We start from the raw sequence: 72,089 nt of genomic DNA, 5'->3' as shown, positions 1-72,089 counted from the left end.
ACTGGAGTCTTGGATCTCAGACCTGTTGATGGAAATGGGTTTTGATTTCCACTAGGTCTTTGGTCCTGAGGGTTCCTATATACATTTGGACTATTTGACCTTTGGAAATTTTGATTTTGAAACCTTACATTTTGATTCCAAGAAGCTTGATTGTTATAATTTCTAAAGCCATTGTTATAAAAAGTTCGACCACCATTATTCTGGTATCGATTTTGATATTGACTTTGACTTCTGAAATTATTAGAATTATAATTGTTCATTCTAGGTGAACTGCTTCTAGGTCTCTGATATCTGCCTGGTGGAGATCTAGGCTGAAATCTAGGTTGATTTCTTTGAAAACGTGGAACTTGTGGAGTTCCTGTTCCAGCCTTATCTACACCAACAGCAACATTCTGTGGTTGCTTAGGAACAGATTTCTTTGGAGAATTTGAACCTTTCTCCTCACTATCACCACTCTTCTCTGGTAGTTTCCCTCTCTGTTTGTCACTCATTTGTGCTTCACTATTTTTGTTAGGACAGCAGCTAGCTACATGTCCCTTTATGTGACACCGGAAGCACGATCTCCTTTTCAAAGACTTCTTAGCTGGAGTCTCTGAGGTAGATCCCTTATCAGATGGTGATGATGCCTTGGAAGAATTTTGTTCAGTTTGCTTAAGTTCAGATTTTTCTGTGTTCTTATTTTTAGCAAACTCTACATTTGATTCTTTTTCAATAACAACGGTTTCATTTTTCATATCACTACCTTGAACAAAATTAATCTTTTTAACAAAAGTTTGATTTTTGCTCTTAGGAGGTGAATTTTTCTTTTTCAAAGATTCCCTGTTATTGTTCTTGCTAGCATCACCACTCTCAGACCCCTCACCTTGACTTGATGTAGATCCGAAACTACTTGGTGCAGTTGACATATAGGCTGCTAGCTCATCTTCATCAGGGAGGAAAGAATAGTCATGACTAAGAGGAGGTGGGACTTCATTAAAGCCCTGGAAGCCCAGAGTGGTCTTGTCATTACTTTTCTTTAACCCACCCATCATGTGTTTCATAACAAAAGACGAATCTCTGAATTGACTTAATTTCTGTTCAAGTTCAATAATTTTGAGTTGTGCATCTGATAACTCTTTGCATTTTTCAGAATTCTCTTTTGTTTTCTCAGCCATCATTTTGTGAGCTAAGTCTATTACTTGAAGTTTTTCGTTTAATTTGCATGTTAAAGCTACGATTTCACTTTCATAACCTTTTATCTTCTTCAAGTATAGAGATTCATTTCTTTTAGCAAAAAAGTTTGACTCTTTTATGCTAGACATCTCGCTCACCAGACTTTGATTTTGAGCTGACAATCTGTCAACCTCACCCTGTAGTTCACAACACCTCAAACACACAGAATTAGATTGTACCTCTTTCTCATGAACTTCTGTGGTTTGATCAGCAACAACCTGTTCAGCTTCACTCTCTTTCTCTATTTCAGCATCCACTTTTGCTCTAGCATTCTTCTCTTGAGATTCAGCATCACTCACACTAGTTTCAACCTCATCAACTGGCACTATCTCTGCCATGAATGCCTGAGTGACACTCTCATTTCCCTGATATCTCTTTTGTAATGCATCCCACATATCCTTTGAATTTGTGTACTTTGTAAAGGTATGTTTGATGCTATCAGGTAAGGACGTCTTTATTGCAGCTAAAGCTCTCTTTTCAGCATTAACCATAAGTTTCTCAGATTCATCCATCTTATCATAAGAGATCACTTTCACTCTTCCTTCAACATGACGTGTAGGAGCAACATATCCATCTATCATACAAGTCCACATCCTTGCATCCTGAGATTTAATGAAGGATGTGAAGCTGTTTTTCCAAGTAAGATAATTCTCCACCTTCATCATCTTAGGAGCATTCAAGTTGGCCATGTTCGACATTTTAAACGTAACAGACTGGTAAAACCGTACAAAATATCTCCGAAAACAGTGGTTACCAAATTACACCCTTAGAATCGTCTCGAAAAGACGAATCCAATGATATATAATGTCGAAAACCAAATTCGGGAATTTCCAGAGGTTTTTTTTTTGTCCTAAAAATCAACCGAGTTCAACAGTGCAAACGGTTTCGGCAGATGAGCTACGGATCAAATTCTATTCACGAAAATGTTAATTCCTCTATGCGTATCTAATTCCTCCACAAAAATAAATACTCCACCTTTTAATTCCTCTAGCTAATTTTGCTGGCAAACCAAGTTAATTTCGCCGGGTTACGCTAGTTATGCTGGCAAGCCAAGTTAAATATACTGATAGAGAAATTATAAATTTGCTGGTAGAGTAGATATAATTATGCTGACTTTTTAAATTCGCTGGAACAAATTCGCTGATTAATTCCTCTGATCACTTAAATTCGCTGGGTAATTCCTCTGATCACTTAAATTCACTGGGTAATTCCTCTGATCAATTAAATTCGCTGGGTAATTATGCTAGCTAATCAAATTCGCTGGTAAATAATTTCGCTAGCACGACGTCTAGTAACTTCGCCGATCACCGTAATAATGTCGTTGAGGACAATTAAAACGGTCACCAAAGTCGCCTTTGGATTTTAATTTCGCCGGTCACCGAAGTTAAATTTGCTGGATCAGATAATTGGGAAATTTAATTTCACCGGTCACCGAGGTTAAATTTGCTAGATCAGATAATTCCTCTGATTTGTCAGCGAAATTGTTAATTTTGCTAGAAAATTTTGGAAACTCAATATGTTTGAAATTTCTGAAGATTTTCAAGATTCTTTCAACAATTTCCTGCAAAATCAAACAACCAAAATTAGTAAAATTTTGATAAAAATATGAAGAACACAATGAAGAACACGAAGAACAAATCTTCAAATCTTCAAGTTTTTCTTCAAATCTTCAAGTTTTTCTTCAAAATCTTCAACTTTCCTGCAACCAAAACACTAAAAACAGCAAAATTAAATACGCAATAAGATCAAAATACCCAAAATTTCGAAAATCCCAAGAACAAAACTCAAAAATTTCGAAATTTTCCAAAACCCTAGTTTTCAGATTTAAAATTTTCGAAAATTCCACCCAAATCTGTAGACACAATTCTGAACCGAGCTTCTTCAAGAGCCTAATGCTCTGATACCAATTGTAGGTCCCCTTGATGTGTATAGATCTTCACAGAACCGTCTTTCCAATCAAGAGTGCGGAATCCTCTTGATCAGAATAAGCAGAAAACAAGTAGAAGAACAGAAACAGCAATTCAATCAAACCGGGTTTTATTGATTATCTATCAAGACTGATTACAATCAATCAAACCCTAACCACACACTCAATTTCGTCCAAGCTCTCACTCTCACGAAATTCTGTCTCTCAAAATTCTGTTCTGGCTGATTGACTGATCAACCTAAACCCTAATGTCTAACCTTGTTTATATAACACAAGGTTTACAACTGGGCTAGGTCAAACATCATGGGCTGCGAATTGGACAAGCCCAATTCGCCCCCCATCACCCAATTCTTTGGGTTTAGTTAGCCCAAACATTACAACTAACTATTACAAAGCTAAACCCGCTAACTGTTTATCGTTTAACTAATTACAAGATATCTGTAAACGTGTTTAATGTGAGACCGTGAGAGCTCAGGCTAGAACGTCCATTCGTACAAAGAGATGACGTCTCGTCTTTAGGTGTGCCCCGTTTGGGGATCTTTTCTTCACCAGCACATGATTAGCATTTTTCAATGTTTCATCATTTTTTGTACTGAGGGTTGGCTTTAAGATTAAAGCTTTTGCAAAGTATTATACGAGGACTAGGCTATTGCTCCCGCAAAATCAGAAGTCCTAGTATAATACCCCAGATATCACCACGCACAAAGACCTAGTATGTCAGAAATAGAAAATCTTTCAAACAAGATTTCAGGGGTTACCCATATATCCAAGAGATGTTCCCCACGATATAAGTAAGTATTTGAATTTATGTTTATATCTCGAAAACAATCTACTGAATGTGTAAAAACCTACTGACACATCCGCAGTGAGAACGTTTATCACAATTTTGACTTTCCAATTCTTTAGCGTGTTGTGATAGTCCACTGATGTACTATCATTTCCTCTTTTCACAACAAAACTCATTTTGATTTTTTCGATGTTTTTGGATTTTTCAAATTTTCTAATGTTTTTGGATTTTCTGAAATTTCTTACTCCCCCTAAAATTCAAAATCATTTAAAAGAAAATTGAAAATAAACTGTACAAGTAAAGTGACAACTGTTGTGAATTGCTTTAATTTGCCATTCTCTTGGCATAAACAATCAGAACTCCCCCTTTTCCCATTATGATTTCAAAACACTTAAGTTTATTTAATCAAAATGATTTTTCCGGAAAAGAAGTTTTGTTGATTTTACCACTTGAAAGTTAGGGGATTACTCATCACTTTGTTCTCTTCAATCTCTTGGAAATATTTAACAATTTTAGGTTCTTCCAATCAAATACCACTTGTAGGAAATCAAGTACAACTTAATGTCCCTGATTAACCACATGAGAGTCGAAATATCACAGTTACCAATATGTGAATTTCTCAAGAAAGATGCCGATTCCTACTCCCCAATTACCAACCTGGGAGTTCCGGCAAGTCAGGATTTTTAAGCAAAGAATACAGACATCCAAGCCTGACCAGCTTTGGGTGTGACCTTGTCACCTTCACTTGGGATTCCAACAATTCTTTTTTCTTCATAGAAATCTTTTACCCCTTTTGCCTTTCCCTTTATCATTTTTTCAAAAATCTTTTTCACCTTTCCATTAAACGCTTTCTCGACATCAAATTCTTTTTTTTCAGAATAGAATTGATTCGAGATTTCAACTTTTCCAATCTTTTGTTTAAAATTTTCAGTCCTTAATGGTGGAAAATTGACATCATCCATTGGAGGAACTGAATTTTCTTCTTTTTGAACAACTTGTGGCTCCTATGACTTTGTGGAATCAGATTCATCGCCAGTTTTCGCATCAGATTTCTTAACAACCCACTTTTGGTTGTCAAGATTCACTCTTCTCTTGTAGAACCCGCTTGAACATTCACCAACTTCATATGTTGAGTTTTTGAAAACTTTGGATTTTTTAGTTGGTGGTTCAGTTTTATCAATAACCTTTTCTTTCAGTTTAGAAACAGTTATCTTGTGATTAGATCTTAAATCAATACATATCACCTATCCTTAGGTGATTACCAAAACATGAACACGAATTTCCAAAATGGTTTTGAAATCAATCATCTATCCTTGGATGATTTCTTTTTGGCCTTGTGCCATCCAAATTTTCAAAATCTAGTCAAAGTTTGGGTCTAAATAATGTGAACACGTGCAATCTGGAAGGGTGGGTGCCTGTACCCTGAGTTTTCTGTCTAAGGCTAGAGTGTTCGTACAAATCCGCAGTATCAGACCAGTCACTCTTACCTGGGAACTCTTGGGGTGAGTGTCCACTTATAGGCTAAAGCATGTCTTCGCGATACATTATTATGACCCATTTACTTTGATTTGTCACTGTGTGTCGACTGTTTGTTATGGGGTAACGAACAAATGGCCACCATCCTTACATTTTGTCGATATTTATGACGGGTGGTCCATAGGTCAACCCTCAATCATGTTAAAAGACAAATTAATCCTTCACTTCATCACGTAATTATATTGAATTAGATGACTACAGTTGCTTATGTTTCAGGTGTGGTTCAGGAGCTAAAAAGGGATAAAACACAGCTTTGGACGGTTTGGAGATGAACGAGTCGTGCATGGAAGGAAAGAAGAAACAAAACCCAACATTCAGGGCTCCATCGTAAATTATGGTGGCCACCGTAATTTACGGTGGCCCTGAAACATGCCAATTCTCCACCGTAACTCAGTAGTGATTGACCGTAACAAGTTGGAGTCCACCGTAAATTACGGTGGAGACCGTAATTTACGGTGGAGGCTGTGAGGAAAAGCGTAACTGCCCATTAAAACAGTTTTTAGTGGTGTCTTTTGGTATTATCTCATCATTGGACGTTTCTCTGAGGTTCTAGGACGATTTTTGGCTTGGGCAAGTGGTTCTAAACAATTTCTAATCATTTGGTTTGTATTTTCGATTCATATGAACTTGGATATTGAAGTTATGATGATTCACCAAGCCATGTCCGGCTAAACTTTCGGTGATCATCTTAGATGATGGTTTCTCTTGAACTCTTGTGTGTTTATTTCTGAATTTCTAGAATGATAACATTGTGTTTGCTTTGATTATCATGGTGTATGAGTAATTGATTGTAGCTTGTTAATTGGTATTGCAATTCTAGTCTAATTCGTACGTTCTTGGTGTCGTTGGCAATCGAGATATCACAGGAAGGGTTAGGGTTGGATATTGATTGATTGATCATCGGGGAACAACCTCGCATTCATATAATCCGAGTACTTTGTCCCTTTTATCACAACAATTGTTTATACACGAGTTATGTCTATGTAACTCTTTCTAGTTGGAATTTTGCACAAGTGTTTAAAGAAACTGAATCCTAAGATGGTCATTCTTCCTTAATCTGTTAAACAACCAATTCTGATTTTCCAATAGTTAGTAATTTAGTTCTTAAAAACAAACAAACCAAACTCTTGATTTTTATTTCCGCAATTTAGGTTAATTTTAGTTAAAATGCAAAGCTATAACATCAACACATTTTCCACATACTACCTGAGTTCGATACCCATTTACCACTATCTATAGTTGTTATTTGGATTAAATTTGAGTGTACCACGACAAGCACGTCAAATTTTGGCACCGTTGCCGGGGAGTAGTGCGCAACGTGTGTTAATTTAGTAGTTTTGTTTTTGTTATTTTTGGGTTTACGCTGGTTGTGTTTAGTATGCAGGTACTATAGGTGTATGCAAACTAGAGGCTCTCACAAGTCATCACCACTATCGTTTGATCTGGAAATTGAAAGAACGCTAAGGCAAAACAGGGTTTTATTACGAGAAAATCGAATTGTTGTTTCACCCACGTCACCTATTACACCAAGAAACATAATGCAAGAATCTCAAGTACCACCCACAACGGGTCAAACGACCTCATCTTTCATACCTACTTCCACACAACCATCACCAATCACCACCATACCTAATACCACTACCGAAGTCACACCAACCAATGCCACGCAACCAATCACTACCCAAGTCGAACCCACTATTACCTTTAACCCTTCTACCACAATCCCACCACTTTCCCATTTCTTTCCCCCAACTATGGGTCAATCATCCTCTAACTTCACAATCGCACCAAATTCCACTATTGTGCATGCTACTTCATTCTTTAGACCACAAAACCAATCGGGTTTTCAATATTCAACTCTTCCCTTTGGGCAAGCTTCGGGAATTCAAGGGGATGGATATGACGATGGGTATAAAGAGGATTTTAGGGGATATGAAGAGGAAAATTTTTATTATGGGGGTGATGGAGGATACTTGGGACTACAAGGCGAAGCGGGTCAACAAAGTCAACCAGTTCAACAATTTCAAAATATGGGTAGACTACTGGTTGGAGTGCAACACATTAGACCGCAAGGGCCACAATTGCAACACCCTACACCGTTACATCAAGTGCGGCCTCAAAACATGCAACCTCAATTTCAAGGGCCGATTCAACAACAACAACCAATGCATCAACATCAATATCAACCACCGTTTGCTCCTCAAGGGCCTATGCAAGGGCAAATGGGTCAACCAAGAGCACCATTAGGTGCCCCGCAAAGACATCAACGGGAAGTAGTACGGGGAATTGAAGCTCACTTCCGGCCCATTATCACTAACAATCCTTCGCTGGTAGTGATTCCTCATTGTGCGGATGGAAGAACCTTTGAAGTTAGAACAACCGCTCTCCAAAGTTTACTAAAGTTCAAAGGGTTAGCAACGGAAGAACCCTACTTTCATTTGGAGACATACGACTCCATTTGTAACACTATTGGAGGTCAAGGGTTTTCTGCGGATGATGTCAAGTTCGTCCTTTTCCAATTTTCCCTAGAAGATAAAGCAAATAGATGGTTTCACACATTGCCCTCCGCGTCTATTTTTACATGGGCCGACATGCAGCAAATATTCTTGGATGAATATTACACTTCTCAAAAGACCAATGATGCTAGAAGAGGTTTGAGAAGTTTTCAACAATAATCGGGGGAAATGTTTCACGAAGCCTTTGAAAGGTTCAACATGATGTTACGGAATTGCCCTCATCACGGGATCCAACTTTGGGAATTGTTGAATGCATTTCATGAAGGGTTGAGTTCGGAGTATGCACGGGATCTAATGTCAATCACTAATGGTACATTCGGTACAAATTATGAACATGTTGATTGGGCATTTTTAGAACAAATGGCGGTGAATTCGAAGAGGAAAGCTCAATCTTCAAGGTGGGCAAGGCATGTGACACAAAGACCACAAGTGCATGGAGTGGAGAGTGGCAATGTTCAAACCACAAACCAAGTGTACAATGTGTGCACTAATTGCAATGAAATAGGCCACACGGCGGAAGTTTGTGTAGTGGGAGTGGTTGATGAGCAAGTAGAAGAGGTTAATGCAATTCAAGGAGGGGGTGGTCGAAATTTCAACATGAACTCCAACACATACCACCCCGGGTTACGAAATCATCCTAATTTCCGTTATGGGAACGCGGCGAACCAAGCTAACCCAAATTTTCAAGGAGCCCAAGGTAACTTTGCACCTCGTCAACAATACAATCAAGGAAATTATCAGGGTGGAAACAATTATGGGTATCAAGGGCAATTCCAACAAACAGGTCAAGGTGGTTCGGGTCAAAGTTCATCAAGCGGGAATGAGATCATGGATATGCTTCAGGCTATGCAACAAGATATGCAAAAGACGAATCAACTCGATGAAGTCCGGATGCAAAAGGATGAGGTTCGTGACAAGAGCATCCAATCACTAACAACTCAAATGGGTCAATTGGCGATCGACGTGGCAGAGTTGAAGAAGAACAAGGGTCAACTTCCTAGCGACACTAAGGTAAATCCTTCACATGGTTCGTCACGAGGTAACAATGTTAATATTAATCATGTTAGTGTTTTGAGAAGTGGCAAAGAATTTAAGGCTAATTTGTCACCGGGTTTGGTCGAGGGGGTAGTTGAGGATGTCATGGGTAATGAAAGTGACGATGATGTTTCACCGGTTACACATAAAGAATCAAATGTTAACAAACCGGGGTTGGGTGAAAATGAGAAAAGTGAAAAAGTTGAGGGTGAACCGAGTCAAGTCCCATTTCCATCGGCCTTACTTGACCCGGGTAGGAAAAATTTTATTGCATCAAGAGGTCCCCAAAAAGAGGAATTGTGGGACATGTTTAAACAAGTAAAAATTAATCTTCCACTACTTGATGCAATAAAACAAGTACCCGCTTATGCTAAATTTCTAAAGGAATTATGTACACAAAAAAGGCAACAAAAGAAAAAGATGCCTAAGCGGGTAGACTTGACCAGGCAAGTAAGTGCGGTTTTGAACGGGGAGCTTCCCCCTAAGCTCAAAGATCCGGGTACGCCATTGATAAATATACAAGTTGGTAATTTTCAAATGGCAAAGGCGTTACTTGATCTTGGAACCGGGGTAAGCATTTTACCGGGGGGCTTATATGACCAATACGACTTTGGTCCGTTAGCAAGAGTGGAGACAACGGTTGTTTTAGCCGATTTGTCTCATAAGCTATCCCGAGGGATGGTTCAAAATGTGATTGTAAAAAATGATGAGTTCTATTACCCGGTTGACTTTTTAGTCTTGGACTACTCATCCGCGGACCCAAAACAACAACAAAATGTTATTTTGGGTCGGCCATTTTTGAGCACCGCGCATGCTGTGATCGATTGTAGATTTGGTACAGTCGATATGACTTTTGGGAATCGAAAAATGCGCTTGAATGTTTTTACTAACAATTCTAATGATGTTGGTGTTGATGAGTGTTTCATGGCAGATTTAGTCGATGGATGCAACCCGCACGAGTACGAGGAGGATGGCATAGATATTTGTTTGTGTGATTTTTCTGAACAGGTACATGTGTGTGGATTAGGGGTTGAAGAAGAAAAGTAAGATGCTATGGCTTTGAAAGAAGGTCGACCACCATGGACTCATCAATTTGAAAGCTTGCCGGTGGAAATAGACTCGGGTACTAAACCATCGTTAGAAGAACCACCAAGGTTGGAGCTCAAAGACTTGCCAGGCCACTTGAAGTATGCTTTCCCAGGGGATAATGACACTCTACCGGTCATTATTGCATCTAATTTAGAGATGGCGTAAGAGCAAGCCTTATTGGAAGTGTTAAAGGAGAACAAGGGAGCTATTGGATGGACGATTGCCGATCTCAAAGGAATTAGTCCATCTATCGTCATGCACAAGATTATTACCACCGATGATGCAAAGCAGACATGAGAACCTCAAAGGCGATTGCATCCGAACCTACGGGAGGTAGTAAAAAAGGAGGTAATCAAATGGTTAGACGCGGGAATCATCGATCTTATTTCGGATAGTGCTTGGGTGAGTCCCACCCAAGTTGTGCCTAAGAAGGCCGGCATTCAAGTAGTCAAAGACGAAAACGGTGAACAAATTGCCACCCGACCGGTCACCGAGTGGCGTGTATGCATTGACTACCGGAAATTGAATGCCGCCACTTCTAAGGACCACTTCCCGTTACCTTTTATTAACTAAATCATTGAAAAACTGTCGGGTCAAAAATTTTATTGCTTTTTGGACGGGTATTCGGGTTACAATCAAATAGCAATACACCCGGATGACCAACACAAGACCACCTTCACTTGTCCATATGGCACTTTCGCCTTTCGGCGAATGCCATTTGGCTTGTGCAATGCACCGGCAACTTTCCAACGATGTATGATGTGTATCTTCTCAGACATGGTCGGAGAGTCGCTTGAAGTGTTTATGGATGACTTTTCCATTTTTGGCACTTGTTTTGATGCTTGTCTCAACGAATTACAAAAAGTTTTAAAAAGATGTGTTGAGAAAAATTTAGTGCTTAGTTGGGAGAAAAGTCATTTTATGGTGCAAGAGGGAATTGTGCTAGGTCATGTGATTTCGGAAAGGGGAATGGAGGTGGATAAGGCAAAAATACGGGTAATAGCATCTTTGCCACCTCCGAAAAAATGTTAAGGGTGTAAGATCATTTTTGGGACACGCGGGGTTCTATAGACGTTTCATAAAAGGTTTTAGTGTTATCACCAAACCTTTATGCAACTTGTTATTAAAAGATGTCCCATTTGATTTTACTAATGAGTGTATGCAAGCTTTTACTGTTTTGAAGGAACACTTGGTCAAAGCTCCCATCTTGCAACCGCCGGATTGGTCAAAGCCATTCGAGATCATGTGTGACACAAGCGACACTACTATTGGTGCAGTTTTGGGTCAACGGGTTGATAGGAAGCCGGTGGTAATTTATTATGCGAGCAAGACTTTATCCGAAGCGCAACTGAATTACACCACAACCGAGAAGGAATTATTAGCGGTGGTGTATGCTTTGGATAAGTTTCGCTCGTATATTTGGGGGAGTAAAGTTGTGGTATACTCGGATCATAGTGCGGTTCGATACTTGATGGAGAAAAAAGACGCGAAGCCCCGGTTGATTCGATGGGTATTGTTGCTACAAGAGTTCGATTTAGAGATCCGAGACAAAAAGGGAAGTGAGAATGTAGTAGCGGATCACTTGTCTCGGATCCCGGTGGAAGGAATTGATGATATGAGTGAAATAAACGAGAGGTTTCCCGACGAGCAACTTCTAGCCGTGTCCACTTTTGTTGCACCGTGGTATGCTCACTACGTAAATTACCTAGTCACGGGTGCCATCCCAAATCATTGGACCAAGAAGCGAAGACAACAATTTATGGTCCAAGTGAAGCAATACATTTGGGATGAACCAGATCTTTTCAAGATCGGGCCGGATCAAGTTATTCGGAGGTGTGTGCCCGAAACAGAAGTGTTGGAAATTTTGACCCATGCTCATTCATCCGCATGTGGAGGTCATTTTTCGTGGGCACAAAACGGGCTACCGGGTTCTCTCATGTGGGTTTTATTGGCCCACAATTTTCAAGGATGCTTGTGAATTTGCAAGAAATTGTGTGAATTGTCAAAAGATGGGAAGCATCTCGAAAAGGGATGAGATGCCATTACAACCAATCTTGGTTGTAGAAATATTCGATGTTTGGGGCATTGACTTTATGGGCCCCTTCCCGAATTCGAATGGCTTCCTATATATTTTGGTAGCGGTGGATTACGTCTCAAAGTGGATTGAAGCTATTGCAACAAGAACAAATGACCACTCGGTTGTTTGTAAGTTTGTTCAATCTAACATCTTCGCCCGTTTCAGCATTCCGATGGTTATCATAAGTGATGGCGGTTCGCATTTCAAGAACTTTAACTTTGGGAAATTATTGAAGCGATATAGTGCGAATCACCGGATTGCCACACCTTACTATCCACAAACAAGTGGACAAGTCGAAGTGTCCAACCGTCAAATCAAAGAAATCCTCATGAAGACGGTGAGAACGGACAGGAAGGATTGGTCTAGCAAGTTAGACGATGCATTGTGGGCATACCGAACGGCCTACAAGACTCCGATTGGCACAACACCTTACCGGATGGTTTATGGGAAGGGTTGTCACTAGCCAATGGAGTTAGCGCATCGGGCATATTGGGCAATCACCACGGTCAATGCGGATTACAATGAAGCGGGAAAGATGAGAAAGTTGCAATTGTGCGGAATCGAAGAGCTTAGAGATGAAGCATATGAGTGTGCATTGGCCTACAAAGATAAGCTCAAGAAAGTACATGATGCAAAATTAAGGAAGAAAACCTTTGAAGTGGGTCAAAAGGTTTGGTTATATAACTCAAGACTCAACATATTTGCAGGCAAACTCAAAAGCAAATGGATGGGCCCGTATGTCGTTCAGCGAGTTGGGAGGTTTGGTGATGTAGACATCCAAGATGAGCAAACGAACAAACAACAAACAACAAACGGTGAACGGTCATCGGTTGAAGCCATACTTGGAGGGGAATGACATTAACAACTTGGAACTTGACAAAGTGGGCTACATTCTACGCCCGGTCGATGAGGAACAACCATGAGAGGCCCAGGTTTGGTAGTGTAAATAGTTAGTATTTTGTTTAGTTTGTTTAGTATAGTTTGCACGATTGCCGTATTTACTTGAAGTCCGTGTTTGAAACAAGTGTGGGTATATTCGGGTCACGAATTGCTCTAACATTGTGTTGAGGACAACACGAGACTTTCGAGGGGGTAGGGTGATTTTTACATGTTTTTTTACATGTTTTTGAAAAATTTTAAAAACACAAAAAAATCGAAAAAACTGAAAAAAAAAATCTAAAAAAGGTATGAAGTTTATTTAAAAACACAACCATGAGAGGCCCAGGTTTCTGTAGTTCTTGCTTCATTTGTGTTTCTTACATCTTCAAACAAAGGTATGAAGTTTATTTACTATGTTTGGTTGATGCATTGTGAAAGTAAGGTTATTTGTGTTATTTGTTCATGCCCACTTGCTTGTTCTTAGCTTTTGTCATAAAAATGGTTAATTGAACATTGTTATGGGTTGTAGATGTAGGATTGATGGTAAAGTAGTGAACTTTTTGGGAATCTCTACATTGTAGAGACACCATGCCAAAATTTTGAAAAAGATTTATAACCTCTTGGTTCACTAACATCTACAACCATAGTAACAAGCAAGTGTGGGGATGTTTGGAGAAGGGACTAATTTTTCTATGTTTGGTTGTGTTGTTTCCTTTCTTATGTGTGTAGGAAAATGGTCAAAACGAAGGAGAGAGCGGGAGCTAGTTCATCTTCTTCGTCGAAAGGAAAGCGCAAACAGCCGAAAGTACAACCAAAGAAAAGGCAATACTTGGGTAGAGTTTGCGAGAGTGAAAGCGAGGAGGAAGAAATGATGGAATTGGATCCATCTGAATAGCCAAAATGGGAGTCGGGTCTGTTAGATGAGCAACCGGAAGAATGGCAGCCAACTTTATACCATGATAGCATGAATCGGTTGAAAAATAAGGCAGTGGCATTTATTTGCGAGAGGGAGGTTCGTGAAGTTGAACTTGGGCCATTCAACGTGTTCGCCCAATTCCGCGCTCTAGGATGGGAGTCAGCTCTTAGTTGCTATGACAAGGATAGCAAGAATCTATTTATGGATGAAATCCAAGAGTGGATGGCGACTCTTAAATGCAACAGATATGACAAGCCATCACAAATGAAGTTAACGGGTGAAGTGCATGGGATTCCGGTAGAAATGTCTTTCGATACGCTGAAAAAATTGGGTAAATATGACAGTTTTCCGGCTCGTGACTACATGATTCCGAGTTTAGATGACCTTTTGATAAAACCGAGAAGCATCCTCGTTGGAATGACATGTTGGCGGCGTTATTCTTGCCCGGTACATATAGTGGAATCTTGTACCGGAAGAATCTGAAAATTGAAGCGAAGTTGTTATTAGCCATTTGCATTCTAAATGTCATACCGCGAAGGGGGGATAAGGAGCAGGTGAGGTACCCGGAAGTACCCGTCCTCTATTCGCTACTCAATGGGTCTCCGCGTTTTCCAATCCGCTATTTGATCATGAACCACCTCTGGATTTGTCGGAATAAGTTGGGGAGAGATATTGTCCCGTATTGCCGAATCATCACAGGATTGATGAAGCAGCAAAAGGCAATTACGTCGGAGGATAGGGGTCATCCGAAAAGGCATCAGCCTTTTACTTTACAGAAGTTGGGTATCGGTTGGACCTATACCTAACCGGAGAGGTATCATAAACTTAAGTCGAAGGGTCAACGATGGCGAGCACTAAAGGTTGATGCGAGAGCTCTTTTACCAGGAGAGGCGGACGAACCGGAAAGTGATGCGGAACAGCCAAGTGGTGATGAAGATTATGAGGATGAACCTCATGGTGGTGCGAATGTGAATGTGGGCCAAGGGGGCCTAGGTAGACGTTATGGTGGTGCTTTTTACGATTATACGGAGTGTTCGTATGAGCCAAATTGGGCTTATGATGGCACGATGCAAGAGGTTATCGAGAATCAACGTCCTTCGGCACCTATTTTCGAGTCATGGTCGGGTTCGGAGCGGACGTTATTTGATCAGCACACGATGAGGAGTGCCGGCATAGAGCGGTCTTTGAAGCATAGCTTTGATCGTCAAGAGGCGTGGAATCGCACACACGCGTATTCCCATGAACTGGAAATGAATAATCGTTACCATGATGACCAAGCGAGGAGAATGCATGCAGATTGGCACGCCGGGCGGCCGGTGGTTGTGGATCCACAACATGTGGATTATGCATCTCTACCACCTTACGGTGGTAGTGTATCGCATCCGACCCCGCCGCTCCATCAATCACAATGGATCTACCCGCGCCAACAAGAAGGAGCTCCACAACAAGGTGGGAGTAGTAGCGGTGCATTCACTTTTGGAGAGTGGAATGACATGATGTCTTCCATTTTTTGGGCCTCTGCAACCACGCTATTACTAGTCAGGTCGTGTTCCTTCCTTGTATATTTTGTGAATATTTATTTAGTTTGATATGTATATGGTCGGGTGGTTGGGTGGTGTCGAGTATTTTGATGTTTTGTATCGGGTTGGTGCTAGTTGGTGGTGTGATGCCTTAAAAGAAAAAGAAAAAAAATATAAAATCAAAAATACCAAAAAGAAATTTGTGGTTTGAGTGTGGAACTTTTGGGTTGGTGTTGAAGAAATTAAGCGATCAAAGCCTCTCAAAACCATACATTGGGGTCAATGTATCCCAAGTGTGGGGATGAGGGGAATTTTTTTGAGATTTTTGAAAAAAATTTAAATCAAGCGAAAAATGTGAGAATTTGAACACCTTGAATTAGCCCCAAATGATGCACCGGCAACCCTTAATACCCTTTATTCTTGGTGAGAGTTGAAGCCACACATGTAAATAAATAATACTTATCTTTGATGAGAGTGGCAACGGGTGGTGGTGCATTAGAACTTGTGCCTTGATACGGTTTGAATCCTTAGTTGAATATGAATGTGAAAAGGATAAGGGCATCTAGGTAGCCTCGTCATTGGTGTGAGCGAGTGTGGGATTTGGGGGGTTGGACCTCATAAGTTATATATATGAGCATGGTAGTGAGAGGGGCGGGGGTTTGGACATTTAGTTGCCCAATTTTGTGCCTAAAAGCCTATCGTTTGTTTTCCCCCTAGCTAGTTACCTAAAAGTTTATCCAATTTAACCCAGTTTTATAATGTTAGTGGTTGTTTAGTAGTATGTAATTTTATTTAATGTTATGTAGTTTGTTGACTGCTTTGAAAAAAAAATTCAGAAAAAGAAAGAAAAAAAAAGGGGGAAAAAGCAATGCAAAATGAAAAAAAAAAGAAAAAAAGTGATATTTAGTTATCTTGTACATAGTAGTTAAGCTTGTTTGTTTGTTTATTTTATCGTGTAATAAAAGACCGGGTTAAATTTTCGCTACTTCATATATATTCCATTTCCTACCCGTACACCTAGCCACGTTACAACCTTAAAAGCCCCTTTGATTTTCATTCATGTTTGGCACTTGTTAGGAGAAGGATCGATTTAGGTACAAGCCTATAGTTGTGCAACCGCCCGTTAGCCTTTGTGTGTCTAGCTCATAGTTGCTAGTGCTTACTTTTGCCGAGAGGAGAGACATAGCAAGGGGTGCGCTATTTTGGGGTGTTAAGAAAGGGTTAGTAAAGGGTTACATGTTTATGCTTGGTTTACGTGATCGCTTGTTTTAAAAACGTTTTGATGAGTTGCTTGGGACAAGCAACGGTTAAGTGTGGGGATGTGACGGGTGGTCCATAGGACAACCCTTAATCATGTTAAAAGACGAATTAATCCTTCACTTAATCGCGTAATTATCTTGAATTAGATGACTACGGTTGCTTATGTTTCAGGTGTGGTTCGGGAGCTAAAAAGGGATAAAACGCAGCTTTGGACGGTTTGGAGATGAACGGGTCGTGCATGGAAGGAAAGAAGAAACAAAACCCAACATTCAGGGCTCCACCGTAATTTACGGTTGCCCTGAAACATGCCAATTCTCCACCGTAACTCAGTAGTGATTGACCGTAACAAGTTGCAGTCCACCGGAAATTATGGTGGAGACCGTAATTTACGGTGGAGGCTGCGAGGAAAAGCGTAACTGCCCATTAAAACAGTTTTTAGTGGTGTCTTTTGGTATTATCTCATCATTGGATGTTTCTCTGAGGTTCTAGGATGATTTTTGGCTTGGGCAAGTGGTTCTAAACAATTTCTAATCATTCGGTTTGTATTTTCGATTCGTATGAACTTGGATATTGAAGTTATGATGATTCACCAAGCCATGTCCGGCTAAACTTTCGGTGATCATCTTAGGTGAAGGTTTCTCTTGAACTCTTGTGTGTTTATTTCTGAATTTCTAGAATGATAACATTGTGTTTGCTTTGATTATCATGGTGTATGAGTAATTGATTGTAGCTTGTTAATTGGTACTGCAATTCTAGTCTAATTCGTACGTTCTTGGTGCCGTTGGCAATCGAGATATCACGGGAAGGGTTAGGGTTGGATATTGATTGATTGATCATCGGGAAACAACCTCGCATTCATATAATCCGAATACTTTGTTCCCTTTTATCACAACAATTGTTTATACACGAGTTATGTCTATGTAACTCTTTCTATATGGAATTTTGCATAAGTGTTTAAAGAAACTGAATCCTAAGATGGTCATTCTTCCTTAATGTGTTAAACAACCAATTTTGATTTGCCAATAGTTAGTAATTTAGTTCTTAAAAACAAACAAACCAAACTCTTGATTTTTATTTCTGCAATTTAGGTTAATTTTAGTTAAAGTGCAAAGCTATAACATCAACACATTTTCCGCATACTCCCTGAGTTTGATACCCATTTACCACTATCTATAGTTGTTATTTGGATTAAATTTGCGTGTACCACGACAAGCACGTCAATTTATGACATCTCATTTTTCATCACATCATCTCACTCGTTTTCTCTCATGTTTCCTCTTTTAGAATGCCTCCTCGACGCAACGTCCAACAACCTGATGCCGAACTAGCAACTATTATAGCACAGCAGATGGCTGCTATGCTACCTAATCTCATCACTCAAATAAACCAAGCCAACAATAACAATAATGCACCTGCTATGCTAACAAAAGCTTTAACTCGGCTAAACCACTCAATTTTAGTGGTTCTGAAGGAGCAACTGGGCTCCTACAATGGTTTGAGAGTCTTGAGAGCACCTTTTGCCATGTTCAGTGTCCAAACAACCGTAAGGTCGAGTTTGCTTTGAGTGTATTCCAAAAGAGGGCTCTCACTTGGTGGAATGGGTTAATGAGAGATCAGGGTGCTGAGGTTGCTTTGGGTCAGACATGGGAGGAACTTAGAGCTCCTATGATGAGAGAGTTCTGCCCTCGTCACGAGCAGAGGGCACTTGAAAATGAGTTCCATGACTTCAAGCAAGATAGTGGTCAACACCGAGCTTACACTGACAGATATGAGGAGTTAAGCTTGCTCTGTCCGACAATGGTAACGCCTTTGGATAAGGCTATTGAGAAATACATAGATGGTTTGCCAGATCCTGTTCAGGATATTATCACTAGCAGCAACCCTACTACCGTCCGACAGACCATTGAGCTAGCTGCAACCCTAACAGACTCTCAAGTCAAAAAGGGTAAACTCCACAGAAAGGGGAATAAGAAACAGAAACAGACTGATAACACCAAGGAACAAAAGGGCAAGAAATCTGAGTCTTCAAAAAATCAAGGAAGCGTAAGGCTTCCAAGAATTTCGCTGTTACTGCTCAGACAAACCAGGCAGCACAGAATCAGCCTGCACAACCTGCTCCAAGAGGCAGTATGCTGGTAACGCACCTCTGTGCAACAAATGTAATAGCCATCATCAACCACAAGTGCAATGCCGCATCTGCACAAACTGTGGCAAGTCTGGTCATCTTGCAAACACCTGCTGTTTCCCTCTTAACAAAAACCAGGCAGTCCAAAACCCTACACAAAACCCTGTCCAGAATCCTGCACGACCTCACTATCCGCCTGGTTCATGTTTCAACTGTGGGGATCTGACCCACTACAGGAACAACTACTCGAGGTTGACAAACACAAATAAGGCGCAGGCTCGTGGTCGAGCTTTTAATCTGAATGCAAACGAGGCACGCACGGATAACGAAGTGGTGAACGGTACGTTCTTTGTTAACAACCAACCTGCTTCTGTTCTATTTGATTCAGGTGCCGATAAGAGTTTTGTGTCCTTAGCTTTTGAGCCTTTGCTTTCGATGACTAGAACAAAACTAGGAAAGCCCTTGACAGTAGAAGTAGCTAGTGGTGAACCCGTTGTACTCGACTCTGTTCTTCGAAACTGCCAGTAGAAACTTAATAACCATCTCTTCCCTATTGACCTCACACCGATGCAACTTGGGAGCTTCGATGTAATAGTCGGAATGGATTGGTTAGCCAAATACCATGCTGAGGTGGTTTGTTTTGAGAAGATTGTTCGTATACCGCTTTCGACTGGTGAGATCTTAGAAGTGTGTGGGGAGAAACCCGTTAGTAGCCCTAAACTCATGTCTTGTACCCAAGCCCAAAAATACCTATGAAAGAACTATGTTGCTTTCTTGGCACATGTCGTATAGGAGAAAGGCAAAGGTAAGACTATTCAAGATATCCCTGTTGTTCGGGATTATCCTGAGGTACTTCCTGAAGAATTACCTGGTTTACCCCCTGTGCGCCAAGTTGAGTTCCTTATTGACCTTGTACCTGGCGCAAATCCTATTGCTAAATCACCTTATCGTCTTGCACCGTCTGAGATGCAAGAGTTATCTAAACAGCTTCAGGTGCTTTCTGACAAAGGATTCATTCGTCCGAGCTTTTCACCTTGGGGTGCTCCTGTCCTATTTGTGAAAAAGAAAGTTGGGTCTTTCTGAATGTGTATCTATTATCGTGAGCTTAACAAGCTTACCTTCAAGAATCAATATCCCCTACCTCGCATTGATGATCTCTTTGATCAGCTACAGGGTGCTACTTGCTTTTCAAAGATTGATCTACGTTCTGGTTATCATCAACTTCGAGTGATCGAAGAAGATATTCCTAAGACAGCTTTTCGTACACGATATGGTCACTATGAGTTTACTGTTATGCCCTTCGGTTTAACAAATGCTCCTGCTGTTTTCATGGACTTGATGAATAGGGTTTGTAAGCCTTATTTGGACAAGTTCATCACTGTTTTCATCGATGACATTTTGATCTATTCTAAGACACGAGCTGATCATGAACAACATCTCCGTCTTACAGTGGAACTCCTAAAGAAAGAACAGCTTTTCGCCAAGTTCTCCAAGTGCGAATTCTGGCTTAAGGAAGTTCAATTTTTGGGGCACATCGTTAACGAACAAGGTATACATGTAGATCCGGCAAAATCAGTGCGCTTAAGGATTGGGATACACCTACTACTCCTACCGAGGTTCGTTCATTTCTTGGTCTCGTGGGTTATTACCGCCGTTTCATTGAAAAATTCTCCAAAATTGCGGTTCCTCTCACTGCTTTAACTCAAAAGAATAAACTTTTTGAGTGGGGATCCAAACAGGAAGAAGCTTTTCAGACCTTGAAACAGAAACTCTGCGATGCACCTATCCTAACTTTACCTAAGGGCAACGACGATTTTGTCGTATACTGTGATGCATCAAATTTGGGCTTTAGCTGCGTTCTTAAGCAAAGAAACAAAGTCATAGCTTATGCATCAAGACAGCTGAAGATACACGAGAAAAACTACACGACTCATGATCTTGAGTTAGGTGCAGTAGTTTTTGCTCTTAAAATCTGGAGACACTACCTTTACGGTACAAAGTATGTAGTGTTTACTGACCACAAGAGTCTCCAGCATATTTTCAATCAGAAAGAACTAAACATGAGGCAACGACGTTGGGTTGAACTTCTAAACGACTACGATTGCAAAATTCGCTACCATCCTGGTAAGGCGAATGTCGTGGCTGACACATTGAGTCGTAAGGAACGTGTCAAGCTTCACTGTGTTCAAGTTCGATCTGATATTCAAACCCGCATTTCTCAGGCTCAACATACTTATGTTACACAAGACTTGATGGGTAAGGAATTACCATGTCATATTAAGCCTGAGCTTGAACTAAAAGACAATGGGTTGTATTATTTCATGGACCGTTTGTGGGTCCCAAGTCAAGACAATCTTCGCACCTTGTTAAAGGATGAAGCATATAAGTCTCGTTATTCTATTAATCCTGGTGCAGATAAAATTTATAAGGATCTTCGAATCCAGTATTGGTGGTCGGGTATGAAGAAGGACATTGCCTTATATGTTTCCAAATGTCTTACTTGTCTTAAGGTTTAGGTAGAACATCAACATCCCTCTGGATTACTGGAGCAACCATAGATACCGGTTTGGAAATGGGAAAACATTGCTATGGATCTCATTACCAAGCTGCCACGTACTAATAGAGGTCATGATGCCATTTGGGTAATCGTTGATCGTTTAACTAAGTCAGCACATTTCTTGCCAATCCGTGAAGATCTATCTGCTGACAAGCTTGCTAAAATCTATGTGGATGAGATTGTATCAAGACATGGTGTTCATTTGAACATTATATCTGACAGAGATGCTCGATTCTCGTCTCACTTTTGGAGAACCATGCAATCTGCCATGGGAACCCAACTTAATTTGAGCACAACTTATCATCCTCAAATGGATGGTCAATCTGAGAGAACAATCCAGACACTGGAGGATATGCTTAGAGCTTGTGTGATCGATTTTGGTGGTAGTTGGGATTCACATCTACCGTTGATCGAATTCTCCTACAACAATAGTTATCACTCTAGCATCAACATGGCTCCTTTAGAAGCTTTATACAGTCGAAAATGTCGTTCACCGGTTTGCTGGAATGAGATAGGTGAAGCTCAGCTTACTGGACCTGAACTCATTCTAGAGACTACAGATAAGGTCAAGAAGATTCGTGATAACCTACAGACAGCTAGAAGCCGTCAAAGGAGTTACGCGGATTGACGACGCAAGCCCTTAGAATTTCAAGTCGGTGATCACGTCCTACTCAAGGTATCCCCTTGGAAAGGTGTGATTAGATTTGGAAAGAAAGGAAAACTTGCACCACGATCGTTGAAAGAATCGGAAAAGTAGCCTACAGACTAGAGCTACCTCCTGAACTCGGAAATGTTCATCTAACTTTCCATGTGTCCAATCTCAAAAAGTGTTTAGCTGATGAGAACCTCCACATACCACTTGATGAAATTCGTGTTGATGACACGATGCACTTCGTTGAGAAACCTGTGGAAATCATGGACCGTGAAGTCAAAATGCTTAAACACAAGCGCATACCTATTGTCAAAGTTCGCTGGGAATCTAAACGTGGCCCAGAATTTAATTGGGAATGTGAAGATCAAATGAAAGCGAAATATCCACATCTATTCTCACAAGTTTCCTCTAAATAAATTTCGGGACGAAATTTCTTAAAGTAGGGGAGACTGTGACAACTGTGCTTGTGTAATCATTGTTCAAACTCTGAACAATTCAAATATCAATAAAACAATGTGTTTTGATCCCAATGTTTGTTATTTATGTTTGACATTTTGCATGTTTTGATTTTTGATCGATTTTGAACTCTATATCGCTTTCTGGAAAGTTATACGCAAACCGATGCGTAAACATAATCAGTTTAACGCGACAAACACTCCGGAACAGCAACATAAGCTTAACATACCTTAAATAACCTTTACATAACTTAGTAATAAGTTTTAAAGGGTTTGGTATGGCAAAAACAAGTTTATTCGCTCACAAGGACTATTTACGTTAAACTACAAAAGTCTGTCATTTCGTATGGCAACGTACATTCCGGAACATGATCATAAGCTAAACATACCATAAATAACCTTAACATAGCTTAGAAATAAGCTTTTAGTGGTTCGGTATGCGAAAATGCGCTTATTTGATCAAACAGGGACTAAAAGTGTCAAAAACAGCGTAAGTTTGCATTTACGCGCATATCTTACGTTCTGACCACATCCGGACATCCAAAAATTTTTGTAGACACTAAAATATTTTATTTTAGTGATCAGAATGCAAAAATACCATTCGTCGCTTAATTTGGATCGTTTTCGCGTCCGTTCGAATTCCATCGTAATTAGATGAATAACGCGACCGTAAGACCAAACGAGCCGACATCCGTGATATTTCCAAGCATACTTTGAGTCCCCTATACTTTGACGACCTTGTAGAGCCTTGAAAATGGTTTAACGGGGGTTAAATACGTCAAAAACCAAGTACTAAGTGTGCAGGGACCAAATGTGAAATGAAACTGTTGCTGAACTGAGGGGAGGTCGCGGGCCGCGTAAGCCAGCCCCATCTCCTACGCGGGGCGCGACAGAACCCTCAGTGGCAGAAAGTTTGTTAGCAGCTGCTGTTTGTTAATTCAGGGGCTGTTCTTGTAATTTCTTTGTGTAATGACCAAGTTAACACCTCTCCAAGCAAAGGATAGCTGTCATTAACACTTGTATGGTCCAGATTTCTTGCTTGGAGGCCAAATAAACACCTGTAATGATGTTGTTAATCATCCACAAGTATAAATACCCACACTCTTCACTTGTTCATTTGCTCATTCTCATTTTTGGGACTCTAAGTGGAGGAATTCCTGCGAAGGAGCCACCTACCTGAGTTCTAATACCTTCTTTCCAGCCTTTGAATACCTTGTAAGTGTTCTTTCATTGCTTAGTTGTTATTTTCAGCCATTTAGAGCTGAAAGTCAAACAGTTTGACCAACAGTTTGACTTTCGGTTTTGACCATCTATTGGTCAAGTCAAAGTTCAATTGAACTTTGCAACGTGATTGTAATCACAATGGTTATAATCCTTAGCAATTATACATACAAATTACCACGTTGACTAGGTGTAGTGACGAGTCAAAGTTTCGGTCAAAATGTGTTTTTACGCGCATTTTGCAACGGAACTACTTTTAGGTATCAAAACACTTTGTTTTGATACCAAGTCAGTTTTCTAAGTTAGTTAAACATGTTTTGACATGTTTAACTCGTCACTACTATTTTAGTGCTTGTTTAGGGTCGTAAGTTAAGCGGTCTCGACAACCGCTTAGACTTTCGAACCCGACCCGTTTGGTCGATCATTAGGATCCGACCAAGCTCATTTAGTGATCATAGTTGCATAGGGAATAACCTACTGAGGTTATACCTTATGATCACATAGGTTGGTTAGTTATGCGTTAAGTAGATTATATGCCCATAGAAAATGACCAAAATGCCCTTTTGAAGCATAAATTCATATTTTGTATATGTGATCAACTTTTTGACATATAATCTGATCTAGTAACATATTTAGGCATAATTGGGCATGTAAGACTTGAAATAGGACATAGATAACCATCCAACCTTAGTTTTATGCAAACGACACGTTAAAGTAGCTTAAACTACCGTAACGGGTCGAAACGGGTCAAAAGCACTTAGGTTCACTTCCAAATAAGAATGTTAGCTCTATTAAATCATGCCATATGAGTTCAAATACTCATTTGATTTATAGAACATCATTCTATCCTATCTCCCGATTTATGATCCGATTATTAACATAGTTAGCTATATTAGGTGCCGTTTGATTCCGTGATCCTTGAAGCTTTATTTGGTCTTATTCTCAAGACTAGTAGGCAATCCCAAGTGAGTACATAGTTCTCCTCTTTTATCGTTTTCAAATATTTTGGGGTGATACACATGTGCATACTTATTACTTTCGTGCTTTTCATGCTTTTATGATATAGACATGCCAGTTTCACCTAGTACACATATAGTACATGATTTCAACTATGTTTTGCTATGTATGTTGACTGAGTATACTAGCACATTGATTTCATAAACTCTTTTGTTGCATATGTTTACTCAGCATATGGACACATTGTTTTACATCACATTTCTACTGCATATATTTACTCAGCATATGGGCACACTTGATTTCATGAACATTTCTGCTATGTTTGTTTACTTAGCATAATTAGTACATGGTTTGCACATAGCATGCTTACATTGGTATGACATTTGGTATGTTTAACGGGACAATAATACATTCATTAACATTGATCACGCCGCTCGGTAGTATGTAATGGTACCATAGGACTTGACAAGTCCTGTTCTCGACTTCCTAGGTTTGTTTGGAAGTAGGGAATGACAGAATCCGATATACATAACTGATGAACCTTTAATTCGTTTAAAGGTTTATCTAAACAGTCACAAGGCTTGAATGTATGCGATAAACATTACTGCATAAATGTTTGTATCTATAAAGCATTGTTTTCTGCAAAACATAACATTTGATTTAAACTTAGGTTTATTCAAAAACATTGTTTTGTACATTTTACCTATGGGGTTGAGTAAATACTATCTATTCACCATACATGATCTTTGTTTTCACATAGACATTATCATATGGTTTGAGTAGATACATTCTACTTGCCATACATTACATTTGGATATACATGACACAGTTTACACATGAGATTGAACATGGTTTAAACATAAACATTTGACATTGGTTTTAAACAAGATATGTTGATTATTGATAAGTGACTTATATAACGAGGCTATGTGTTATATGATAAAAGCATGGTGGATACGCCACTGGTACTTCCTATATATAAGTGCTTTTATTGTATTACACATTGTAGCGTTATCTAAACCACTTCTACAAAACATAAAACATAAAACATTTTATAAAAAGACACGACATTGTTTTACAAATTCCATATTTTATGCAAATTCATTTTATAAAAGAAAACAGTTTTACAAGGTTCATTACTACTATTGTTAAACGCTTATTTTAACTACAAGTCATGAGTCGTTCATCAACAAAACCTATGTATCTCACAGGCATTTTTATGCTGACGTACCTATTTTTACATGTGTTTCAGGTGCTAATGCATGAGGATGTTTGTGCTACACTTAGGCGGACTTGGGCCTTAGTGACTTAAAAGACAGTTTAGTTATGATATGTTTTTGTAAATTCCAAGACAGTGTAAACACATTAATAAATAATACAAAACTTTAATTACCATGGTTGTCGAATAATAATTCTGTCGCTCCACTCCTTGACGTTTCCGACGCGGTTTGTTTTTTTACGCAGTCGGGGTGTGACACATACGCTAAATGCAACCTGATTCCTACGAAAGTGAGTTAGACTTGTTTTTGTAAATTTCTTTTCCACAAAAAAATCAAAGTTAAATTAGAACATGGCTTGGTAAGTTATTTATTAAAAAAGGTAAAAAAAATGGTTAACTAATAAGTTTTGATGGTTGCGAGAAGCTTGCTTCTACACGAGTATTAAGACTTGTAGGTACACTATGCTCATGAGGAAGACCATTTTCATTGAAGAACAAGGAGCACAAGAGGAATGAGCAACAACCATGTGCATATGTTTCTTTTTATCTTTGATTAGTAGTTATTTAATAAATGGAATGTATTGTGTATATTTTTGGCCGGGGTGAAGTTTAGGAAGTTGGTCATGTCACATCCCTTGTGCATTTTTAAACACTACACGTTGAGGGCAATGTTAATCTCAAGTGTGGGGATGGGGGAAAATTTCAAAAATTTTTCAAAATGTCTTTGTTTGAGCAATCTAAAAAGCAGAAGTAACTAAGTCAATGAGGGATGGCACAACCCATTTGATCTTTTGTCATGGTCAAGTTCGAATTATTAACATGACGGGTATTTAGTGGGTGATTATTTGGGAATAATCCGCTTAAGAAACTAATATTATGCATATCACATATCATACCCTTCTTACGTGAGATTTTGAGCCACTTTTACACGTCATATATATATATATATATATAGGATTAGGTTCAAGAGTGAACACTTGTGTATTTGCGAACTGAGTGAACTAATCCTGGCCATACACGTGTGTAAATCAGTGGCTAGAATTTGATGATGAAATACATTCGTATATTTTATGATTTGATGATGAAATCCTAGCCATACACGTGTGTAAATTAATTGCCAGGATTTGTTCACCCAGTTCGCAAATACACTAGTGTTCATTCTAGAACCCCACCCTATATATATATATATATATATATATATATATATATATAGGGGACCGCTAGAATGAGAACCACCTCGAGTTGTAAGAACCGCGAGAACCACACCGTACGGGGCGAGGTGGACCAAAATTTTTTTTCAAAAACGTAGATGCATGTATTATAAACACATTCGTAAAAAAATTTAAAAAAATAATGCCGTGCGTGTAGTTTTTTACACCACAAGTTTGTGGTTTACGAGTTCCGTAAATTTACGGAACTCGTAAACCACAAACTTGTGGTGTAAAAAACTACACGCACGACATTTTTTTAAATTTTTTTTTACGAATGTGTTTATAATACATGCATCTACGTTTTTGAAAAACAAAGTTGGTCCACCTCGCCCCGGATCAAGTAGTTCTCGCGGTTCTTACAACTCGAGGTGGTTCTCATTCTAGCAGCCCCCAATATATATATATATATATATATATATATATATATATATATATATATATTTTCTTTGTTTGAGTGTGCCATTAGTCGCGTATTGTATAACTTGCAATTTTTTATGCGTTTGAGACATAGACCGAATACGACCACAAGAATGATTAAGGCATTAGGTAAACCTTTTCTTTTAACACCCTTTTTATTACCCTTACCCAAAACCAATCCCTTAGTAGCCAACTTTGTGCCTAAACATTTCATTTGACCAACCTAATTCGCCTTTGGCCGTTAACCCTTATTTTAACCTATGTGATGAAAATTCGATTCTAGGATTAGTTTATTTTTAAAGTTGTGGTTTACATTGTAAAAGAAAATAAAAAATTCAGAAAATATCATGAGAAATAGCAGAAAATTGTTAAGGAAAAGCACAAAAATATGTGTGTATAGTTTGTTGAATAAAAGGCAGAAAATGTTGCCTTGTAATTTGATGTTTGTAGTTAGTTGTGTGGTAGTCTTTGTAATAAAAATCGGGTTTTCATCATCTTTGCCACTTTTAAAGTATCTTATTCTACACCTTAACCTAGCCTTGTTACAACCCTTAAAGATCTTTTGAATTGTGCTTAGTATTCGTGTTCAGTGGTGGAGAATGATTAAGTTGCAAGCCTATGCGGGTACGTGTTCTAATCGGTTTGAATCATCATTTGAAACATGCTAGTGCATCATAATTAGCTAACTTTTTAAACCGAGTGGAGAGAACTTTGTGAGGGATGTGTATGATATGTTAGTTTCAAGGGCGGGTTAATCTTAGGTAACATTTTTTATGTGATTAATCACTTTACCGCTAAAAGTTTTGAAAATTGTGAGAATCACGAACCGAGCATGACATTAGACCTTAGCTTGAGTCTTGAGAATGGGAATTGTATTTCTTGTTTGAGCCACGAGAAAGTGAAAAACAGATTTGATTGAGGGCAAGCAAAAGACAAGTGTGGGGATGTGATTCGTGGTCGAAAACCGGTGTCTTTTGGTGTTTAAGTTTATGTATTTACATAGCTTTTATTTTCGAATGGCCTACTTTTGATTAGAATTGTGTTTTGCAGGTCCAATGAAGTTTAAGGAGCTATTTGGAAGCTTTACGGAGCACCAGGAGCCAATGGGATCAACCGGGGACGACAAACAGACAAAACAGGAAACGAGACACTCCGTTTTGCATCGCCGACGCCACTAGGGCCGTCGGCGACGCCCTTGTGTCGTTGGAATTGGCATAGGCAGTATTCCACATTCAATCACCAAACCTCCCCACCATCACCACTCACCAAACCCTAATTTCACCATTCTCCAAGATTGAAGATGTTGTTCAAGCTTGAGTTCTCGTCAATCATTGATCCAGTTTCACCTACCATGAGCAGCTAATCCTCGCGGGTTTCATCCTGGTGTAGGTTTTTGTAAGATTCTAGGGTTAAACATTGTTTTGAGTTTTTATTTGTGACAAATTGTACTTTGATTTTGAAACCTATTATAATTTCCTTGCAGTTGTATCGTATTCGTGAATTGTCTAGTGAAGATTAGATTTGACTTTGCGAAATGTTTATGTGCAATTATGCCTTATCTAGGTAAGAATTTACATGTTCTTGGTAACGAAGTGCATTGCAGTCCGTCGTCTACGACGTTGATAGCTCTTGGCACCTAAGCCACGCAACACTAAATTCGTTAGTCATATTTGCATTTGATTCAAATTTAAAACGTGTAGAAACTCTAGGTCTTCAATTACCTAACCGGATGTGAACATTGTTTTAATATTATTGTTTTATACCAATCCATAAAGTTTCGTGCAATCATTCAAGTTTTCGTAGTTATGTAACTAAAAATAAATTTCTTGGTTTAATCCGACATCTCTTCAAACAAACAAACAATTGAACCATTTTAGCAAGCTTCATAAGTGATTGTTTATAATCAATCACGTCCATACATAAACCACAGACTCTTCGAGGATCGACCCCGTACCACTACTAACTCATAGTTAAGGGTAATTCGGGCTTATAAATATTATCTTTGACTGGAGCGCGACACTCCGATCATCTAGATCTGAGGCGTGGAGCATGTCTGGCAAGGCACGGGGCGTGCTTGGACATTCTCTTCTATTTTCTTCCGTTTTCACTCGGTTTTGCTTCTTTTGTTAATCTTGGGTTAGTTTTTTCTTTAAAATCAAATATAAACCAATTTAATCCTATTTTCAATATTTCTATAAAAAACATAAAAAAGTGGGTATAAATTGATATGAAAACATGTGCATTTTGGCTCATATCATTAACCATGAGTTATCATTTAATCGATCAACATCTTTTATGTTATACCATATTTGGCCTAAGGTGACATATTCGTCATACATATCATAATGGGTTAGATAGAACTATAATGTCTCATTGTAAGTCATATCAACCTAATCATCATACTCAGTAAATCGCAAATAGCAAAACTATGGTAGGGTATGAGGAGGGTAAGATGTAGACAATTTTACCCCATAGGAATACATAGGTTGCTTCCGATGAGACCCCCAGCTCGATTCATATCAACCCTAATATTGATCATAATTCACTTACATTGGCCATGTTCACATAGGATTTACTATGATCGACCAACATTGACTATGTTTAACAATGCTCGACCAAATGTTGCATATTCCGTCATGCATGTTATAATAGGTCATAAGGATCGTAATGAATCATTGTAAGTCATAATATTAATGGGTCATTACAAGTGACTTTAGATGATATGTCACACCCCCAAAATACCACATGCGGGAATCTCAGCGAGGTGTGTGACGTACCAGGATCTAGCCACCAATCACATTGAACTCATACATGATTTCATTAAAAACTTTCATTTATTAAGGTAAAGTATTACATTACCTAAAGCATAACTCATCGTATTCAGCGGAAGCATAAATCATAAGTGTTACATAAACAGTATAAACTAAAGCCATTAGACTTGTCTTGCAATCCCATGCTTTACGACCCATGACCACTCCAGCATCCCAGACAGCAAGTTCCACAATCCACATAATCTATAACCTGCGAGCATGCACACACGTGTATCAGACAACGCTGGTGACTTCATAGTTTTACGAAAACGTTAGTTACCAAGTGTTAAGTTACGTTCATTGATTACAATGTTGATAATACCTCGGATACAAGACGGCTCCTGATTTATTTTGCCCTTTCCCCAATGCTCCTATCAAAGCATTGGTCAGGACAAGGTCATTAGTTCACACCCGTCCTCTCCGGTACGGGGTGAGGGTGCCAAACCTAAGTAGCGCTACCAACTAATACCTTGTTACCTCTCAGGTAACCAAACAACACGGAGGGACTTTAATGGTGATAGGACGAGTATATTATCCAACATTCCAGATTTACCACAAGACGTATTCCTCTCAGGAATACCCAATTGATTTACCCAAACCCATCCCTCTCAGGGATGCCCAATGACTGTCCCAACCACCGGTACGCATGCTCATGAGAGATGAACTCACAGTAGATTGCTCGGATTGTTAAGTTACTTTACCCATTCCAAGTTGGTCAACCAAACCCTACTGTGGTTTCCAAATATGATTAGTTTCGTAAACATGTATCTAATTCACGTATTCAACAAGTTACACGTAATACCATTGTCACATAACACATAACCAGCAGTTAAGTCTCATGCACGTTATAACCCATGTTCATGTTCCCAATAATGGTTATCAATATCATCAGTTTCACAATCCATTACGCTATCCATTTTACACAGTTTGCATCACAAGATCACCTTATGTTGCATATCGAGTACTCATTGTCACAATGGCTTATAACAGATGGGTTGACGACCATGTAGATCCACATCAAAATCCTCATATTTAGTTAACATTACTATTATACCTTAACAGAAAGTTACATCACAGGTCAACAACATAAATCTACTGATCTACTGTTCTAACTAAGCACTACTTCGACGAATAGTCACGTGTGACGAACCTTCAGATCCTAGTCATGATCAGTTGTGACAAACCATGACATCTTTCGTCGTAACAGGGATGTGACGAAACATAATCTTTCACCGAGACAAGGATGTGACGAAACATCTATATTTCGTCGAGACTCACAGCGACGAAACACTAGTGTTTCGTCGAGATCAATTATGACGAAACATCTCATGATCCAAACAGTTACAGTTTCGTGTTTCTCTAGAACCCTAATCCTCTAACAGTTAACAATTCAATATCAAATTCAATCAGATGACATTAACCTAAACTAGTTAATCCATTATCAATTAACAATCACATGGACATTCAGATCAAGCATAACCTTCTTCAAAACAAATCGAACAACATCATTATTCAATAATTAATCATCATCGCACAGGTTTGAATCATCATCTAATAATCAGTATCATCATCGATCTATCGCAAATCATCAACCGTTAAGTCAAATCAGTTTATCATGTTCATACTAACATGCAAACAAAACCCTACATCATAATTTAACTTCTAGTGCCTAACATAACAAACAACAACGAATACAAGATCAACAAGAATGATATACTAACCAAGAATGATATACAAGATCAACAAGAATGTTTTTCGATCCGAGAAGGGCTTCGAGTAGAGGGAGAACTGACGTCGCTAGATTAGAGGGAACCTAGGTTTTTCTAGTGGCTGCAAGGGTTATATAATTACAAAACATTTAACAGTTGGGCCATGAAGTGGGTTGGGCTGAAGTCCTTATCGGCAAAAGACCCTACACGACGAAAGACTCATCTTTCGTCGAGTCATGGTTGGCGAAAGGATTACTTCGACGAAACTCTTATGAGAGTGGCGAAAGGCCAATCATTATACAATTAAATATAATAACCTAATTATATTTATCATTAAACAGTTACACCAATCATCACACAAATCACACAAATATTCAGATAAACTATGCACCCAACTAACATGTAAATCATATAGTAAACCAGGGTTGTGAAGTCAGTGAGGTGTATAAGAAAACCTTGGAATTTCAGGTTGTCATATCATCCTCAACTTGAAAGAAATTTCATCCTGAAATTTGACAAGTAGCTAGTCCAAAACGGCAAAATATTAACTCATGATCCAAAACGACGAGATGTTAACTCAGGATGACTGTGGATTTTCCGCGGGTACCACATCATCCCCAACTTGAAAGGAAATTTCGTCCCGAAATTCGTCAATGATATAAGAGATTGATACACCCGTTTGCACACCTGAGGATACCAGATCTTACTTCGATCATTGCGTTCCCACGTGAACTCCGATCCGCATTTTGAGTTCCAACGACTCTCACAATTAGAATCTCGACTATGATAACGAAACTTGACTTCCTGGCCCATGCCTATGATAGATTCCTTGACAACTGCAACTTGTCGTTCACCTTAGACTCTAGTAAGGGTAACTAGTGTTTCATCAAACAAACACTTCCTTAGGTATAAGACATGATTGACATCGTGAACGTTACTCAATTTGTCGAGTAACCCAAGTTTGTGAGCCATGTCACCGATTCGTTCCAGAAATCCAAATGTCCCAACGCATCGTAAACTAAGCTTGCCACGTTTTCTATAGCGTACTGCACCCTCCCAGGGTGAGAATTTCGATCATGACACATTCGCCTACAGCGAACTCCCAGTGTTTCCTAAGCTTATCACCTTTCCTGACAGTCACGCGTTGCCGTTAAACAATTTCCGATCTGAGCAATCTTCCCAAGAGTTTCGAGTACAAGTCTGGGATCTGTGATTAGTTGTCACCCACATTAGTCCAACAAGAAGATTGGTATTAGCATCCATGTAATGCCCCAAACAGAGTTTTCTGAATTCTAGAATGGTAACTGCTACGGTAGAACTCTACCAAAGGTAAACGTCCTTCTATTCTTACTAAAGTCAATCTCACACATGCTCGCAGCATGTCTTCGAGTGTCTGGATGGTTCGCTCGCTCTGACCATCCGTCTGTGGGTGATAAGCAGTACTCATATCAAGACGTGAACCGAACGACCTATGCATCGACTGCCATAAATTGGAAATGAAATGCGGATCTCGATCTGAGATGATGGAAGTTGGCACCCCGTGCCTAGAAACCACTTCTTTAAGATAAACCGTTGCAATCTTTGAGAACTTATACGTTTCCTTGATTGCTGGAAAATGCGCTAACTTCGTTGAGACGATCAACGATCACCCAAATAGTATCGTTTCCGCCCTGAGTTCTTGGCAACCTAGTGACGAAATCCATGGCAATCTGCTCCCATTTCCACGTGGGTATCTCTGGTTGCTGAAGTAGACCTGAGGGTTTCTGATATTCCACCTTGACTTTCGCACAAGTCAAACATCGTTCACATACTCGGCTACGTGGGCCTTCATGCCCGGTCGCTATTGCAAGATTTTTAAGTCCTAGCATCTCCTATCAAGACCCAGACGACTAGAACATCGAGGCCGGTGTGCTTTGCTCCACTCAAGTTCCCTACGGTTGTAGTATAATGGAGATCATATGCATTCCATGAAGTAGCGAATATCGTCCAACTTGCCAAAAGTTGCTCCTCCATGCCCCGCATGGACCCAATTTGAAAATTCTCCTCCTTTAGTGCTTTGGTTTGAAAAGGGCGAACCTGATCAGACAGGTTTGAGTCGATAGTGTTCTACAAAGCTCGTGCACGTTCAGGATTCACAGTCTTATCATTCAAAAGTTCCATCTCGCGATGTTATTACATGTTTTAGCTCTTTTCGAAACAACGATACACGGGAGGCCCTTGTGATCGGTCTAACTAATGCATTTGGTACCGTCCAAGTAATGCCTCCAACTTAAATCCAAGGCCATGGTTCCCACCTCCAGGTTATGAGTCGTACATTTCTTCTTGTTATTCCACCACATACGCCCTCACCTTCTCGTGTTGCATCAGCGTGTAACTGGGACTTTGATTCAAACCATCATAGTATACCACAAAATCACCCATACCCTCGGGTATAGTATACCACAAAATCACCCATACCCTCGGGTGAAGATGATGCTCAGTGCATTGTAGAGTTGGATTTCAAAAGCTGTAAAGACGTTTTCCTATTTTGTCTCCCACGAATACGTAGCACCCTGCCGAGCTAAAGAGATTGAAGCTGCGCGATCCTCGAAAATCCTGTGATGAATCTGCGATAGTGTATAAGAATAGGACAAGGTTAAACACAAGAGTTGGTTTAGGAGTGTAGGATCTAAAGATCCTAGTTACGACTGCAGGGTTTACCTCCTGCTTGTATGGCTGCAAGTGCCGCAGCAATTCGTTCGTTAATGAGAGCCGTCAACTGGGCTTGTGTCATGTTGATATATCCGGCCATGATCTTCATAGCAAATGTAACGTAAGTGTTCTCAAGCAATAACAAGTAGTGAGCAATGTAATCTAAGCATACTACGAGCAAAGTTCTATGCAATTCTAGCATGTAGGCAATAAATATAAACCTTTATTACCTAGGATGTTGAGTCTTGCACGTGGAGCAAAGCGTCGTTGTGGATCGTTGAGAGCATTGTTCTGGTTATAGTCTGGTTTTAATAAAAACGTTTTCCCATATTAAAACCAAGTTCTCTATAAACCTGGCTCTGATACCAATCTGTCACACCCCCAAAATCCACCTGCGGAATATCACCGCTTGGGAGCGTGACTGACCAGGGTCAAGCCACCAATCATATTGAACATGTAATTAATATCAAGTAAAATAATTGCAAACCAATCATTCAATACGATAGGTGTTCAAAACATAATTATAGTATCAAGTGTAGCGGAAGCATAAGTATGAAAACCCAATGTATATCATAGTTCAAATGTTTAAATGTTTTAACATGGCATCCACGATCCATGCTCCACAACGACCTGCTCCTCCCTGTGCAAGCTCCATGTATCTAACGACCTGCAAGGCATGTAACAGAGGATCAACAACTAGTTGAGCGAGTTCACAGTGTATAGTTCAGTAATTGTAATAGTATAGTAAGCCTTGTGTTCGTTCATTAAATCATGTATCGCAATAGTTCGTATCGCAGCCCTCTAGGCATGTATGCGAAGATTAGGGAAAGTTCTCAAGTATTCTAGACTAGGTATGTTTGTATCGCGGCCACCCGGCACCTGTGCGAAGTTTTAGTGTATAGTTCGCAGCCTTCCTAGGCATGTGTGCGAAGATTAGTCATAATATCGCAGCCAACCCTGGCATGTGTGCGAAGATCAGTCGTATTATCGCAGCCAACCCCGGCGTGTGTGCGAAGATCAGTTCTATAAGCATCACTAGTCTAGCAGTATCTTAACCAATCAGCTTCCTCACCCGAGGATCATATCATTACGTTCCATTATCTAGAGAAGTACAAATAAATAAACCAATCCCATTCCCAACCTGGGAACCCCATGCCTTGGCTGTGTGAACTCACCTTGGTTTGCTCGGTATGTTATTGCTTCTAGGATTAATTAACTGTCTAAGTCCGTTACACACGACCTAGGATGCATTGCACATAAATCCGAGATAAGTGATTGCAAGCAAATAGGGTTTACAAGTCTTTGTTATTCAAGCAATTGTGTTATGTGCGTTCATTGTGTACGGAATGATATGATAAAGGTTGTTCGTTCATGTGGTATCATTCAGTCAAGTACAGTATCATATAATCACATACAGGTAGGGTATAGTAGCATATTGTTTCCCATACAGGTTTCTGGACTTGACATCATAACCACACAGTCATTTCGAGTATAAACAGAACTCAGGGCATGTATCATCACTATAATTCAAGTCACATATTCAATCAACAATTCTGACGGTTCATCAACAAAAGTCGGATCTTTCACTAAGTATCAAGTTCAGTCTAGACATGGAAATCGAACTAGCATAACGAACTAACTCAGACAACGCATCACACTTATGAAATTCGGACACGATAAACATCATTCAAACTTCAGATATATGCCACATATTACAAATCGGACCATGCTCAATATTCATTAAAGTCGGACCTAGGGTCCTCACAAGAAGTTCGGACCCCCCCTGTTATACAAAAAGTCGGACAAGAAGGGGGTTCCTCCTTAAAGCTCGGACCATGGGGCTCCTCCCCTTAAAAGGTCGGACAACATTTTAACCAGCAAAAACTCGGACCAAATCCACTAACTCATGAAACTCGGACCCCCACTATCATACTAAAGTCGGACCTTCTTAATGAGCTCATTAGCTGAAACTCGGACCTAGTGTCCTGATATAATAAAAGTCGGACTCTATGTCCCATATATATAATTCGGACTTTATCATACATTAAAAACTCGGACACATTAAGTCCAAATAAAAGTCGGACAACAATCCACTTATAAAGTTCGGACCTTGAGTCCTTATATCAAACTCGGACTTCATGTGTTCTTTATAAAACTCGGACATGATAACATCCTAAAAGTCGGACTAGTTAACAACATTAAGCGTACATTCAATCTTTCATTGGAACAGTTACGTTACGCAGACTACGATCAAAAACCCTAATTCATACCTTGTATAGCAGAAAACAATTCAACAATTAACATCTTCATCGTATCAGACATATCTTGATATCAAGCAACCAATTACACAACTAATCAATATCATTTCACAATCATCAGGATTCAATCAATAACTACAGAGCTAGTATTGTGAAGAACTAGGGTTTACATGCATCAATCAATCAACAATTAATCACAAACAATGATTAAACAATTACCTTGATTTGATTCTAGATGGATTGGTAATCAAACTTGATGCAAAAGGACTTGTGAAGCCAAGAATGATGAGAAGATGGTTGTAGAGAGGATTAGAGAATATGAGGGTACGTGTTTTGATTCTTGTGTGATGATTAGTGAATGATTAGGGAAGGAGATTAGGGTTATGAGTTGTTAAAGTTTCACTATTAACTCTAAACACCCTTAAGTATTATTTATTACAGTTTCATCACCACATTCCATTATTTGCCAAATCTTTCACAAGTAACACATAACCATGCACAATCACAAAACACTTTATTGTATCAAAACGTATACTAAGTTCATAGCAAACTAATTGTGCACGTAAACGATTAAACAAACAGTGAATGTGCAATAAATGCGAAATTGGAATCTTGGAAACTCGAGTTGTCACATTATCCCCAACTTGAAAGAAATTTCGTCCCGAAATTTAGCATGCGGTTACTGAGGAAGCTAGGTAAGTTATATCGTTTACTGATTTTCCTGGGGTGTCACATCATCCCCCCGTTGATTTGGAATTTCGTCCCGAAATTCTGCAGTAGTAGCTTCAGCCTCAGTAGTGGTTGCACGGTTTTCGAATAACTGGGGATACTTGAGTTTCATTTGATCTTCGCGTTCCCAGGTATACTCTGGGCCACGACGGGAGTTCCAACGAACTCGTACAAGAGGTATTCTAGTGTTCTTGAGGACCTTGACATCCTGGTCCGTGATTTCAACTGGTTCCTCGACGAACTACAACCGCTCGTCAATGGTGAGTTCCTTAAAAGGAACTATGAGGGTCTCATCTGACAGGCACTTCTTCAGATTCGACACGTGGAATACGTTGTGAACTGCACCGAGTTCAGCTGGTAGGTTTAGTCTGTAGGCTACTTGGCCTATTCTTTCAGTGCTTTCGAACGGTCCAACATACCGTGGATTGAGCTTGCCTCGTTTACCAAAACAAACCACACCCTTCCAGGGTGAGACTTTGAGTAGCACTCGATCCCCAACTTGGAACTCGAGCGGTTTTTCTGCGTTTATTAGCGTAGCTTTTCTGGCGATCACGAGCTGCCGCCATGCGTTGTCGTATCTGTGCTATTCGTTCAGTAGCGTCAACTACAATTTCTGGACTTGTAATCTGACTATCCCCCACCTCTGCCCAACAGAGAGGTGACCGGCATTTACGCCCGTACAATGCCTCGAATGGAGCGGCTTGTATGCTGGTGTGATAACTGTTGTTGTATGAAAACTCCACCAAAGGGAGATGCTTTTCCCAGCTGTTGCCAAAATCGATAACACACGCCCGAAGCATGTCTTCTAAAGTTTGAATCATGCGCTCAGACTGCCCATCCGTCTGAGGGTGATAAGCTGTGCTCATGTCTAATCGAGAGCCAAAAGCTTTATGCATTGCTCGCCATAGTTCTGAAGTGAATCGTGCATCCCGATCCGAAATAATGGAGGTGGGCACCCCGTGCCTCGAAACAGCTTCTTTAAGATAAACGTCTGCGAGGGTGGAGAACTTATCCGTTTCCTTAACAGCCAGGAAGTGTGCAGACTTGGTGAGTCGATCCTCGATTCTTGCAAGTTGGTCGAGTAATACACAGTACGTTGCTATGGTGTTGCAGAACTGATCACACTCACGAAATTTAAGGCTTCAATACACAGAGTTCCAACCAATGAAAAGGAGTGAGAAGGTATCGACCAATCATTCGACACTGCAACATCCAACTCAGGGATGTTCGTACAAGCACCTAACATTCTACACAGTTCGCTAGGCGTTCAGATGGGTGTTCAGGTAATACTCGATAGCATCGAGATTCGTAAGGATTCAGAGAGGAGTGAAAAGATCACGTTCAAGTAGGAGACAATCACTGCTACGACTCCTGTAGACTGTTGTGTTTCACATCAATCAAATAACAGATCGGAACCCCTTTTTCACTTGTTAAGCCTCACTGGGACTCGCATGCACCCCACATTATTATTATGTGTGCACCCACAATAATATTGTGATTTTCATGCTCATCTCAGTTCCTTCTAACTCATGTCAAATGGTTCCTCAACTCGAATGCCAAACAGAGGTTATCAAACGATAGATCACAAGGATCTAAGGACTACGACATGCTATCAACGCATCACAATGTAAGCAAGCAATTCATGTAATCATGCTATAGTGACGAGTGTGTGTTTGTACGCTACATCATAAACAAATGTACACTACTCATGCAATGTATACCACAGATGAAAAGACGAACCTTGCAATCTGGAGCTGAGTGTCATGGCCGTATCCTCGTTTTCAGAACAGTTCGGTTATAGTCCGGTTTTATAAAACATTTTTAAAACCAAGTTCACTATATCCAGTGGCTCTGATACCAAACTGTCACACCCCCAAAATACCACATGCGGGAATCTCTGCGAGGCGTGTGACGTACCAGGATCTAGCCACCAATCACATTGAACTCATACATGATTTCAGTAAAAACTTTCATTTATTAAGGTAAAGTATTACATTACCTAAAGCATAACTCACCGTACTCAGCGGAAACATAAACCATAAGTGTTACATAAACAGTATAAACTACAGTCATTAGACTTGTATTGCAATCCCATGCTTTACGACCCATGACCACTCCAGCATCCCAGATGATGGGCACAAAATGCAACATATAAATTACATCAATTGTGGCATAAAACTAACCCTTTTTTAGTACTAATGTTGGAAAAAGTGTGTTTTTGTCTTCCTTTTGTATTTTCAGGATTAAATGAGCTCAAATGAACAAAAGAAGCAAAAAGGCAGCTAAATCTAACATAAATATAAGAAAAGGAACAAACGTGGCATGCCCGATCTCCCCGACAGCATCTTCCCAAGCAAAACAAGAGAACAGAAGGCTGAACACGCCCCGTGCTCAATGAGCACGGGGGTGTGCCCAAGTGTCAGCAGAAAAGACAAAGTTGTAGAAGCTTCTATCGCCCACCACGGGGTCGTGCTCAGCGGACACGAGGCCGTGGTCAACTCTAAGATTCGCAGAATCTAGGGAAATCTTGATAGTACAGATACGCTTCTGCACACGGTGTCGTGCTCAGCGGACACGGGGGCGTGGTCAACTAATGCAGACAAACTGCATTTAATGAAGAAAGAGAAGGAGGATGGACACGGGGCCGTGCCCGAGCTGTTGTTCAGGCTATAAATAGGGGTGCTTGGCTCATTTGCAAACCATCCCTTGGCACACCACCTCTCTCACACTTCACCCACCCACCCACCACCATCACAACACCATCACCACCATCATCCATCATCCATCATAGAGTGTGTGAGTCATCTCAGGATCCAAGATTGATCGTAAGAGTTCTTGACAATCAAGGCCATGTTTGCCTAAGTCTCTTACATCACTTGGTGAAGACAAGTGTTTAGTATAATACTTTTTATTTTCAATCTTTTGCACTTTTTATTTGGTTTTGTATTAATGACTTTAATAACTAGTTGCTTATGTTGAAGGTGATCTTTCCTTATCGTTTGTCCGTGGTATCTTGGCATTATTTTAATGTCTATATAAAATAAAAGATTTTCACCATTCATATCTCCACGGTCTATATGGAGGTATGTTGGCTACCTGGTCGGGGGTTAAGGGAACGGTTTGGTAAGAGTCTTGCCATTGTTCAGTGTACAGATCCTGCAAAGGACCTGGGTCAAATTTAGTAGGACCTCCTTCAATACCCACCGGTATTGGATGGCGGGGGTCCAAACTCTTTAATCCCCTCATAAGTAAGCTACTATTAAAACTTTAACCCGGCTACTTAGGACTGTATCCCTGCTGACTCAGACTACTTAGCCGAGGGTAACGTCACCTTCAAAAGAGGGGCCTACCACATTATGCGTTAATAACTTAATTAATTATCTTTCAATAATCCGACCCTTTAGGATTGTATCCTTGCTGACTCAAACTACTGGGTTGAGGGTAACGTCACCTTCAAAAGAGGGGCCTACTACAATAACTAAGATAATCTCTTAAAAAGTGCAAAAGTGCGGAAATAATCAAAGGTTACACTACACACGAGTCGGATCCAAGTGATCTTGTCTATCTGTTTTTATTTTTATTTATTTTTCAGCATTTTAGTTAGTTTTATTTTTCTAGTTTAAAAACCTTTTTTCTAACTTTTGATTTGATTAGACGTTGAGGATAAACCGGTACTAAAAGCTCTTGTGTCCTTGGACGACCTCGGTATCTTACCAACACTATACTACGCTCACGATGGGTGCACTTGCCCATATGTGTGTTTAGTGTTAGTAAATATCGTGTTTTATAAATTTAAAACTTGGCTAAAAAGTGTAAAAGGGCTTAAAATATTCACCAAAAATATATTACACTACACACGCATCAAGTTTTTGGCGCCGTTGCCGGGGACACAAGGATTTTAAGAAAGCTTAAAATCGACGGCCTAATCAAGTTTTCAAAACCTTTTTAAAACGCGCGCACATTTTTCTGCATTTTAGATAGTTTTGCATTTACAGTAGGTTGAACACGGGCCGTGTCCACTGAACACGGGGCCGTGCTGCATATTTTTGCATAAAACACCAGATACAGAGTCTGAACACGGGGCCATGCTCACTGAACACGCCCCCGTGCTGCACAAAACCAGTCACTTTTATTAAAACGCCCAGATACATGTCCTAAACACGGGGCTGTGTCCACTGAACACGGGGCCGTGTCCAGCCTCTGTTTCCGTTTTTATTTTTGTTTTCTAATCTCGAGACTATGTTGTGGTCTGTTGAGTGATTCTTATGGATCAATACTCAGGAGGCTACAACTACAGCTATGAGGAAGATGATTATAGGGAAGACTATTGCACTAATTATGGTAACCCACATTCGGTTCAATATTGTAACTTATTTCAACCATCCACTTCATACACCTATTATAAGGAGCCCAGGTACGAGCCATCGACTTCATACACATCCTATGAAGACCAAAGGTATGAACCTTCTCCCTCGTACTCATATTTTGATGAACCAAGGTATGAGCCTTCATACTCATACTTTGAGGAACCAAGATATGAGCCACCACCTTCATATGCTTATTATGAGGAACCATGGCGTGAACAACCCACCTCATATGAGTATTATGAAGAACAAAATTACGACCCTTATCCATCATATACTTACAATGAAGAACAATGGTATGAACCATCTACTTCATATGAGTACTATGAGGAACCAAGGATCGAACATCCGGATCCAAGCTTTGAAAATCCCGATCCTTATTCTATCACCGAAGTAACCGATAGGATACTAGAACACCTTAAAACTATCGAGCGATACATAAAAGAATCTCGCGCAAGGGAAGAGGAGTCCCGTGCAAGAGAAGAGTTAACTTGTAATAAAGAAGAGATAGTTGAAGAGGTAAAAATGGAAGAACAAATAAGTGAAAAAACGACACATGAGTTAAACAACGAAAAAGGTGAGTCCGTTAACGTTAAAATTCAAGAAGAGTTTAATTTTGAAGAAATTAATCTCTTGTCACCTTCTTTTGAAAATCATTGTTTAGTACCTACTCATGCTAAGTTTTTAAAAGAGTTAAACACTAACACTAAAATTGGCGAAATGGTAAGTATTAAGTTAACTAACAATCAGACTTCGCTAATAAAAGAAGATCTATTTGAAATCAACATTACACCGGTTCCATGTTTTTTTTTCAAAATTCCTTTATTAGTAATGTTACAATTGATAAGGATCTTTGTGTTAACCTAATGCCTAATTACATTTTCAAAAAATTAAGTATTAGTGATTTTTCTCCACTTCAAATACCCACTTTTCTATCTAATCAGAAAGTAATAAAATCAATCGGTGTAGTTGAGGATGTTTTGGTTCAAACAAATCAAATGGTAATCCCAACCGACTTTGTCATCCTCGATGACGGTCCTCTAGTGTTGGGACGACCTTTTGTAAAAACCCACAAAGCTTTGAAAAACCGGAAGTACAACAGTCTATCTCTTCAATTAGGGGCATAAAAAAGGAGCATCGATCTTGAGCGTTCAATGAAATATCCTTTCGGCAATAATGACCCCCTAATTAAAGATGAAGATGAACCACCCGATACAAGTGAAAAGATTGACCACTTTGTTGAAGAAGAGGTCGCCATAGAACAAACTTTCAATGTTCTTGATCAAAATGAGCAACCAAATAAGGAGTCTCCTAAAGACCCACCTCTTGAGCTCAAAGAACTTCCGAAAGGTTTGGAATATGCTTTTCTAGACAAAGATGGTAAATCACCTGTAATTATTTCGTCTAAAGTAAGTAGTGTAGAAAAAGAAAAATTAATTAAACTTTTGAAAAAACATAAAAATGCGATCGCTTGGAAGCTTGTAGATATTAATGGAATAAGCCCTTCCATGTGCACGCACAAAATTTTAATGAATGATGACTACAAGTCGGTAATACAACCACAACGTAGAGTAAATCCAAATGTCCAAGAAGTGGTTAAAAACAAAGTCATCAAATTACTTGACGCCGGACTTATTCATCCTATCTCCGATAGTCCTTGGTTAAAAACAAAGTCATCAAATTACTTGACGCCGGACTTATTCATCCTATCTCCGATAGTCCTTGGGTAAGTCTCGTCCAAGTAGTTCCAAAGAAAGGAGGTATGACGGTAATAACTAACGAAAAGAATGAATTAATACCAACGAGAACCGTCACAGGATGGAGAGTATGTATAGATTATAGATGGTTAAATGAAGCAACAAGGAAAGATCACTTTCCTTTGCCCTTTATTGACCAAATGTTAGAAAGATTATCCGGCCATAAATTTTATTGTTTCTTGGATGGTTTTTCAGGTTACTTTCAAATTCCGATAGCACCCGAAGACCAAGAAAAGACAACATTCACATGTCCCTACGGAACTTTTGCTTATCGACGCATGTCATTCGGTCTATGTAATGCCCCCGCAACCTTCCAACGTTGCATGGTGGCCATCTTCCATGACATGATAGAAAAGACAATGGAAGTCTTCATGGACGACTTTTATATCTTTGGAGATTCATATGACGAATGCCTCGATAACCTTGAACGAATGCTATCCCGATGTGAGGAAACTAACCTCGCCCTTAATTGGGAAAAATGCCATTTCATGGTAACGGAGGGAATAGTAGTCGGTCACAAAATCTCAAGCGAAGGAATGGAGATTGATCGAGCAAAAATAGACACTATCTCTCGATTACCACCACCATCATCCGTTAGAGCAATCAGAAGTTTCTTAGGGCATGCTGGATTTTATAGGCGGTTTATCAGAGACTTTTCTAAAATTTCAAGACCTCTAACAAAATTACTTGAAAAAGATGCCCCTTTCATCTTTGACAAGGATTGCAATCAAGCATTTCTAACACTTAAGGAAATGCTAGTCAATGCACCTATCATGATAGCGCCTGATTGGAAATTACCTTTCAAAATCATGTGTGATGCAAGTGACTTTGCAGTTGGAGCAGTCTTGGGATAAACAAAAGAAAAGCATTTTCACCAATTTATTATGCTAGTAAAACACTTAATGATGCATAAGAAAATTACACAATAACTGAAAAAGAGTTACTAGCTATGGTATTTGCTTTTGATAAATTTCGTTCTTATCTTGTTCTTTCTAAAACAATAGTCTATACAGATCATGCAGCCATTGGATACCTTTTCAAGAAACAGGATGCTAAACCCCGTTTGATTCGGTGGATTCTACTCTGTAACGCCCCAAAATCCGAATGTTTATATTTGCCGTGTGTTCCTATATGACACGTCATGAAATAAATAACTAGGCTATTTAACCTAGTTAAATGTATGGTAAAAATTATTAAAAGATGGAAGTAGTGCACATTATGTTAAGTGGCAAACATGAGGGGTTAAATGGAACAAGATGGAAGTTGAGTTATTAAAATGAAAGTTCAACACACACTTCGTGTGTGTTCACGAATGTTCAGGAGCTCCAAAGAGCTCTAACCCAAAACTCAACTAAATCACCAAATTGAAGGACGATTCATGGCTTAAATTCGTGAAGGAACATGGATTAATGATCACCATCACAAGGGAATCATAAGGTATGCCTTAAAAATTAGATTGGTGATCTTTCACGAAGTGGGTTTTGATGTAAATCGCGAATTTGTATGAAATTGAATTTAGGCATGTGTTAGAATCATCATATAGAAGTTGTGTTATGTGCAATTTTTATTGTATCGATGAGTTGGGATAAAACCCACTTAGAAATTGTAAGAAGATGAAGTTTAGTGAAGATTTATGATAAACTATGTAATGTTGATGTTAGAATAGTGTTATAGAAAGTAGTTAGATGGATAATTTGATATAAAACATATGATGCTTGGTTATGATAATGATTTGTGAAAGATTATGTTAATGCATGGATGAACTAGGAAGAATGTGCTTTAATTAGTTGTACAATATGCACTAAATGGTGTACGCACACCAAGTGTATGATGAAATGTCTAAGTAAAGTTAATATGTGAGATCGTATGAAATAGCTTGATATATGATTGAGATTAGGTAATGATGTAATTAGTAGTATACTAACGTGAAGAAGGTGCTTTAGATGGAACTTATTCAAGAACTCGGGTTGAATGTATGTCTTGGTCAAGACTATGCATTAAGGACTTGTACGTTGTGTTTAATATCACTAGGTGATCATGTGGTTGTAAGCTTATATTTGCATTGTAAGTAAGAAATGTATATAGTGTCATTGATATAGCACAAATGATGATACGGATACATGAGGATAAGCCGAAAGTTTGTATGATGAACTGTTGACTTTTGAAGGTCAACTACGCATAAGAAGCATGATTTGGTTTGTTGTCGTAAAGGTAGGATTATAGGAGGTTGTATGGTACATGTTATGTTAATATGCGTTATTTGTGATTACATGATGAATTTCATGAGGTTGAAAGGATATGAATTGGATTATATGTCATATGCTTGTTAGTCGTCACTAATGAAAGTAAAAAATGTGAAATATACAATCGATATGATCGTTAACATGTACAATTATGTATGCTAATAAGAATGTGATTTCGATGACATGGAAGTATAGGAATCATGTCGAGACGGAATCAAGCACGGAAGGCTAACGGGTCAAGAAGTGGCGAGGAAACGGATATGAACACGGATGCATGAGGTAAGTGATTTCCGAATCACTTCTTAGTTTGTTAAGTAAGGTTATGTTCTAGTTAATTAGGCATGATAATTGAAGTCAAATATGAAGGGTTGTATGAAATTGATGATTTACGTTAAGTAGGCCGAATGGGTCAAAATTGTGATTTTATTACTATACCGGAAGGTTTGTATAAGTAATTGATTACGGTACTATAACCGGGTATGGGTAGAATTGTACATAAGTACGCTAACCAAGAATCGGAGATGCGGATTGATAGTCTAAAGACTCGGTTGTGAGTCATGGTTAATAGACAAACAATTTCGCATTTGAAATTGTATTAACAAAGTTTGCTTTCGTATAAATGAATGACATGAATAGGTTTAACGCATACCGGGTATTGGGTGCATGAATCCCAAGTACGAACCCCGGATAATGTAAAAGTATTATAGTTATAACGTTTATGTAAGTTTTGGGTTAAAACAAATGAGTAGTTTGACGAAAACATGAACGAGTCGAATAAGTGAAAGTGGATATATAAAGCTGAGAGCTTAAGTGAATATTTTCCTTAAACCGGATGTTGGATTTCAAGTTCATATGATAGAATGTGAATTTACAAGCAGGTAGGAAGAAACGGGAGGTTAAATGGGTAAACGGTTCAAAAGTTATGCGCGTTTTAGTGCATACGGACGACGAAATGTAGCTGCAGCAAGAAACACCTCTTAACTTAAGAGGAGTGCAAAAGAAACACATCTTAACTTAAGAGGAGTGCAAAATAAACACATCTTAACTTAAGAGGAGTGAAAAAGAAACACCTCTTAACTTAAGAGGAGTGCAAAAGAAACACATCTTAACATAAGAGGAGTTCAACAGAACACCTTTTAACTTATGCGCCTCCCAAACATGATTTTGATCGTTCTTTGACGTTTATGGGCTATAAATATAAGTCTAAGTATCATGTAATTAATGTATGGATATATAAAAGGTATGTAAGATCTTGAATGTGTACGTAAGAGTATATGTACATATGTAGACGTGTATTTAAGTATATATGAAGGCACGTAGAAGTGTATGCAAGTAAGTAGAGACGTAGTAATGTATGTAAGTATGTAAGTATGTAGACGTGTATGACGTAGTAATGTATGTAAGTATGTAGACGTGTATTTATGTATATGTGAAGATACGTATGTGTATATGAACGTATGTAGAGACGTAGTGATGTATGTGCGTATGTAGATGTGTATATGGTATATATGAGGGTACGTATGAGTGTATGCATGTATGTAGATACATAGGAAGGAATGTACGTATGTAGATGTGTATGTATGCATGTAAGAATGTATGTATGCATGATTTAGATATTTCGAGTAATACGTTATTAATAGTGTGCCTTGAGAATGAAAAGTAATGCAGGTACATTATTGAAGCCTCACCAGAACATGGATACGCGGATGAAATGCTTAAAGTTAGAAAGATAACGCATTGGGAAGTGTACGAGATTGAATCTTGTTTATGTATTGTGTACTAATGTGATGAATGTATGTGGTGAGTGCAGGTTGTACGGATCACGGGCGGTTATCATGAGGAGTAGAGATCGAAGACCGAGTCACAAGATAGATTGTACGGGAATAATTGAGTATGTACTTTAGTAAGCAGGACTTACACTTTGTTTTTGTAAAAGATACATATTAAAATGAACTTTCAAGTAGGTCAAGATGTTTATAATGAAAGAAATTTTATGGCATGACTTTCCGCTGCGACTTTTTGTCAAATACGTATTAGGGTCTTACATACTCCTCCAAGAATTTGATATTGAAATCAAAGATAAAAGAGGAGCAGAAAACACCGCAGCAGATCATCTTTCGCGCTTAGAAGACCCGGCTTTGGAGGCAACCAGGGACGAGCAAATCAACGAAAAATTTCCAACAGAGTCCCTAGAAATGGTGGAATACAAAGAAGAACCATGGTATGCCGACTATGCTAACTACCTGGCTAGCGGTATAGTCGCCAAAGGATGGCCACATCACCAAAGAAAGAAATTCTTTGCTGATGTAAAGCATTATTTTTGGGAAGATCCTTATGTTTTCAAAATGTGTGCGACCAACTCATCCGACGGTGCGTACATGGTAGCGAGGCAAGAAGAATTCTCCGTGATTGTCATGAAGGTCCATACGGAGGACATCATGGTGCCGCTAGTACCGCACGAAAGGTATTTGATTCAGGATTTTATTGGCCTACCATTTACAAAGACGCCCAAAGTCTTGTCAAGACATGTGACGGTTGCCAAAGATCAGGTAATATTTCTTCCAAAAACGAAATACTACAAAATGGCATTCTTGTTTGTGAAATTTTTGATGTGCGGGCACTTGACTTTATGGGACCTTTCCCACCGTCAAAAGGAAACAAATATATACTTGTGGCGGTAGATTACTTGTCTAAATGGGCCAAGGCACTTCCAACAAACGATGGAAGAGTCGTGGTAAGATTTCTGAAAAAATTATTCTCTCGTTTTGGCACACCTAAAGCATTAATAAGTGATAGAGGTACCCATTTTTGTAATCATCAACTTGAAAAAATTTTAACAAGATATGGGGTCTATCACCGGGTCTCAACAGCATATCACCCTCAAACAAACGGACAAGCCGAAGTGACTAATAGAGGTTTAAAACGAATACTTGAAAAAACCGTAGGGTTAACTAAAATGGAATGGGCCGATAAATTAGATGATTCTTTATGGGCTTTTCGAACTGCTTATAAAACAACAATAGGTACAACCCCATATAAGCTCGTCTACGGAAAAAGTTGTCATTTGCCAGTAGAAATAGCTCACAAGGCCTACTGGGCAATTAAAAATGTAAACTTCGATTTAGAATTTGCCGGTAAAATCGATTTTGTCAATTAAATGAATTAGACGAATTAAGGAATTATGCATACTCTAACTCTGAAAATTATAAGGAAAGAATGAAAAATTTGCATGATAAACACATTAAACCTAATGAATTTCGAGTAGGAGATCAAGTTCTTTTGTTTAATTCACGACTTCAATTGTTTTCGGGTAAACTAACATCTAGGTGGTCAGGACCTTTTTCCATCACCCATATTTTCCCACACGGTGCAGTAGAAATTAAATCTCGGAATGGAATTCCATTCAAAGTCAATGGCCAACGGCTGAAGCTCTATCAAGGATTCATTGAGGATGAGGAGGAAGAAATCTCACTTCAAACGGTCGAAGAGTAAAAGCATCAACATCATACCTGGTAAGTTACGAACAAGCGGGTTGACATCTTAATCGGTAAGTCTTCTAACCAAGTTTTGGGAAAACAGGGCACTCACACGAGCATTTAAAAAAATATATTTTTAAAATTGCTCGGCACGAGGCCGTGTCCGCTGGACACGGGGCCGTGTCCGCGCGATTGTCGGGATCACTACTAGAAAATGAGGCTAATGCAACTTTTTAGATGCAACCCTTTTCAATTGTGTTGCATTTGACTCTAATGTAACTTCATTAGACATAAAGGTTGCAAAATTTTATTGAAATTGCAACCCTTTTCTTGAAATGTTGCAAACTATACTAATAAATGCAACCTTTTTCAAAGAAAATTGCAAATGATACTAAAAAATGCAACCTTTTCCTTAAAGGTTGCAAATTTTATTGAATTTGGAGCTTTTGTTAGAAAAGTTGGATTGTTAAAACTTATATGCAACGTTTATTTTAATAAGTTACGTAATTTACTTTACTGAAAACGACAAAAAATACATAAGTGTATGTATATGTGTGTGTGAGTATGGTTTTGTCTTATAGTGGGGCGTCTTCAACGTCTGGACGTGGACTTTCTTGACGAAGACGGGGGGCCAAAATGGTGTTGTGGGCAGCGACAGGGGATGCCGAGCCTAAGCCGACCCCAACACCACCTAGCCTTAGATTTCACGCCCAAAACGTGTGATCTTACTTTTAATTTAGTTTCCCTCGTGAAATTGTCAAATCCTAAACATACATCAGTTCCCCAAAAAATTTAGATTTCCCTCCCATTCTCAATTTTACAATTCCATCTCCCTCGTTACCCTCCCCAATCGATTTCTCTGATTCTCTCCCTCAACCTCCACTCCATTACGATCCCCCATTCCCCAACTGGATGGTAGTCTCCTCGATCGATTCACACCACCACACCACTGATGAATCGTTGCTGAGTGACCGACAAACCAACATTGCACTACAAACGATCCATCGTCACTGCTCCACCTCTCGTTGATTCAATCGTTACTTCAGCCCTGAGCAGGTATTTTTTTGGGTCTTCTATCAACCTCTCGCTAATTACATTTAGGGTTTCGATTAAAATTCCCTCAACCTTGCTTCAATAACTTTTAGGGTTTTGATTAAAATGTTGAATTTGGTTGTAAATTTGGGTGCAGACGTGTGTCTTAGGAGGTATATCATGTTACGAGAATTGCAAATGGTTTTAATAGTGGATACACTTGTAAAATACAACTACAGGTATATCACTCATCATTTATATTAAAATGTTTTGGAAAAGTATATCAGTTTGTTCCTCTATCAAGAGTTAATGTGGCAAATTCTAGTTATGTTTTATTTGAATTTTTGATAATTGCTTTTATCATATATTGGGATTCAAAGTTTACATCTTTTATACCCCAATATTCAATAATTGGATACACACAAGTACAAATAATTCATATGCTGCTCGCAGAAGGGCTTGTCTTAGAAAAGAAGTCATGTCCTTCAAGTGTTCAATTCATTGTTTTTTAGGATCAGCTTGAGGCTTTAGGTCAGGTAACAATTAACTTTTTAGTTACATATGTATACCATATCTATTTAATTTTTCTTTTAACAAACTTATGGGTTAGCAAGTCGTGGAATTGGTTCCACCTACGAACAATAATAACAGAATATGATGTTTCGGATTCTGATTGCTTGTTAGCCAAATATAATGGGTTAAATTATATGGCAAGACATGGTTGGGTGTGGATGATCAGGGCTGCAGTTGTACATCTACTGTGTTGGATTAACAGAGAGGTCAATAAAAGTCAAAGAGTGGGTAAAAATATACTAATATGGGTTGTGTTGGATTGACATGGGCTAATTGATAATCATGGTTGTTTATGCACTCTTGGTTGATATCTTATGTGTCATGATCTCTTTGTATTCTGATCTGTAAAACCTAAAAAAATATGATCAACAATAAGGGTGTTATTCGGGTTTTTAATTGGGTTGTAGGTTATTTGGGCTTGGTTTTTCGTATCATAACCGATAACCGACCTGTATGACTATCGGGAGGATCGGGTTCTGGTAGTTCGGTTTTCAGGTTATTTGGATCGGGTTGTTTGGTTGTCAAGTTGATATGACATGTACTGTTTTTATTAGAAAATAACTTACATTTTTTATTCAAAAAAATATGTTAAAGTAGGTGTGCTCTCTAGGAAGATAACAATAGGCAATTTAAACAACTTATATTACTTTAATAAAACTATATACAACTAAAGCACTAACAATTTAAAGTAACGATTATAAAAAAAATATGTTAAACTTTTTTCAATTTCTCTTCCAAATTACTTGGATCTGACAAAAGAATATCCAGACATCAAGGCTTTAAGGATTAAACAAATTTTATGTGTATGTGGTTAATTATCTTTATTTGTGAAAAGAAGATTTGGAAAGATAGACGGGTCGAACATGTTGGGTAGCTGGTCAAGACGGATTTGGATTTAAAATTGGTCTTTCTTTAGACGGGTTGTAATGCGTTAACTAATGAAAGGGATAAACACTTGTAATATGAACATTAAACTTGGTCATTCTTTGTACAGGTTTTAGCAGGAAGATGCTTGGCTGTGAGCGATAATAGCCAGGTTTCAGTTGTGAACCGAGTTTAGTCTAAATTTAATTATTACTAAGATATCTCAACTTTTTTTTAGTAATATTAAGCAAGCTTAACTGTTTTCTTAAAGTTGGATGATATGCTCCATTGGTAGCAAAACCATAGTTTTTTTGGTGAGAAATTATGGTCAAAGTCACATACAACTCATAGTTATCAAAGGCGCGAAGCGCACTCTAGGCGCATAGGCACCGATTAAGGCCTAGGCGATAGGCGCAAAAAAAGCGTGGGCCCGAGAAAAAAAAAGCGCACTTAAAAGAAAAAAATTAAAAATATATTTCGTAATGAAAAATAATATTTTCTTCAAGTAAATTAAGCAAAACTTTAATGTAACTCCAAAAAAAAGAATATAAAAATAAAATAACAATAAAAATAAAATAAAATTTGCCTATTAAGAATTTACTTGATAAACAAACATTATGTGTGTCTCCTAATTTACTTTCAACAAGAATGTGGGTCGTTCAAAAAGAAAACAATAATTGCCTATGAAGAGTTTAGGCAACACGAACTGAACAGTCCTGATATTAAGGACTGAATAATCTTGGTGATAATGTGATATACGAACTTAAACTTACAGCCCTATAAATACTGCAGAAAAAGTGGAAATTACCAATTAAAAAAAAAATAAAAAGCATAAAACAATAAATACGCATGGGATGAAATGTCTGCGCTATAATTACCTAGGAACCATAAGCGCATTTAATGCGAGTCGCCCAGAAAAAGCGCCTAGGCGCCAAAAGCGCTCGCTTTTGACAACTCTGATACAACTTAAAGTCAACAACATATTGATAGTATTAGGTGTATTTTGGTAAAAATTAAGAGGCAACAAAACAAGAGGGAAGAATTGACCTAAAAACATGCTAGAAAATAATTTCTCATAATTGTTGAGCTTGTGGAAAAAATAAAATTTTGTGGTAATATTCTAGACAATGTCTATATTACTAGTATGTGCTATTTAGAGTTGTCTCTTGATGTACTTATCAGCTGACTCGTATATACTAATGTATGTGCAGTGGCACTGTTTTGCGAGCTAAGAAAATGTGCATGTCTAAAACATATGCACAGAACCGGTCCGGAAAGTTTTGCTGGGATTTGTGACAAGATGGTAATGTCTTTATTGTTCTTGTGATTTGTGTCTTTTTATTGTTCCAACTGCTGATTTTTTTGGTTAATGTTTGTCTTATCATATACACAGAACATGATGGCCCAAACTAGGAATTATCTACTTTAGTCTAAATGTTTGAACGTATATGTAAAAGGAAAAAATGGCGTGTATATGTTGATACATATGCTGACTCGACAAGGAAAATGGTAAGTTGATACATATCAATCTCACAACGTGCTATTCTTTACATTAAACTAGTTTTTTTACAGGGTGTTATTCCATTACTTTTTCCAGGTTTTGGGTTATTAGTGTCTTTGTAGAAGTAGGACAGGTCAATCACTAAATCTATTGAAGCCTTATACTTTCAAACATACGTATCATTTTTTGTATAATAATTTTTTTTGTTGAATCATATTGAAGAAAATAGGAACTACAAATCTCCACAAGATGGTAGCGCTCAGGGGCGGACCTATTAAGGCCCGTGGGTGGGCGGCCGCACCCCTTGAAAAAAAAATTTTTAGTGTTATTTTTCGCGAAAAATCCCGACCGCACCCCTTGGAAAATTTCGACCGCACCCCTTGGAAAAATCTGACCGCACCCCTTAAAAAAATGTTAGAAATTTATATAAAAAAAAATTTGTGAACACGGATTTAAACCCGATCCAATTATGTAAACAAATCTCTTTAAATAAAATTTGTATTCCTATAGCCCAACATCAAGCCCAATGGAATAAGGTTATGGTAAAACCCAACCCAAATAACAAAATCAATTAACAAAACATAACCCAATTACCCAAATAAACCCAATCGGCGACCTTTCATCTCTCCCGCCCTCCCCTCTCTTCTGCAGCGACCAAGACTCTCTTCTGAAGCGACCAAGAAAGAAGAAGGATCAAGTTGATCCGATCAAAACAGGCTTCGATCGACCACCAGGTACACTCGATTTTGTTCTTCAAATCTTCAATAGTTTTGAATTTTGATAAGGTTTTTGAATTTTGATACTTGATAGAATGATAAGATTGTAGTATTAAAGTTGCTGTTGTAAGCAAGTCGGCAAGTCGGCGGTGGCAAATGGTTTACTAAATGTTGCTGTTGATTTATATTTATTAAATGTTGCTGTTGATTTATAGCCACAAGTCCACAAGAAGTTAAATTTAGTATTTAATAATAGATTGTTTATATTGGGTTGTTGATAAAATATTAAATTAGATTGTTATTGAATGTTTGATAAACAATGAATATCAAAACACACATCCGATTGTTGATAAAATATTAAATTGTTTATTTTGTATGTGATTAATAGGCACAATGAGTAAAGATGTTATGGCGCGATTTCTCAACAAGAGGAAAGCGGATGAAATCGGATCATCTTCCGATTTTGTTGATGTGAATGATCTTCCCTCGGATCCTCATGATCGCAAGGCGATAGCATCATACAACGTGAATCAACGAGATGATGTTAGAAGGGCATACCTACTAAGAGGACCATGTCAACCAACGGGTATTAAATATCCAACATCAACGTTTCAAGGTAAAGAGTTGAGAAAATTCAAATCGGATCGTGTGTTTTGCTTATGTTGTTACTTGTTTAGGTCCGAATTTGGTGATCATAGAGACACATTTGTTTTGAACGGGTATAACAATTGGAAAAAAGTACATGAGGTACTTACAAAACATGTTGGGTTAGTTAATAGTGCCCACAACAAATGTTTCCAAAAGTGTGCCGATTTACTTAACGAAAAGCAAGCGGTAAATACACAATGGGACAAAAGGACCCCTAAGGAGAAACGTGATTACAAACTTAGATTAAGTGCTTCTACTTTGCTTGGAAAAAGGTTGTTGAATGGCGGTTTGGCGTTTCATGGTCATGATGAGTCAAAAGATTCATTAAATAAAGGAAATTTTTTAGAGCTTTTAGAACTAATGGGTGAAATGAATGAAGAGCTTGGTAAGGTTATCTTAGAGAATGCACCGGCGAATAACCAAATGACTAGTCCTAAAATTCAAGCGGACATTAAACATTGTTACGCTCAAGAGTTACTTAAACAAATTTTTGAAGATCTTGGTGATGATGTTTTTTCTTTATTAGTTGATGAATCATGTGATGTTTCAAAAAAAGAACAAATGGCGGTTGTTATTCGTTATGTTGATAAAGTTGGGATTGTTAAGGAGCGTTTTATTGGGCTTGTTCATGTCAAAGAGACAAGCGCATTAACACTTAAATCGGCTATTGATGATATGTTGGCACGTTATGGGTTGAGTTTGAAAAGGATTAGAGGCCAAGGTTACGACGGGGCAAGTAACATGTCAGGTGAGTTTAACGGCTTAAGAGCTCTTATTTTAAAGGAAAATGTTTCGGCTTTCTATATTCATTGTTTTGCACACCAACATCAATTAGTTGTTGTGGCGGTGGCACACAAACACACACCTATTTGGAGAGTATTTGAAACGATAACATGTTTAACAAATGCCGTTTGTGCATCTTCTAAGCGACAAGACATGCTTCGTGAAAGCCAAAGAAGACAACTGGAAAAAATGGAAGACGTGCTTTGTACCGGAAGTGGGTTGAATCAAGAAATGACACTTTCAAGACCCGGAGATACACGTTGGAATTCCCACTATAAAACTCTTTCGCGTTTGATTACTTTATATCCAAACATTATGGAAGTTCTTGGATGTATAGTAGAAACGGGTCAAACTCTTCCTTGTAGTAGACAAGCGGACGGACTTCTAGAGGATATGAAAAAATACGACTTTGTATTTTACATACACTTGATGGAGCATATTCTAAACGTCACACACACATTGTCCCAATGTCTACAAAGAAAAGAACAAGATTTGATGAATGCGGTTAAATTGGTTTCTTCCACAAAAAACCAACTTGAAAAGTTTAGGTTGGAAGGATTTAATGAGTTCTTGGAGAAGGTTAACTCTTTTTGTGACATGTATGAACTTGAGGTGAAAAATTTAGACGATGAATATATTAACCCAAGATGGCCAAGAAGAAAAACGAACATCTCAAATCGGCACTATTACGAGTATGATTGCTTCAATGCGGTTCTAGATTTGCAAATTCAAGAATTTGGGAACCGTTTTAACGAGGTAACATCAGAACTACTTCTTTGTATCAGTTGTTTGAGTCCGTGTGATAATTTTAGTGCGTTTGACATTCCAAATATACTAAAGTTAGCCGGAAAGTATCCATATGATTTCGATGAAGCCGAAAAACGAAGGCTTCCGGTTCAACTCGGAAACTACATTGATTTTGTGAAAAAAGATAAACAATTCGCCAACTTGGATGGGTTGTCAAGTCTTGTAAGGTTAATGGTTTCAACAAATATTCACGTAACTTTTACATTGGTATATCGTTTATTGAAGCTTGTTCTCGTATTACCCGTCGCAACCGCAACCGTTGAAAGATGTTTTTCGGCAATGAAGAATGTGAAGACCGACTTGCGTAATCGGATTGGCGATGAGAATTTAAGTGATAGTTGTATATGTTATATAGAGAAAGACTTGCTTAAGAAAGTACCTCTAGATGATGTTTTGGATAGATTTCAAAAAATGAAAACCCGTAGGGCGACTTTTTAAATATGTTTGTAACAATATTTGACGTGTTTTTGATGATTATATAAATTTAAGTTTGATGTTCTTTTTTTTACATGACCCGACCCGACCCGAACCGGTTTTTTTATGTATATATCTAGACGCCTAAAAATTAAAAAAAAAATCCGCACCCCCATGAAAAAATTCCTGGGTCCGCCACTGGTAGCGCTTCGGGAGATCCTTTTATGGTTGTGATGAACAAGGAGCATGATGGATACATGATCTGGGAGGCTTATGGAATCATCTAAAGCGAATGTCGAAGTTGAAAATAATAATCAGTTGCTTGAAATACAAAAAGAGATTGAGGACCGTGAAAGGAAAAAGGTCAAGTGAGAAGTTATGCGACAAGTTATTGACAACCAAGGAGATAACTCTAAAGCTGTGGTGCAGAAGCTTATGGAACAATCACCTTTTGAAGGTTAAGAGTATCTGACCAGAACATGAAGTTGCTTATGGAACAACTACCTTTTGAAGGTTTTGAGTATCTGACATGAACATGAAGTTTATATTACGCTTTATGATTGTAACATACAACTTTGTTATTTTGAGTTTATACATATATGTTACAATATATTATCTATGTTATTACTTTAATGGTGTAATTGAGACAATAAGGCATATTAAAAGCAATTTTATTGCTTGAAACAACGAGGCTACAGTATTGCATGCGTTGAAACTAAAATTAAAAAAAATGTTGCATTTACGGTAAATAAAGGTTGCATTTTTGTAACTAAACTATAATAAAGGTTGCATTTAATATAAAAAAGTTGCATTAGAGTGTAGAGAAGGTTGCGTTCTGGTAACTAAACTAACATAAAAGTTGCATTAGAATGTAAAAAGATTGCATACTAAAAAGTTGCATTTGAATAGAAAATGCAACACTTTGAAAAAAAGTTGCATTAGACCTTGAAAAGGTTGCATTAGGTCTAATGCAACTGCGCCTAATGCAGCTCTTGATAAAAAGTTGCATTATGCTTAATGCAACTTTTTTAAGGCCTAATGCAACATTTTACCAGGGTTGCATTAGCCTCTTTTTCTTGTAACCCCTTTTTCATAACAGTTACTTCATTCCACACGCCCCGTTTCCCCGAAAACTCTCTGTTCAGGCGATTTTTCTGCAAGATTTCGACGTCTCCTCTACTTCTAACAACATCAAGGTATGATTCTATCATCATTAGTAGTTAGATTAAGCACTTGCATGTAGTTAAAACATCAAAAATTTGGGGAAAAATCTAGGGTTTTTGAACTTCATCCGGATCGAACCTCAAATTTTTGTATAAATCTGTTAGCATTAGGTTAGATTAGTGTTATAGGAAGTAAATCCACTTGTATTGTTCATAGATTTGACCGATTTCTCACAAAAACCCCAAACTCTTGTTTTTTGAACCGAAAAAGATAAAACTGAATGGGTAAACGCTTTGTTTTGAGAAAAACGGCACTTGGGGTTTCATTTTCGAGGGAAAACCGCACCTACTGGACCAAAAATTTTCAAGTTTTCGGGACTGGGTCGAAAAATAAAGTTTTTGAGTAACAGATGTCTGGACACGGGGTCGTGTCCGCTGAACACGGGGCCGTGTTGTAACATTCCCAAAATTTCTAAATTTAAAATAAAGTTATTATACGAGTAGGTCATGGGTAAGTTGACCAATAGATATATATAACGTGTTTTGACAAAGCTAGAAACCGTTTAATAGTTATAATAATAATAATACATTATATTTGAACCTATTTCATTTTTAATGAAACTTGGTTCAAAATGTAGATAAGATTATTTCTGTCCTAATGACATATTCAATATTTTATAAAACGTCATATTTTAGAAGTTATGGGCGCCAAAGAAATGAAGCAGCTGAATTAATCATAATATATATATAAATAAAATAATCAAAAACTTACATAAGAATGTAAGTGTACGTGGACTAATAACTAAATGTGCATGGTGTCGTGGAGATGCCAAACTTATTTTCTAAGACACAAATTCAACTATAAAATGGATGCATGTAGCAGCCTCTCATACTTGCTCAGTCCCTCTTCAAACTTTCGACCACTCTCTCTCAATACCATATTCTATTCTTATTAATTATTTTCACCCATAATAATAATAATAAAGCCCTGTCCCGTTTTAAGTGTTTTAACCCTTGATCACTGATACCCTGTCCGACTGACGTAGGGTCCCGTAACGTATGTCAAGGCTCTGCCTAAATTCGTTGGGGTTCTGTCTCGTGACGTAGGGATAAAGTGGAATTTGGATTACTATACTTAATATAAGTACACTATATATTTTATTAAATAATCCAGAAATTATACCAAGATATATCAACCCTCCAAAAATATTCCTGACACCCCTAATATATTTAAAAATACCCCTATATGTCTTAAAATACACCCTGTATACGAAAACAGGTCCCGAATACCCTTATTTTTGTAAAAATAAAATAAAAACAAATCTGCAAGCCGCTCGCGGGCCGCGTAGCCCTTTTCCAACTTCGTCGCGGGCCACGACAGCTCAAGATCAGGGCGCAGCCTGGAGCCGCCACGTGGCAGGACACGTGTCAACACCTGGGGTGACTCAGCAACACCGCCGCCGCCCTACCATCTCTCGCGGGCCGCGTAGCCCTTAGCTACGTCTTACGTGGGCCGCGTAAAACTGAAGATCAGGCCCTATAAATAGTGTTGGATCGTCGTTGACCCTGAATGAGTCGATCAGAAGAGTCGTTTTCCAATTCAAAGGCGGAATCAGTGAATTAGACGCTCAAACTAAATATAATGCTTCACTTTATTGATTCTGATAATGTTTACAACCTGGAAGCAATTCGGCAGCACTTCGTTACAAGTTCCAAGCCGTTCCAAATGAATCAACCAGTGCCCTATTTATAGAGATCTTGAACCGCTTATACGAACATGACACAAAAGCGGTCCAGACAAGATAGCTTGGATCGCTTTTATGAACATTGTTCATATAAGCGGTCCAACATGATAATTCACCAGTTCTCGTTTCTCGTACCTCGTGCACTGGTTATTCTAATCTATCTTATCCTATTACATCATACAAGACGAAGTCAATAGACGTAATGCACCAACAGACTCCCCCTCGGATATTGACGAAGTCTTCAGTGAACATTCTCTGTTATGCCACCTCTTCAGTCTTGATCATCTTTGCCAACTTGTTCAGATTGTAACAATATAAGAATCCTTCAATCTTTCTCATTGATCATCTTCATCATCAGAAAGCTCCCCCTCTCGTCAAGCTTCCATGCTTTTAGAGATCATCACCTTGCTTTTCTCACTTACGACTTATCTTCAGACTTCCCCTTAGACTCGGCTCTTCGGGATCGTAATCTGATTCTTTCCTGTAATCACTCATACAAATGATAAGTAACAACATTTTAAACTCATCAACCAATAACCGTAAACTGGCACTATACAACTTTCTAAAACACTCCCCCACAGATTATCATTCAAGTTCAAATTGATGACCTTGAAAATATTCACAACATGTTTTTGAAGTTTTCTAAAAATCTCAAGTTTCAAATTAATGAACTCGTTTAGTTTCAGAAACACAATCAGCATACTTAGATTTTGAAACTCAGCATCTCAGACATCGGTTTATCGAAAATAAAGCAGAAATCAAAATCTTTTTGCGTTTTCTGAAAATATAAAGCAGTAAAGAAATATATACAAACATATTTACAGACAATATTTTTGTTTGAGTATGCATCAGAGGATCATATCAGTTTTTGACAAGTCACAAGTACCGTTGAGCTTAAATTCACATTAAGAATTAAACAATTCACTTAGATTGTCAATATACTGATCCATTTAAATTTTCATACAAATTTCAACTGATTCAGGATACAATTTAGATGTTTTAAGACTTAAACTCATTCATGTGTCCCACCTCTTGAATATACTCCCGTATCCAGAATCCCAATATTCAGTCTTACAGGTAAGAAAATACTACAATAATGTCTGTACATAAATTAGGGGTTAAATGCGAAAACTGAGGGATCTCAGGTCAGAACTTCCGTTCAGCAGAGAGATATCAGCTTCGACTTTGCAGTGTGTCCCCTTTAGAGGATCTTTTTCAGCTACAACAACTGATTATCAATTTTATTGTCTAATCAGCTGAGGGCTTTATGCTATATTTCAAGCATTTTGGTGAAAGTATTAGCCAGCGACTAGGTCAGAACCACCGTTCAGCAGAAGTCCCGGAATAATACCCCAGACATCATAGAGTATAACCACCTAGTATATCAGAATACGAGACCTTTCAAACGAGATTTCAGGGGTTACCTATATATCCAAGTAGTGTTACCCACAAAATAAGTAAGTTTGAAATTTAGGTTTATATCCCGAAAAAGCTTACTAAATGTATAAAAATCTATCGGCATATCATTTGTGAGACTGCTTAATGCTATTTAATCATTACATATCTTTAGCATACTGTAACTGTCTACTGATGTACTATCATTTCCTCTATTTATGCAAAACTCAAATTTTTGATTTTATCATGTTTTTGTATTTTTCAAATTTTCTAATGTTTTTGTATTTTTTAACAAAATTTCTCCCCCTAAAATGCAAAACCATTAAAGAAATTTTATAAACCGATACTGATAGCTTTGTCTCGCCATCCATTTTCTGCATCTCATGCCCTGTTTCGCAGAAAATATAACGTACCCCCATGATTTACAACCCATTGATTTTGACTGTTAGAAAACCGTTCTTCAACTTGTGAGTAATCATGTTTGTTCCGCCGTGAGGGTTTCGGCATAATCCATCACCACTTATTCAATGTAAACTAACATCAAACATCACAATCATCAAATACAACACAAACTTATACAAAACAACAAACAAACTCCCTGTCTGACCAAAACCAGGGATCTTCAACCTCTTCCCGTGCAACACTCTCACAATCTTCATCAGCATTTAGCACCTGCACATTCAAACTTTATCAAATACACAAAAAATTTGTCATAAAAATTTCAAACAATAAAGATAGATGCCGATTCATGCTTCGCGATCCAGGAAGCTCCGGCAATTCCAACCACTTAATCAAACATGGTGTCCACCCAGGCCTCAGGAGCCTTAGGTGTAACCTTGATTCTAGCAACCTGAATTTTAAAGTTTTTAGCTTTGAGCGGTGAAACATTCGCATCATAGGCAACCACATCTGAATCCTCAGAAGTTGTTTCAGTTTTTGGTTTCCAAATTTGTTTCTGTTTCTCATCTTTTATCAACTCAACACTTTTCTTAACAGACCACACTTGACCTTTCGGAGTACCTCTTTTGTAAAAATTTGTTTCTTTCTGAACCTTTTGAGTTTGAACAACATTTTTAGGTTTCCAAATCTTTTGAGGTTTTGTCACACCAACCGATGTTTTCCGACTCCATGATGTTCTCATTCTGGATGTGTGAGAATTCCAGGTCTGTCTAGAATTAAACCTGTTCGGGTTTGATTTCCAATTTTGATTTGAGGCAAACTTGTTTGTTGTATACCGCCAAGTTTGTCTTGAATCAAATCTGGTTGACCTCGGTTTCACACTCTCAGATTTCTGTGTCTCAACATCAACAGGCTTTGGATTTGGACACTTTCGTGCAACATGTCCAATTTGATCACATTTAAAACACACTTTCTTTGACACATCTTTTGGCTGTTGTTGTTTCTTTTTCATAGCCTCAAACTCTGCATTAGATTGTTTTCCAATTTTGAATTTTTCTTCTTCGGTGAAACTTTTTCCTTGAACAAAATTCATTTTTGTCTGAAAATTGGACCTTTCAGTTCTGTTTTGATTATGTTTCTTCTTATACCCCAAACCAGACTTCATATTTTTCTTCTTAGAACCAGGTTTGTTAGAAGACCCTTTGAAACCTTTACCAGCAAACTTCGACATTTCAGACTTCTCAATTTCAACCATCTTGAAAACTTTGTCAATTTTCTCTGAAATCACATTCTGAATCGGGAAAACCACATCCAAGAATAATTTGTCCGATCCAATCATGGTATAAACCAATCCTTTTGAATCATCATTCAAATTCTTCTCAGATTTCGTGTCTTTCAGATATCCATCATAAAGATTTCCTTCATCTTTATCCTGTGATTCAGACTTTCCTTTCAAAACACTATCACCCACCTTACATACCACCTCTGAATCATCAGCATCATCAGATTTGGTGTAAGTCACATCGATACTTTCAGGTAATTGGTCAGCTATGTTCAAACCCTTTGCCACCTTTTCCTCATCATAAAAAGTATAATTGTCTCTGAATGGTGGTGGTACCTGATGAAACTCTGAACCAATACCCTTTTTACAATCATTAGTATCTTTGTCATCTGGTGTGATATTGAAAATACGTTCAAGAATGTACGAAGAGTTATGATAACTTTGAAGTTTTATAACAATCTTTTCTTTTTCAGCCAAGACTTGTTTAAGATTAGCAATTTCATCAACACGCTTGTTTAATTCAATTTGTTTTTCTTTAAACTGTCTTTCATACAATTCTTTGGTTGTTAAAGTTTCAGACAATCTCTGATCAAAACTTTTGACTTGGCTCTTCAAAGTATCATAAGCTTCTTGTACTTTCTGACTTGACCATTTTAAAGAATCATACTGTTTTTGTAACTCTAGAAACTTAGATTCTTTTTCAATACAATCAACACATTTTGTATCACATTTTTCTTTCAAAACCTTATTTTCTTTTTCAAAATCATGACACTTCTGTGTTAATTTCTCAACTTTTAATTTTAGACTTTGCTCTGTGTCAATCCTTTCTTTACATTTCAGTTTTAACGCATTTTCAAGTTTGTTCATTTCATTATCTTTTGTTTTGATTATTTCTTCTTTTTCAATACAGGCTTTGCACTTTTCAATGCAATTCCTGCACTTGTTTTCTTTTTCAACAACCAATTCAACATTCAATGAGTCAGAAGATTTTCTTATCTTAGTCTCTTTCAGCACCGAATCTTCTTTCTTAGCTTTCTGATCTACCACTGCCTTCTCCTCTTTTCCTTCTTTCTTTACATCCTTTCCTTTCTCTTCAGATTTCTGTTCCTTTTTAGCAGCAATCTTCGCATCAGCCTTCACTTCTTCAATCAACTTCTTCAATTCTTCTTCTTTTCTTTTTCTCATTTCTACTACCTTTGGTAAACTTGCTTCAAAGACCTCTTTCAGCTTGTTCATCAAATCTGGCAGATAGCTTTTATCAGAAAGTCTTTTTGTGTTGAAAATACGCTCACTTGGAAACACATTGGTTACAGCATCAAAATCCACTTTTGACGGATCTATAACTGGATTCCCCTGTGGATCCAAATAACACTCCAATTCTTCATTCCATCTCTTGGCTCTCTGTGCTTCTTGAAATGGTTCATACAACTTGCCAATCTCCCATCTTGCACTGTCTCTTCTCCACCAGGCATCATGCTCTGCTTTTGCCATGTTCTTATATTCGTGAATTACACTCGATTGTCTTGAAATAATCTTGATACTTGAATGAAATCAAATTGATCGTATATGCGAAAACCAATTTGGACAAATAAGCGGAACTGGTTGAACAGATACGCGAACCAGTAACTTTGACCAAAAGAGCGAATCTGGATTGGACCAAATAAGCGAACCAGGACTTGTTACACAAGCGGTCCAAAAAGTGTCACTCGAGCGGACCAGGAAATGTTATATGAGCGATTCAGAAATTGACACTCGAGCGGTTCAGAAATTGTCACTCGAGCGGTTCACGATTGTCTTATGAGCGGTTCAGATATCGTTCGTTCGAGCGGTCCAAGGCAGTTTTGGAGCGGTCCAGACTCAATACAGTACGAATGAGCGGTCCAGGCGATGATCGATCGAGCGGTCCAGGTAATCCAATCACGAATTTCGAGCGGTTCAAACAAATCCTTTCGAGCGGTCCTGAATGTCCGAAAACACGATCCTAAGTTTTTAGCCTGTTTTACCCATTTTTAGTCCGAATTTCAACCTAAAACTTTCTAGGGTTTGTTATTGTCCAATAATACACGTCCTGTGAAAAATTCGTCCGATTTTAACCGTGGAAACTTGTCTAAATCGGAAAAGAAGGTGTAGAAGACAGAAAATGGATTAAATTTGAGCTGAACTCTTCTTCCTGAGCTCTGATACCACTTGTTGGATCATCGTTGACCCTGAATGAGTCGAGCAGAAGAGTCGTTTTCCAATTCAAAGGCGGAATCAGTGAATTAGACGCTCAAACTAAATATAATGCTTCACTTTATTGATTCTGATAATGTTTACAACCTGGAAGCAATTCGGCAGCACTTCGTTACAAGTTCCAAGCCGTTCCAAATGAATCAACCAGTGCCCTATTTATAGAGATCTTGAACCGCTTATACGAACATGACACAAAAGCGGTCCAGACAAGATAGCTTGGATCGCTTTTATGAACATTGTTCATATAAGCGGTCCAACATGATAATTCACCAGTTCTCGTTTCTCGTACCTCGTGCACTGGTTATTCTAATCTATCTTATCCTATTACATCATACAAGACGAAGTCAATAGACGTAATGCACCAACAAATAGCAACCATCGGCAGTTCATTCAAATCGTTCAGAATTCTTATACCTCTCTCAATTTCTGTAGTGTAGGCTCTATACCCGGGCATTATACCCCCCTAAATAGCGAAGCTCTGCCTCGTTGTAAGTATCATAACCCCTGGATACGTATTAGATATTCTGCCCGATTGATTTAGGGTTCTGTAACGGCTGTCGTGGTTCTGCCCGACGTAGTCGTTGGAATTCCGTCTCGGGGAGGGTATTACTAATGTTAAAATGGGTTATTATACTAACACGTGTGCATTGTTTATTTAATTAGATTATAACCAGGAAGTCACAAAGGAAAGACCTATAATAGCAATGTGAGTAATCCTCTTTTTGTTAAATGTTTTTACAAAACCTTAAATATTTCTCCATGCAATAGACAGTTATTGAGTATTTGTAAGGATACAATTATGATGGTATATTTGGGGTTTTGTATACAAAATTTGTTACCACCTGGGGAGAGGAGTAACATGACCATAAGTCAGATGACAGTACCATGGATGTTAATTGGTATTACCTGTAAACAAATGTAATTGCGGATGCGCCCTCAATACTGTTCACTGTGATTTTTATTTAAACTGGGATTCACTCACCAGTATTTCCTGCTGATAAAATGTTTTTAAACACGTGTTTCAGGTAACTTAGTGTGAAGTCAATAAAAGCCAGCTGGAGAGCACTGAAGGCTTAGAAAAGTGGCAATAAAAGTTACCTAATTAAAAATGAGAATTATTTTCAATAATTGGGATCATTCCCTATAGATGTATCAAAATGAAAATCGGGTTTTGTCCCACTTATAAATGTATTATCAAAGAAACCTGGGTTTATCCCATTTTCTTTAATTTAAATATATTTGGTGTTTAACTCTGATAAAAATATTTCCTAACTACGGTCCTGATGAAATTTCCGCTGCCAAATTGATAAACACCGATACCACTGAAACTGGCTCACGGCCGCCCGTTCCCGGGTTTTTAGGGGACGGGGGTTGTGACATAAGGTGGTATCAGAGCCATGCCACTGGTTTAAGCCCTTTAGGTGTCCTTCTAATACCTAAACCCTTAACCATTCGTGTTAGGAAATTAATATCTTATGTGTTACCCTGTGAACATAAAAATCTTAATGTGTTTATTATGATTTTAGGCCATTTTACGAATCTAAAATTCCCAATATGTGTTACCCATATCTGTATTTTACACTTATGCTATGGTATATATATTAAGGATATATATATTAATCATATCATGCCTTAATAAACTTCGTGATATCTTATATATCCATTATCTTCATAAGTATATAAGAATATAATACAATATAATTTTTATAATAATAATAGAATATTAATATTAATAGAAGATAAATGCAATTAAGATATGATACTTTGTAACATCATGATATAAATATTTAGATGATATATGTTATACCTAAATGATTTTATAAATTCTCCGAATATGTAACTCCTATTGTATCTTACAATATGTTAGAAAAATATATTCATAATATAATATTTATTTCTGTATCCACATATTTATGTGAATACAATTCAAAATAAATTATAATAATATTATGATATTGGCGTTAATATCTTAAATGAAAGCAGTATATATTTTATAATTTATGATATAATTTTATTCGAATTAAAAGATATGTAATTGTCAAAATTTTGATAAAACATACAATTATATTAATTATGTTAAAAGATAATGTTTGAACATTATTTAAACACAATAATTTAAAATACTTTGTAAATCACTTTATAATTCTTTATCGTATTATTAAATATTAAATATTATTTATCAAAATTTGATAAATTACGTAATATTCAGAAATTATGTATAAAGTCAACATTTATGATAATTAATATATAAAAAAAATTTATATAACACGTGCTCTCTAGAGAAAAATCTTTAAGATATGTTGTTATTATCATCATTATTTATATTAAATTTTGTTTTAAATTAAACTAATAATGGTAATAATATTTTTGGAAGAATAAAATATTTGACTCTTGAATATAGTTATATTAGAAAAGATTTTATAAAACGAAATCCTTAAATTTAATAATAAACACAGTTCGACGATTTTAAAATTTAAACCCATATACGTATACCACAGAAAATGCAAAATATTTTATAAAACAGTATTTATGAAACCAGAATACATACCACAACTTGATACTGTGATATTAATACATAATACGTATGTGTCAATATGAAATAACTTAAAACTTATTTGTAAGTCATATGTATATATATTTCTTAATATATTAATGATCGAATTTAGAAACACCAGACTTTGTATTGGTTATTATGAATATTAAAATAAGTAGAATTTGAATTAAGTTATAAATATGTTTTTTTTAAGTTAACCTGTCCAGATTAAAATTGCTCTAAAAAGAATCCAGAAAATTATATCTCTATTTAATTTATTCCTTCTGATGAATTCCTTTTTCTTCTAAAATATTATCTTCAATAAATTTGATAGAAATTTATTCGGTTAATATCAAGGAATAAACATTATGAAAATAAACAGGATAGTTAACACAATTAATTATGTAACTGGATTTTTATAAAGTTGATATTATAAAGGAAATTTTACAACTGTATACTTATACGCATGTATATACAAGACACAAATTTTTTTGATAATATATATACAACATAAGAATCAAATGTCTTCTATAACATGACAAGATTTTATATAACAGAAGAAACAGATCTATATGTTTACTTAAGATCTATTTTGTTACCCAGCTTTAATTCAAAAGATACCTTAAGGATATCTGTATTAGCACCACCTCTTGAAAAACAATAAATGGGTCAAAGACGGAAATTCTCAGAATTTCATATAAAGCTTTTATCTTTGTATACCTATCGAGCCATAAGCCCTGGAAATATAAGTAAATTAAGGCAATATAAAAGCTATTACATCAAAGGAATAAAACATATAAGATTCCATTTTCCTTATAATTTGATAAGATATATAGTAAAAGAAAATGTTAAGACATAACAGGTATATGTTACCTTAATTATCATCACATAAATAGCTATGATTATAATGGTGTTAAACAAAATATGCCTGTATAATTGCTTAGTTCTGTGATAATTATATCTGAACATGTTATAATACAGATGTCGAATGAAATGGCTTGTGATCAAGAAATTGAGAGTAGTAATGGAAACTCTTTTGATAGAAACATTATAGAAAATATAATAGCTCAAGGAATATCGAATGCCATACCTTCGATCATTGAAGCTATTAAAATTTATGTGCCTATAAATGAGAGTCCTACTATACATTGTAAGCATACCTATCACTTCATACCTAGCCCTAGTATCAACGGAAGTCATGATAGTCGTATCAAAACTCCATCTTCCAAACGAAAGAAAACCACAACCTACGGCTACTCCTATAAGGAATTCTACTCTAACAAATGCTCCAAGGACAAAGGAATGAAACCAGAAATCGCACAACCTATCAACAATAGCAAAAAGCACGCAAGAGAACGTTATTTTAAGAAGACACTTCGTTGTAACTACTGCAAGAAAGCTGGACATGTACCAGAGGAATGTAGAAGGAAAAAGCAAAATAACATATGTTACAAATGTGGAGATCCAGGCCACTTCCGTCGCTACTGTCCGAAACTATCTAAGGCACCCAACAACGAGAACAGAAACCCAGATGAAGCTAAGAATAACGCATAAACACCATAAACCATAATAACTTTTAAAATAAAGCACCCTTATATTTTGTCTTCACTTAAGTATTAGTTGACTTTTGATTCCGAATAAAACTTCATCAATAAAAGGTCTTTGTTTTTCTCATCTCTTGACAAATTCCTATGTTATACATTGCCTGTCATACATGCGAATTCATTTCAAACGCTCAATTATTCGCGAGTTTTAATGCACATTCGTTATACTCACTCTGGTAATCTATATAACTGCCTAATATTGACTTTTGATAATCAAGTCAACCGATTTCTTGGAAAACTCCTCTTCTTTTCAGAATTACCAGATTTTCATTGAAACCATTTCTTGTCAATACATATAACCATTGTTGGAATATGTCCAAACCAAGCTTAATTGTTTGAACTTGCTCATATATATTCAATTTCAAAATCCCATATGATGAATTGAGATCATCATATTCAAGGTAATTTCGTTATTTGAACTTGTTTAAAATCTTCAATTTCGATATATCATTTGTTAAGACACGACACCTTGCGGTGGCGATTTCTTTAAAACTTGGACTTATTTCATTTTCACACCGAGGTACGAATTTATTGATTCATTATCCTAAACCAGTCTTAATGCAATTTTGTGTTAAGATAAATGTACCTCTAGTAATTCTTTCATCTTTGAATCGATTCCACATTATTTCTTCAATTGAAATATCCTATCTTTTGAAATATCCAGATTCGCTTCTTTGAAACTTTCAGTTAATTTTAAAAATGGTGAATTCGTTCGGTCACTGTAATTATTAAATTCTTTCAGTCATTACAACACCTTACGGTGTCTGTATAAATTTGTAGCATGTGCTAATAATAAATCCTATTCATACGTCATTGGTTCAATTCATCATTCAATTCAAGTAGTCTTGATACAAATATGTATTCAGGCCCTGATACACTAAATTCTATTGTATTGTCCAGTATATCCTTGCCATTTAAATAAACGTTATTGATTTCTAGGTTAATCATTGACAAATCATTTTTCATGCTTCTATTCTCATTTGGTATTGTTGGTCTACCTCAATTGGCAATCAAAGTAAGTCCTCTTTTGGCATTAAATATCATTGTCTCTAAAAAGTCATTGCATTTCGAACCTGTGCCTATCAAATATCTCTTTTAAATTGTGAAACTTAGTCACTTCAATAATGGTGTCATTTCATAAATTCCTGAAACTAAGCTTTGAGATAAGCTAAATTACTTGCATAGATAAAGTGTGATGGTTATTGGTATCCCGTGAGGATGATGACTAGAACAGTGCCAGTACGATAGATAAGCAATAACACTTGGCCACTGTTATTTCTTGTTTATTAATACTACTCGATTCTAGAGTATCATCCCTCATGAGAATACTAATTCCCTTGTTTCTTGATATAAACCGTAATAAATGATACACTTTTAAAATCATGATACAATGATAATTACCTCTCCGGCAAGACCGGGTGAGATGGGGTATATGTTATGAAATTACCTAGATAGTACCATGACCTGTTTTTGGAAATATGAATCTGTTAAATACATTTGACCTTATAAATGGTGTATATATTACAAGTATGTGAAATATATGATTTGTTTATCTATAAGGAAATCCAAAGACCATAATAATTGACAATTCGGGAAAATCATGAACATCTATGTCAATTATAAATTTAGATTTATTTATTAAGAATCTCTCGTATACGTCTATAATTCCGATATCAAATACTGTTTCAATTGATCATCCATCTCGTAACTCGAATGACAAGATGAACGACGAGAACCCTATAAGTTGGGACGCCCTCAAAAGTATAAGAATTCACCTGGAGATTATTAACATATTTGGAAACCTGTAACTAAAAGTATTCATCTATATTTCAGTAAATCTCGAGGACGAGATTTAAAACAAGGTGGGAAGGATGTAACATTCCCAAAATTTCTAAATTTAAAATAAAGTTATTATACGAGTAGGTCATGGGTAAGTTGACCAATAGATATATATAACGTGTTTTGACAAAGGTAGAAACCGTTTAATAGTTATAATAATAATAATACATTATATTTGAACCTACTCCATTTTTAATGAAACTTGGTTCAAAATGTAGATAAGATTATTTCCGTTCTAATTCTAATGACATATTCATTATTTTATAAAACGTCATATTTTAGAAGTTATGGGCGCCAAAGAAATGAAGCAGCTGAATTAATCATAATATATATATAAATAAAATAATAAAAACTTACATAAGAATGTAAGTGTACGTGGACTAATAATTAAATGTGCATGGTGTCGTGGAGATGCCAAACTTATTTTCTAAGACACAAATTCAACTATAAAATGGATACATGTAGCAGCCTCTCATACTTGCTCAGTCCCTCTTCAAACTTTCGACCACTCTCTCTCAATACCATATTCTATTCTTATTAATTATTTTCACCCATAATAATAATAATAAAGCCCTGCCCCGTTTTAAGTGTTTTAACCCTTGATCACTGATACCCTGTCCGACTGACGTAGGGCCCCGTAACGTATGTCAAGGCTCTGCCTAAATTCGTTGGGGTTCTGTCTCGTGACGTAGGGATAAAGTGGAATTTGGATTACTATACTTAATATAAGTACACTATATATTTTATTAAATAATCCAGAAATTATACCAAGATATATCAACCCTCCAAAAATATTTCTGACACCCCTAATATATTTAAAAATACCCCTATATGTCTTAAAATGCACCCCGTATACGAAAATCGGTCCCGAATACCCTTATTTTTGTAAAAATAAAATAAAAACAAATCTGCAAGCCGCTCGCGGGCCGCGTAGCCCTTTTCCAACTTCGTCGC

The 72,089-nt window shown here is 37.7% G+C and overlaps 1 protein-coding gene and 1 long non-coding RNA gene across 11 annotated transcripts; both read left to right on the top strand.

Annotated features, from left to right (window-relative positions):
- The first annotated feature begins 46,366 nt into the window (after window positions 1–46,366).
- Window positions 46,367–48,098, top strand: LOC110939308. Its single transcript, XR_002592153.1, has 2 exons — window positions 46,367–46,408; window positions 47,940–48,098. It is a non-coding gene; the product is annotated as an uncharacterized LOC110939308 (long non-coding RNA).
- A 2,265-nt stretch (window positions 48,099–50,363) lies between these two features.
- On the top strand, window positions 50,364–56,969 carry LOC110943827 (zinc finger MYM-type protein 1-like). 10 transcript variants are annotated; one of them, XM_035990326.1, is made up of 8 exons: window positions 50,364–50,661; window positions 50,795–50,876; window positions 52,205–52,246; window positions 53,286–53,377; window positions 53,468–53,583; window positions 53,672–53,708; window positions 53,805–54,309; window positions 54,680–56,969. In XM_035990326.1, exon 8 carries the CDS (start codon window positions 54,685–54,687, stop codon window positions 56,965–56,967), a length of 2,283 nt encoding a protein of 760 aa, XP_035846219.1. In that variant the 5' UTR covers window positions 50,364–50,661; window positions 50,795–50,876; window positions 52,205–52,246; window positions 53,286–53,377; window positions 53,468–53,583; window positions 53,672–53,708; window positions 53,805–54,309; window positions 54,680–54,684; the 3' UTR covers window positions 56,968–56,969. The 10 variants fall into 10 exon arrangements, with proteins under 10 accessions (XP_035846219.1, XP_035846215.1, XP_035846218.1 ...); XM_035990322.1 differs by having other exon boundaries at window positions 53,798–54,309; XM_035990325.1 differs by having other exon boundaries at window positions 53,647–53,708.
- The last annotated feature ends 15,120 nt before the right edge of the window (window positions 56,970–72,089 follow it).

Source organism: Helianthus annuus, chromosome 5 (genome assembly GCF_002127325.2).
Source record: "Helianthus annuus cultivar XRQ/B chromosome 5, HanXRQr2.0-SUNRISE, whole genome shotgun sequence".
NCBI lineage: Eukaryota > Viridiplantae > Streptophyta > Magnoliopsida > Asterales > Asteraceae > Helianthus > Helianthus annuus.
The sequence above is the reverse complement of the archived record's forward strand: the minus strand, read 5'-3'. Positions and strand labels throughout refer to the sequence as shown.

Bases quoted from the DNA above. Each gene is read 5' to 3' on its own strand.
- LOC110943827 (XM_035990320.1), top strand. From the start codon at position 53,549: ATGTTGATACATATGCTGACTCGACAAGGAAAATG. The intron at 53,584-54,226 runs GTAAGTTGATAC...TCTCTTCTGCAG, and splicing joins CTGACTCGACAAGGAAAATG to CGACCAAGACTCTCTTCTGA. The intron at 54,310-54,679 runs GTACACTCGATT...TGTGATTAATAG, and splicing joins AGGCTTCGATCGACCACCAG to GCACAATGAGTAAAGATGTT.